Source organism: Phaseolus vulgaris, chromosome 8, assembly GCF_051622355.1.
Source record: "Phaseolus vulgaris cultivar YP4 chromosome 8, ASM5162235v1, whole genome shotgun sequence".
NCBI lineage: Eukaryota > Viridiplantae > Streptophyta > Magnoliopsida > Fabales > Fabaceae > Phaseolus > Phaseolus vulgaris.
Window position 1 is genome coordinate 30,685,801 of NC_143505.1, and position 71,608 is coordinate 30,757,408.

General features: G+C 34.6%; 4 protein-coding genes across 45 annotated transcripts; 1 reads left to right on the forward strand and 3 right to left on the reverse strand.

Annotated features, from left to right (window-relative positions):
• Positions 1 to 1,992: 1,992 nt before the first annotated feature.
• Positions 1,993 to 6,883, reverse strand: LOC137823990 (glutamate receptor 2.5). The gene is made up of 3 exons (XM_068629396.2): positions 6,597 to 6,883; positions 2,805 to 4,066; positions 1,993 to 2,334 (listed from the first exon to the last, which is right to left on the reverse strand). The coding sequence occupies exons 1-3, from the start codon at positions 6,865 to 6,867 to the stop codon at positions 1,993 to 1,995; spliced, it is 1,875 nt and encodes a 624-aa protein (XP_068485497.2). The 5' UTR covers positions 6,868 to 6,883.
• Positions 6,884 to 12,187: 5,304 nt separating this feature from the next.
• On the reverse strand, positions 12,188 to 17,495 carry LOC137831131 (alpha-mannosidase I MNS5). 38 transcript variants are annotated; one of them, XR_016515135.1, is made up of 12 exons: positions 17,211 to 17,495; positions 17,030 to 17,130; positions 16,836 to 16,955; positions 16,533 to 16,653; positions 16,302 to 16,383; positions 16,129 to 16,214; positions 15,329 to 15,470; positions 15,043 to 15,107; positions 13,820 to 14,013; positions 13,558 to 13,663; positions 13,407 to 13,487; positions 12,188 to 12,408 (listed from the first exon to the last, which is right to left on the reverse strand). XR_016515135.1 is itself a non-coding variant. In XM_090294453.1 (8 exons), the coding sequence occupies exons 3-7, from the start codon at positions 16,939 to 16,941 to the stop codon at positions 15,089 to 15,091; spliced, it is 429 nt and encodes a 142-aa protein (XP_090150579.1). In that variant the 5' UTR covers positions 16,942 to 16,955; positions 17,030 to 17,130; positions 17,211 to 17,495; the 3' UTR covers positions 12,188 to 12,408; positions 15,043 to 15,088. The 38 variants fall into 38 exon arrangements, 11 of the variants coding, with proteins under 11 accessions (XP_090150579.1, XP_090150574.1, XP_090150576.1 ...); XR_016515133.1 differs by having other exon boundaries at positions 15,043 to 15,122; XR_016515124.1 differs by lacking the exon at positions 15,329 to 15,470 and having other exon boundaries at positions 15,043 to 15,122.
• Positions 17,496 to 21,312: 3,817 nt separating this feature from the next.
• LOC137826816 (kelch repeat-containing protein At3g27220) lies at positions 21,313 to 24,883 on the reverse strand. Of its 2 annotated transcripts, none has more exons than XM_068632954.2 (7): positions 24,491 to 24,883; positions 23,599 to 23,787; positions 23,281 to 23,510; positions 22,756 to 22,926; positions 22,439 to 22,544; positions 22,014 to 22,220; positions 21,313 to 21,716 (listed from the first exon to the last, which is right to left on the reverse strand). In XM_068632954.2, the coding sequence occupies exons 1-7, from the start codon at positions 24,725 to 24,727 to the stop codon at positions 21,549 to 21,551; spliced, it is 1,308 nt and encodes a 435-aa protein (XP_068489055.1). In that variant the 5' UTR covers positions 24,728 to 24,883; the 3' UTR covers positions 21,313 to 21,548. The 2 variants fall into 2 exon arrangements, with proteins under 2 accessions (XP_068489055.1, XP_090149513.1); XM_090293387.1 differs by having other exon boundaries at positions 23,599 to 24,368; positions 24,491 to 24,820.
• A 4,512-nt stretch (positions 24,884 to 29,395) lies between these two features.
• On the forward strand, positions 29,396 to 37,135 carry LOC137823349 (cytochrome c1-2, heme protein, mitochondrial). Of its 4 annotated transcripts, none has more exons than XM_068628446.2 (8): positions 29,396 to 29,612; positions 30,668 to 30,734; positions 31,235 to 31,449; positions 32,214 to 32,493; positions 32,578 to 32,649; positions 36,352 to 36,468; positions 36,572 to 36,637; positions 36,729 to 37,135. In XM_068628446.2, exons 2-8 carry the CDS (start codon positions 30,678 to 30,680, stop codon positions 36,843 to 36,845), a joined length of 924 nt encoding a protein of 307 aa, XP_068484547.1. In that variant the 5' UTR covers positions 29,396 to 29,612; positions 30,668 to 30,677; the 3' UTR covers positions 36,846 to 37,135. The 4 variants fall into 4 exon arrangements, with proteins under 4 accessions (XP_068484547.1, XP_090150792.1, XP_068484548.1 ...); XM_090294666.1 differs by having other exon boundaries at positions 29,484 to 29,616; XM_068628447.2 differs by having other exon boundaries at positions 29,524 to 29,752.
• Positions 37,136 to 71,608: the final 34,473 nt, after the last annotated feature.

The following is a 71,608-nucleotide window of genomic DNA, read 5'->3' on the forward strand; positions in this document are numbered from 1 at the left end:
AAGGATAATTGTCATTCCCTTTGATTTTGGAAGACCAATTATAGAATCCACTAAAATTTTACTGTTCGATGATCCTTGCCCCAGACTTTACACTTTTGCTTATGATCCTTATCCCACTTTTCTCAAAAAAATATCGACAAAGTCCTTTACCGATGCGTTCACTCACTTGTTGAACCTTTTGAATGCGTCATGGATGATGTAGAAGAGGGACGTTGGCTTTGAGTGTGATTGAAAGTAGTAATAGGATAATTCCAAGTACTAGAAGAAACAACAAACCCCATAAAACATTTCTCTCACCAAATTTCAAGGAAATGACTTACCGGAGAAAACTTATGTGCCATAACTTGAAGAACTTCATCCTACGATCTAGCAATACGGATTGCCTCATACACAGAAGTCGGATTATGCACCCTGACTGATTTTTCTAATTCTAATGTTAGCCCAGAAAGGAAAAAACTTAAAGCCAACACTTCCAACCCGAGCCAATAATGTACCAAATCTTTCAAGATAATCAAGCAAGGTCCCATCTTGCTTCAGTCTTGCTAAATCAGCTATAAGATCATCACCAACACCGGAATCAAATCTGCTAGTCATCCCTTTTCTACCTACTCTATTCTCTTAAAGGCTAGAGGCAAGGCTCAACATAGTAAGTTGGCACTTCACTCCCGACCAAAATAAAATGAACAGCACTCTTGCATGGGGTAAAACTCCAGGACGGAGATGACTTCTAGCTAATGGCTAATGGAAGGTAAGCAAGAAAAAGCAACTCAGCGTGGTTGAGGCATTCATGGTAGCGATAAGCCGTGATAGGTGTAAGAAAAATCGCGCATTAAGGCAAGCAGTATCTAAGAGGTGAGGATAGTAGAAGATGGTCTTCCTATGATAAACAAAAAAAAGGTAGTCCTGTTTTTTGATTGTGCAGATCAAGTATCCGAATGCTCGAGCAAGTAGAGAAGTATACATCTTTAAGAATTTGTTTCCAAGATTTTTCCTTTATTATTAACATTGTGGATGTAATGCCTTTGCCAAGAAAAAAACTTTACCATCTACGGAAAGAAGCAGTAAACGAATTCTGTGACTCAGGGGTTCCCTCTAACTCAAAAAATTGTTCCACTTTGGCCTTCCTATCTTGAATATTTGATCCATCAAATGAAGGAAATGGAATTTGTGCCCTTTCTAACGTTGAAACAACCGTTTCAGCAGATTCAACATTCATATCATCTTGTGGTATAGATTTGTTGGTTGTCTTGAAGGCTGCAAATGCTACCGTGAGGCCTTCAATGGACTTCTGCACCAACTCCAAAGAATGTTGAACAAATTCTTGATGATCAGAGCGGTTCTTTTCATAAGAATCCATCCTAGATTCCAATTCTTTCGTGCTCACCATCATCACCCAGCCAGCAAACTGATACCAATTGTTATAAATGTTTTTCTCAATGCTACAGGTCACCCAATTCCTTATCTCTCTCGCTCTGCACACACCACACTGTGCCAATCCAGCACCGACATACTCCTTCGGTGGCCTCTCACACACAACGGTAAGCACCCAATTATTTGTTGGTATAATACCCTCATGGGTTCTATTGGACTGAACACCTCACTCTGCCCACTCGAACCACACACACCCAACCTACCAACACTCACTCGCAACTTCAAAGAAGATTGTAGAGGATACAGAAAACTGGAGAACTTCTCATTATTCCCTAAAAACATACAACAAAACTGTTTTTGAACTAAACAGGATTATTAAATTCTGTTTTGACTGCTGTCACTACAATGGTTATTACAATAACATTTAGGGTTTTAACAGTTGAAATGTTGAATTATTGTTGTCTTGCATATATTTCTTTAATAGATTTTCTAATATTAATTTTTATGATAGATGAACTCTTTCAAGTTTTCGATTTGAGTAGACAAAAACTCCATTAGTTTATGTAAACTTTCTAGCGTTACAACCTCGTACTGATGATATTATATAGTGGCTATGAAATTTTACTCTTCTGAACGAAGTAAAAACACCAGGTTAGAGGACTTACTGTGTGCATAGAATATTACAGTGACTAAGAACCAAAGCATGGACCCCAATCCTTTTAGTTCTGCATTAACTTGCCTTTCGATCAACCATATGACGAATCCCACAAAAATGTGCAATGCTGCCATCATTATCCACATGTCTTTTGTGAAGGCTTCTAAAAAAATCCATGTTTCCTTCAATTTAGCTGGCTGCTCTGTAACCACCATGTCAATACCAGATTCAACATACGGTTGTGAGAAGTCAACTAAATGATATCTATATGCCATTATTGATGTATCTCCGACTGCAGCATCCAATGTCTACGCCAGAAATAAAAGTTTAGATTTGCATTACGAAAAGCCAACAATTTTATCAGACAAAAAAAATCGAAGGAAAAAACATGGGGTTTGTAAGTGTATTGTATAGGATAAACGCTGATTTTTATCCAATTAAATTTGAAAATAAAAAATATTTTAATATAATTAAAAATTCATATAAAAAATTAAACTTTGAAAGGGTTATAGATCAAGTATACAGAAAAAATAGAAAGGAAGATTGTTCAGAGAAAAGATGATTGTTTAGATGCATTGGTAGTGTGTGAAACAACCATCCAAACAAGATATAATAGAGAATTCTGAGAATGTCGATCTAAGAGAACAAGAAAAGTTGGACTGAGAGTTTTACTTTCCAATTTATACAGTATAATTTATAAAATAAATATTTAATTCCATAATACAATAATCAGCAAATCCTGTACATTAATTCTCAAAACAGTTGACTGTTAGCATACCTTATTGTAGACTTGATCTACCATTTCATCATAAGATCCATTGAAGGGAACAAAATCGAAATTCAAATCATAAGCTAAATTATGAACAGCTGCTTTAAAGACATCAATTGAGAATCCGGTAATAGAAGTTATATTCCTGATGATATCATATTCCACATTCACGAAATCAGTAAATGCACCTTCTGCAGGCACTCCTATTTTCAGTTTCCTCCCTTTGGTGCTTTGAGTCCATCCCTTAGGAACAAATTGTATACCTCCAGGCCAATAAACTTTACTCAAAACTCCACTTGAACCACTGTTTGTGTTCATCTCTGTCAGCTGTTCTGTAACAAGGCTTTTGGAGAAACCTAATGCTGGAGACCATGATGCCAACTCTCTGTAACTTTTACCTATCACGTTAATTATTTTGAGGGTCGATGATTGCCGTAATTTCTCAGTCCTGGAGATATTACTTTTTAATAATTGTTTAAGGGTTAACTTCCCTTGTGATTCTCTTGCAGCTTGAGCAACTTCCCAGGTTGTTTTATACGATTGAAGTGCAAAGGAACTTGGGTTAATGTTCTCTTCTTCCGGGAACTCCAACACAAACCTTCTACGAAATTTGAATTTAAACCTTCTAAATTCCTTGCTTGTTTCCAAGAAGTGTGTCTTAAATCCAATAACTCCTTGCATGTTAAGGATAGCAGACGGGTTAACTGAATCAAGATTACCTGCAATCCCATCTGGGATGATCCACACAGAACCCTTTCCCATTAAACCCATTTGGTTTGCTTTCTCAAAAAGTAGGTTAGCGAGCTCTATAGAAGATTGCAGAATCAAGAAGACCCTGTTACTCTTGCTTTTTAGACTATTAAACTCATTTTCAATGGTAGAATTTGGGTCTAATAGAGAGGACAAGGAACGAAAAGGTACATGATTGACAATCTCAGAACCAACAAGTCTAAGAGAATAGGAGAGGTTGAGTAGCATCCCTGGATCAGAAGAAAATCTGTCATCAAATTCATAGATTGCTGTCACCTTTCTCCATCTATATTCTCCTACAATGGCTGCAATGCATTGCATGTGAAGGTTGATATTATATCCCACTTGGATGAAGTACGGCAATAGAGGTGATACTTGCTCTGATCTGGCTACAGGTGAAATTAGAGACAAGACAGGAATATTTTTTATTTTGTCATTAAGTTCACTTGCGATAGTTGCTTCATTGTGTGTTATTGTACCTATGATGGCTAGCACTTGCTTGCTTTGGGCCAGATGCATAGCTATATTTATCAAAAGAAAATTGTGTTAGGATGCTTCGTTTGTACAAATTTAGTCAAACCATTCATTTAGTACCAATAGTTGACACTAGTAATAGTTCCTACACCAAAAAACATAAATTTGTCCACAACCATATTTTATTTTATTGAAGATTGATTCTTGTTGTTACATTTATATTAATGGTGTCAAAGAGTGGTTTACATGGTGGACGCATGAAATGACGTGACTAAAGTATAATCATTTAAATGCATGTTTGGTTTCGAATCAGATCGGCTTAAACACTTATCTATGATCTACATCTACATTGAACTGAAATTATTGAGTACTTTCTGTTTTCAGACACGAAACGTGAATCCAAAACTCTACACGGCAAACCAAACCAAACACATTATTATTCCAATATGCTTAAGGAATTAGTTCTGACACAAAAGTTTTAGACCTCTAATACTGAATGATTAATCTAGTTATATTCTTCCCTAATTCCATCTATAACAAAGTTTAACCGTTATTATCATAATCAAAACGAAACTTAGAGTAATGGTCAGATATTGCCATCTATCTACATAAAAAGAAACTACGAACAAGAATCTGGTGAAAAAACAGAGATAGAGGATGTATTTCAACAATAATTGAAAATATTCACTAGACTTTTACATGTTCTTCAAATCAGTATTTGATATAATTTAGTATTTGGTATATCTATGGTATTTCACACTACAGTGATCAGCGGATAAGTTCATAGAGATTTGAAGGAGTATCGATCGATCTCTGGAAAGGAGAGCGGAAGGATAAGAAGGAATTTATAGGTGTTGGTACATCTGTAGGTTGTGTGTGCCATTGTAGGGAGCTGGGGATGAATTTGGTAATTGAGGGAACTAGAATGTTCAACGTTTTGCGAATATAGAAGGGTAAGGAAGCAAATTCAAACGTAATATTTAGGTGTTTTTCACATGCCTTGGTAAAGGAGGCATCCCTACCTACATGGTTGGTGTCACTACTTGCAACCTGTATGAATCTTCATCTAATGTTTTTTTATTAACAGAGGGATGAATGCAACGAAAGGGAAGCACGTTACATGGGTTAATTGACAAAACTAAGAAAATTTTACATACAAAATATCAAAATAGGACTCTCTTAAAACAATTACCGACATAGCAAGTTAACAAAGGTTCAACATAATGTCATTTATAAGATGATTTCTTCTTAGACCCGTATGATTTCTTCCAACACCCATACTTACAAAAGTATCAAAATTATCCGTTATGAATTTTACAATCTTGAATACAAATTTGTATTTCAAATGGTGTAATTTGCAATACAAATTGCATTCTAAAATGTACAATCTGAAGTGCAAATTATTTTTTTGGATGGTGTAATATGGAATAAATTGTATTTTGGATACAAATTTTGTATTCTCCATTGTACATTTCAGAATATAAATTTTGTATTCCATAGTAAAAAATCACAAATTTTAACTTTCAAAATTAAATAAATTATTTGGATTCCACATTTCAAAATTAAAAAAAAAATCAATGAAAAATGTCAAAGAATATTTTGACTATTTTTCAAAAATATGAGATAAAAGAAGAAAGGCATGAAGACGTAAGAAGAATTTTTCCATTTATAATTGTCTATTACATTTTAGGTTTGGAGCTTAATGGCTTAATAAAGTTGAAACTCTATCTATTTAAGTCCAAAATTTTTAAAGAGTCAATTTTTACATTAGAATTATGAAAATACTTTTTTTTCATATTTTTATTCTTTATATTTTGTCACGTTGAGCGTTTTAAGATAAAAATACGTTATCGTTATTTTATCTTCCCACAGGTCTAGTAATCTTACGTTATTTAAAAGTCGAATTTAATAAAATTTTATATATATTTTTTATCCTTAACTCATTAGTAGAATTTCTTTTAAAAATAAAATTACGATGATATCACCAAATCTCAAAGTATACTAGAGATTATGAAGTTGTAAATTAATATTATAATTTAGATTATAATACTTAAAAGTTATAAGAACTATATGAATAATTTAGCATACTATTTTTATAACAAAGCCATAAATAAATAAGGGAAATAAAGGAAAACATATTGAGTACCAGGTTTTACTTTAACCACATAATCATGAAATTAAGAAAAAAAAAACAGATCTTTTTTTGTACTTTCGGCAACCTAGGCAATACTGGTTAATGAAAATGAAAAAAACTTAACGAAAGAAAAATAAGCCGTAGTAAAAGAAAGGATGAGGAAATGTGATTCTAAGCCACAATATTTGTTGTGGTTTTTGTTTAAGGTAAAAAATAATGAACTAGATTTTTTTCCATTAGTTAAAACCAATTTATTGATATAATAGCTTTTGGAGAAGGCATATGAAAGTTTACACACAACTTCATCTTAGTTTATGACAAAAAGTGAGTTTAATATTTTATCTTCTTACTCTGTATTCTTTCATTGTAAGTGCTTATGAAAAAAACATATAACCAGGACCTAACTTAAGAAAGGCAAAGTTGGAAGTGGAAGTTAATGTTACCACTAGCAACTGCTTGAGCTGAACTCCCATTGGAATTTTTTATCTTCAAAAGCAGCTTAGAACAACTGAACCGATTGAAATCTTGGACTGCAATTTCCATGGCTATCTTCTGATGTTTTCCAATTTGTGAACTCAAATCAAGCACAGCACCTATGCTCATAATGGACCTTGAGCAATGACTTCTTCCATGAGCCAGAAGCACCCTTGACCATGTTAACCATTGCAGGACAAAGAAGCAGGTAATGAGTGACATTGGAGAGCTTCTTCCCATTGAAAATGCTCGACATCAAAACGTTAAGCAAGAGTACTAATAAGCCCTACCTCCTTAATTTCCTTTCCTCTGACTTTTTCCAACTTCTGCTACACTAATATTTTATTCTTTTACTACCCTCTTTTTCTTTGCTTTATGATTCGCATTTTTTATTAATCATATGATAGATTTGAAAGATATTAATAATATGCTTAGAAAATGTTTTCATTAATACTTTTAAAAGAAAAATAATTAAAATGATTTTTTTTATAAATTAAAATTAGTTTATACATAAGATAAAATATTAGAGATATTAACTTAGGAAGAATTTTTTTTTAAAGTTTTCTCTTAATTTTTTATATTAGAAGTGTTAATAGAGATATTTTCTAATTAGATTATGTATAAAATCATCCCTAAATAGTAAGGAGCATGAGTTTTGGGGATAATTAGTTATAGCTAATATATCCGTTGGAACATTTATTTATTTATATATAACTAAAAGAACATCAAAATAAAATGTTGAACTAGGAATATGCATGGAGAAATGTCAACGGAAGACCATAAATTAGTGGTAGCAATGGTCGTCGATGCCACATATGAAAGTGATTGGAGATGGAGTGTGTATTAGGGAAATTTCTAAGAAGAATCTTAATTCAATATCCTTGGTAATAAATATTAAGATTTAATGTCAATACCAATTTTCAAATTTCATTTCTTTTGTAATGTGGTCCTCATGTACACTAGGGTTATACTGCATTATTCATAAAACAATAAATAATATAGATTTACTCATACAAAAGATCCTAATTTCTCTTTTTTAAAACAAATAAACAAAGAAGCCAACAAATTCAACACCACATCCTGTTTTTACACCTTTTGATGGTTTTTTTATTATTATCTTTACTTTTTTAGATTAAAATAAATTACTTTTAATAATATATGAGAATATGTATATTTTAGTATCTATTGAGTAAATGTGAGCATTTTCTCAAGTTTACAAAATAATTATAGGAATTCATTTATATTATGAGTTTGTTATGATTCTGAAGCATTATCTTGTGATAATATACAATACATTCTCTAATCTAATTTTTGTTTAGTGGTATTCAACCAAATTTTATTTTGTATTTATCTAATAATTTCTTTCATTGTTAACATTGAGCTTAAATATGTTTTTAAGGATGACGAGAGAAAAAGTACACACACAAATCGTCCAAAACAAAAATGATCTCCAATAATTCCTTACCTTCATTTCCCATTCTTTTTTGAGCTTTCATTTGTTGGTTGCAAAGAAGAGGAATTACTTGAGAACTTAAAGGTTGTGAATATAGTGGAAGATGGTAATATTCAAACCTTTTCACCTGGAAACCTAATAGTAGAAAAACTCATAAGTCATAATGAATAAATAGAAAAGGAAGGAAAAACACTACAGTCAACTTTACATGATATTTTCATCAACATTATTATTTTGAAAACTGCCAAGGAAACTTGAGATCAATTGAATGAGGAGTTTCAAAAGAGTGAAAGAATTAAGAGAATGTGGATTTTAAATATGGGAAGAGAATTTGAAACATTCATAATGAAGGACATTGAAATTATCAGAGTTCACTGACCATCTTTTAAAGGTGGTTACACGTATAAGGTTGCTTTGTGAAGAACTGAGTCCTCAAAATGTAGTGGATAAAATCTTAGTTTGTCTTCCTGAAATGATTCAATAAAAAATATCTTCTTTAAAATAGAAATTTGTGCTAAGAAGAAAGACTTCACCCAAAAAAAATTAAAATTTGCGATCAGGCATCCAAATTTAACAATAAGTAAATAAAATTGATTCTTTTTTTTTTTAAATGTTAACATGCCATGTTGTGAAAAAAAAAAAACAACTTCTCTATACAATGTCATGTTACAAAAGCATGGCTTACCTGTACAAGTATTCTTTTAATAATTTACTCACTTGAATAATTTAAAAAGTAAGAACTACCCTCATATTAAGAAAAAGAGCCCTCAAATTTACTAATTTCATGACATTGATGGAAACTATATTTTCTTGTTACTAGTCTTAATGTTTTCAAAATCATTATTTTTTACAAGAATAACCTTTGATTCTTAATTATTATAATTACGACAATAATTTATAGAGTTTCTCAAGTACTTATAAGACTTTAATTTGTATCATTTACTTGTATATAAATAATATATAGGCTTGTTGTTTGGTGTTCAAGATATTAATACTTGCACAGCAGAAATGAGATCTGAAGTAATATTTGAAAGAGACCTCCTTTTTTTGTTAGTATGTATGCTTTTCTTTTTTTTAAGAACCTATTAGTATATTAATTTTTGGTAATAGAACTAAAGCTTGAACATTCTTAAAAGATTGCACCCTTAATCAAGTTAGAAGTTGTTATCTGCCTGGAAGCACCCTTCACCATGGAAAAAATATCAAACTAGAAACAAATTCTTAACAAAATAAATACTTTCCTTGACTTCTTCATACTTCTCATCCTATAATTATTTTATTTTTTTCTTTTCTGCTAAATTTCTCCAATATTTTAGTTATCTAGGGTATTTTATTGACCCATAAATGTGATTGATGGTAGATATGTTAATATAAAATCATGGATGATGTATGAGAGGAAGCATGAGTTTTGGGGATAATATATAATACCGTTAAAACAAGTATTCATATACAACCACAGAAACCAAACAAATGCAAGAATATGCCTAGAAAAAGTCAATTGGTGGTGATGCAGCTCAAGAAAGTGGTTTTTTAGTCTATAAAGGGAAATTTCCAAGTTGTTGTAATCTTTGAAATTTTAGTTTCCCATATTGAAACTGTAAGCAAGATGAGAGATGACATATACTTCAAATTTGGGGAACTAATTTCCCTAACAAAATACATTACATCATCACCAACTAATAAACAATTCTCTTGTATTTTGTGATCCTATTTGAGAGTACCCTTTCTAGTATCTAACACATGATAAGGTGTTAATATTTGTAGATTTAACATAAAACATGCATCACTAGTATTTTCCTACAAAGATTTACAAGGAAACATGCATTAGTTCTCTATAGTATGACCTAAATATTGTTATGCACGCTCAAACACCTTAAACTTAGCTTCCGAAATAATCAAAGGATCATCTCATATGAAAGTCTCCTTCCATATCCTCGAATGTGAGGTTGTTCCTTTCCACCCTGCTAGAACATATGTGAATTTCATTTCTAAATCACAAGCTACAAATATGTTTTGAGTTGACCAATCTTTTCTTCTTCAAAAACGAGATGCATCAGCATGTGAGACATTCACACGTACATGAGTGTCATCTATGGCCCATAAACAATCCTAGTGGTAACCAAATTTCAGGTCTAAAGAAATACATATACAATATGATAATTGTAAAGGAAATTTGTAATAAACAAACCTTAAAGTACGAAAAAAAATTGGTTGTTGTTCTGGCCGGTTGACCTGGTTGTCGGTTGACTCCAATCCCAAGCTCTGACTCCTTCTATCTCTGGTGGAATCTGTTCTCCCCTTTTGAGTGTTGGAACACGGCTCCGTTGAGACAGAGGGGACCCTACCTATTGATTGCACTCTGACGATCAAGTCAGTAATGGGCTTATAGAAACAAGAAGTAACTAGTTTCATTAGAAACAACCTACCTTTACCTGGGATCTCAAGTCCCTTTTATAGCCTACCTCTTGTAATAGCTTTCTATCACAAGAGTCTTATCTCAACTGAAAGCCTATGCATTAGGAAGATATTCTGTTTAGGGCACATTCTCTTAGTGTCGCAGCTGAACAAAACCTTTCCTTCACTGGAGTGCATCAAATCTTAACAGAATAACCATCAGGGTACCAACTCATGTACCAACATCAGGGGTCCAATCTGTTTCACGTGGCGCCCTCGGCGAGTCTCTACGTATCATGCATGCAACCTACTCATTGTGCCCTAACACATGGGCTTAGATTTGGAGACAACCTTTTGCTCGTTTTAGACCCATACACACTAAGCGCACCCCTAGGTCCATTACTACCCTTTGTTGACCGTCTGAACCTTGCGCACAAGGGGTTACATTAAGTATACAGGAAAAGAGTAAACACACCTCTCGAGCCCAAACACATGGCCCATCAACTTTGCCCAATAGCCGAGCTGACCTGTTTAAGACAAATGCTGAGCTTCGACCAGCGAGCACTGAGCTCTGAGCGCTCTGGTCCAGTACAGTTGTTGTGTAAGATTTGGGGTTGGACATGAATACCATTTACTTGCTTTATGAATTGTCCCTTCAACATCAAAATTTCATTTAATACGTTGTGAAAGTGACGAGAAACTGTTTCTCCAGACTAATGGAAAAAAAAATGTAACACTTCGATTATTGATTGTATGTCCAATAATATGAAGAAATTTAGCAAATTGTTCTTCAACTTTTAACAAACCTTAAAGTACGAAAAAAAATTGGTTGTTGTGTAAGATTTGGGGTTGAACATAAATACCATCTGCTTGCTTTATGAATTGTCCCTCCAACATCAAAATTGCATTTAATACGTTGTGAAAGTGATGAGAAACTGTTTCTCCAAACTAATGGAAAAAAAATGTAACACTTTGATTATTGACGGTATGTCCAATAATATGAAGAAATTTAGCAACTTGTTCTTCAACTATTCAACGATATGCATCCTTAACAAGTTTGGTTTCCATAATCCGTTCACATAATTTAATGAATACTTTTGGTCCCATGCGAATAATGTCACGAAAACATTCGGTGTGCACCAAATACTCCATCAATTCTTATCTATGATGCTCTTTTCGTGGTTTGAACTTACACTACAAAAAAAAGTGTATATTGTGGCGGTTATTTTCGTATATTGTGGCGGTTATAACCGCCACAATATACGCTTGTGGCGGTTTCCTAAACCGCCATGGAACTGGCCGCCACAAAGTTTAATGTGGCGGTTTTATGCTACCCGCCGCAACACCCGCCACTTTAAACATAGTGTAAGTAGTGGCGGTTTTTATATGTAAGTAATGTCAGTTATAACTGTCGCAGTTTACATTCATTGAAGAAGATTCTGAGTCATAATATACGCAAGTAGTGTCAGTTATAACTGTCGCAATTTACATTCATTGAAGAAGATTCTGGCGCCATAATATACGTAAAATAGTAGCGTTTTTAACTGACGTAATTTTAATTGTGAATAAATAAAATTTAGCCACCACTTTTTTATAATCTTTTTTATAATTTGTTTTATACAATTATAAAATTTAACCACCACTTTTTTTATAATAAAATAATGTATAAAGTTATAATCATCCATTCATTTCATTGAAAATTAAAGCACATAATAATGTTCAAAAATTATGTAATATAAAATTAAAAAACATAAAAAGTTCATACATCCCTAATCAAGTTTAAAATTACAACACATAATTGTTCAAAAGTTCATATACATCGCTAATCAAGTTTAAAATTAAAACACACATCTCTAATTAATTTTGCTTCCAGCACTTGATCCTATTACTTGATTAGGTGATGGAGCACCACTTCCACTTCCGTAATCAGATGCCTGAAACAAATAATTTTAAGTTAATGAATTTGTATGTTTATAATTATAAAATAAAAGACACCAATAAATAATTAAAATTGTAAAATACTTGCTGAAATCAATTTAAAGTATAAGGGACTGACTTCCTCTTGCTATCAGGGAGATGAATGCGTACTCAAAATTATACTTAAAATTAAGTATAATTTTAAGTCGTACAACTTGACTTTAACGACATAAAGGATTATATAATTTCGTCATATTCAATCTTCAGCTTTGATTAAAAAATGTTAGTAATGGAAACAAACTAGATTAAAAACTTGACAACAAATTACCAAATCCATTGACAATATAAACAATGCCAAGCAGTCGCATAGTTATCTCTTTTCCTCACTTTCTAGCAAATTTGTTATCGTTAAGGATTCAGCCTGCATGCCAACTTGAAGGGAAAATTTCAATGCAACTTCAACTGCTTAAAATATAAAGACAGGACCATGTTTTGGCATAAGCCGCCAAAGATTGTTAAGAGGTCACAATTGAAATCTCAGCATAATGGGAGCAAACAGTTTAATTTGATTGCCCTGCCATGGTTACTAAAGGTGAGTTCAAATCAGCAATCTTGGCTCAAACAGAACGTTTAGGGGTGTACTAGAGCTAAAAATAAATAAGAGAGAATTTTGGAAGAAAATTACTAACAATAGTTTGGGTGTTTAGTGTAGTGGAACTCATCCTTACTCTACTCTCAATTCTAGTCTATTGTAGTTCGAAAATAAGCTTAAACTGATTCTTTCCCCACTTTTCACTTACACATCTTTCCACCAAACATGAAGGTCTGAACAATCAAAACCTGTCCACCCCACCCATTTTCTACTTTTCTAACCAAGCATGCCTTTAATTTCTTTTCACTGTGTTCTATTAAAGGACTCAAATCTTTTCTGAAGCATCGAGAGTACTTAGACTTTGCTATCAAGGCAAAAATCCAAGTTATAACGAAAACAACAAAAAAGGAATTAAGGACAGACAGATTTTGGTCACCATATCTCCGTATTAATGCTGATGTATCCATGCTAATTGAAGCAAACCTTTCATCGGACTGTCCTCCACTGTACATAAAAAGATTGGTAAGAGTTTTATCTATGTTATTCATGAAGGATGATAGTGCAGTTTTCTTACTTTGTTTAAGATAAATTACAAAGTCCAATATCTAAATAGTCATCTGAAAATATTCATGATTGTTCCATCAGCATTAGCATATAGCACAACTAGGATGTACCTTCATCTGAAAAATCAAAATAGAAAAAGCTAACAGTGGCTTCTTTATTAGTTAATTTTCCTAACACCTTTTTCCTAGATATCTCCATGATGATTCTTTTACCCAATTCACACACTGTCGAAGGAGCATCATACAACACCAGTTACCAGCAGAGAATTGTACCTTGCAATTTTAGGCTTCTCTGATTTTCAATTGGGAGGAGTTTTGGAGTTCCATTGTATTTGGAGCCCTAGAGTATCTATTTTGCAGCCTTTTTCTTGTTGTTTTGCTCTGTATTACAGATGGCCACCCCTGAAATTTCAGAGCTAGTTTCCACTCTTTCCTTCCAATAATACTTGGTTCAATCAACATATTAGCTATAATGGAGAAAATGAATTATATTAAAAAACAGGACATAAAGCACACAGGACAGGAACAGACTATAAAACAACCGTGTAACCAATAAGATTACTCGAATAACAAGACTTCAGAAAATGAATGACCATAATATTCTAACAAAAAACTATAATTTATAAATAGAAAAGAAAGAGTCCCAAGAATTGAAATAGTAAACTATCCATCAAAAGAAAGTAGAAATATCATTCAATCATCATTCTAATCGCCTTACACACTATATTGATAGCTTGTATTAAAAGAGTACTATATTCAAACAGAACCGATTGAAGCTTTGATTGGATAAATTTCTTTATAAGTACTTTTAAGAGAAGAAAAGTATCAAGAAAAAATGAAATGAAATCCACTAGCTAAAATTAACTTGGATAAAAACTAATTTGTAGAAGTTCTCATAGCTTGTCTATAAGATGATGTTTTAATTTATGCATAAGCTAATTTTACCTTATGAAAAAGTTTATTTTATTTTTACTTACTATTTTCTTCTTATAGAAATGTTTATGGAGAATCTAAGCAGACTCCAACTAACCCTAACTGCAAGTATATTAATTATACAGAAGAGTACAGCTCGCATGAGATGTAACAAAAGGTTTTCATTAAATTCAAGAAAAGTTGTCAAGATAAAACTTCAATTCTGATAGGAGAGCACAAAATATACTTATATAACTGCATCTAAGTTTTGTCCTTATGTCCTAAGTTCTTTTTTTTCTTTTTTTGAAGTATGAAGTTTAAAAATTAGATAAAAGTATATTTTAAAGGATATATTTATAAATGATCAGGATGGAGGCTAGGATTTTACCAAATCACTCGTTAGTTAGAGTACCCAACAACAGGTGGATGGAAGGATCTAATGATGCAATTGTTATGGTTTAGGGACCAATTGGGATGACTTTAAAGGTTCATGGATGTGTTTTGCAAATGGTGAAAAATTTAGGAGATTTATACACACTTTTACAATTTATCTATACAAGCACTTCAGTAAATTGCAAAAATACCTTCACAAAAGTCCAATTAGTTGGAACATAAGCTTGTGGAAGCTCTTCATGCCAATTGCTGAGTACTGGAAAAGGATGACCTTCAGTGGTAAATACATAATTATTCTCATGTACAAACGAATCGTCAAATAGAAGATATAAATATTTGCACCTGAAGAAAACACAGCATCGCTAATCAGAAAATCTCAAATACAATAATCATTTGAGAAAAAATCCCATTTGCTTTTTTTTTTGTTTCATGATTTTTAACTTTTTGCATTATACAAAGGGGAAGAAAAGGTCTCACGTTTCAGCAAGAAAAAAACTATGCTGATGATCTTCCAACTGCATAGTTGTCACATCCTTAATGCTTGCAAACCCACCCTCAACTTTGGTGTATAAATTAATGGAATTGACTATTGATTCACCAACTTCAATATACCATGGATCTGAAATTAATAAAGTTTGATTATATCACCATTGGTTAGGTAGGATTCTCTTTATTGATGTTATAGAGATTAAATTTAAAAGATAATATATTTAATAAAATTGAATAATTGTGATACTGTTATGATGTTGTGTTGATAGAAAATACGAAGATAATACTAATTTTTATACTAAAGTTCTAGGTCAAGCAAGTACTAATGTATTACAACATGAACAAACCTAGCTCCCAGATTATTTGACTAAAATGTTGCTATATGCTAATATAGCTATCCTGTTAAATTTAGAGTTTGAGACCCTTTTTATCATTGAAAAAAGTATTTACATGTGCACCAATCTTTTTAATAGCACACTATTTTACAAGCAGACGAACCTAATGCCTAAATATCAACAAACTTAAAATAAAAAGATGGAAGAACTATCAGACCTTTAGTGGTTTGACATAAGTAGAAGGTTGACTCGACTAATTCAGGACGTAAGGGATAATATTTTTCAGTAGGATGAATCATCTGGTGGTCCAGCAAATACCTTTTACACGGATTTATGATTGAATGTGATACATATATTATATAGTACTGTAAGAACAAAAACTTGATGACAGATTGATGGCAAAATACAAAGAGGCTGTAATGTTATAATGAAACTAGCAAAATCAGAAAATACCTCTCTAGTAGCACTCCGTATCTCTTCCACACATGGAAGAACTCACGGTGAGATGAATTAGCAGCACTAAGATCCCCAATAAGAACCTGCTTTCAATAAGTCATTCAATTACAAACTCAGAAAGATATCAAACCTAATTTTTAAGTCAGTAAAATTCAAAGTCAGCTACTAGCCTGTAGGCCAGGCCAAAATGCTTGAAGGCTTGTAAGCTGCCAATAAGTTGCTCTTCCAGTCCTAATATCAGCTTCATGGTACCTGCATTAAGCCAACCAGTCCAGGTTACAACTGTTTATCACATTCTCCCATGATGGGAGTCCCATCAACATCTTTCTCAAGTACATCATAAAAGTAGTATTTTAGACAACATAAACAAAAAATAAAGACTTTCTTAGCAAGTGTGATACCAAGAACCGTGTCTGAAATATTTTTGTACGGCAACATAAGCAGAGTGAAACATTTTCCAAAAGTCCTCCTTCCCAAAAAGGATATGGGCTTTGAGTAGATACTCATAGAAGGAATCAACCCCTAAAATAATCCAAGGAAATAAAATCCAACAAAAGAAACATCAAGGCAAGTCATTAGCATTTGAAAGTTTAGAATAACAAATTATAAAATACTTTCAACAGACAATAAACACATAAATTATACGTTGCATTATCCAATGAACTGAACTATAGAGAATATCCCAGTGGTCAGAGTTAACCTACCAGCTCCAATTCCTGATGAATATTCAATCCATTGCCCAGTTGCCACGTCCGGTGTGGTTCCAAATAATTTTAATGAGCTCTGCATACTCCATAGCTTGTGGCTCATAGATGAAAGAAGATCTAGTAGCAGACATTTAAGGTTTTTGAGAGCACGGGGAAGTAAAATTAACAAAGATGTATTGTCAAGGGACTACCTGGATCAGTGATTTGTTTTCGGATGCTGGTTAATCCACTTAGATGTTAATTGATGCAAGTTCTTCTCCGACCCTGAACTTCTTCTCACAGCAACAAATTTCTACCATCACATGAACACAGTAACACAGTAAATTTATCACAGCAACAAAGCCATGGAGTTTAGGGCACGCAAGCACAAACCTGAATCCTTGCGCGGAGGTGGCGATGGCAGACCCGAGAGTGAGCGTTAGTTCTGTGAGAGGACAGAGGCGTTAGGGTTTCGTAAGAGGACAGAGGCATTAGGGTTTCCTGAGAGGACAGAGACGTTAGGGTTTCGTGTGGAGCAATGAAAGAGGCGTTAGGGTTTGTTTCGTGTGAAGCATAGAGAGGGAAGAGACAGTAGGGGTGTGGAGCAGAGAGAGGGAAGAGATGTTAGGGGTGTGGAGCAGAGAGAGAGGGAAGAGGTGTTAGGGTTTGGTTTCCAAATTCAAACTAAATTTTCAAAAAAAAATTATTTTAAAGGAAAAGTAAGTTTTCAAAAAAAAATCCAATTTTAAAGTGAAAGCAAGTTTTAAAAAAAAAAGAAATAATGAGAAATGGTGTATGGAGGAAAAAAACCTGGGAACTTTTTTTTTTTTGAAGGATAATTACGACAGTTAAAAATGACATATTATACTAAAATGACGTATTATACAAAGATAATTGTGGCAATTAGTTAAATGACATATTATACTGAAAATTGTGGCGGTTATTAATAACCGCCATAATAAAACTGCCATTTTTTACACTGTTTTTTGTAGTGTTAGTAATAGAGTTCATTGTATCACTTAACATATGCATCAAATTCAAACCAAAGAAATGGTGCAAAGGATCACCACTGATGCAAGTTCAATATTTATTTTCAATTCTTCTTGTATTTTTGAAATTAGATTCATGTTCGCACGAGCAAGTGTCATTATAAATTGTAATTGTGTCCTTAAATTCTTGCATGTCGTTGTCAAAAAGTGGTGGACAATTGTTCTCATTATCCATGTAATCTTGACATTCTCATTCACAACCATAAAATAGTTTATGGATACGCTTCAAATAGTTTATGCTACAGATAACTCTAACCACTTTGAGTTGGAGTTACTGCAATAGCATTAAGGTTAGTGTTATGGTTTAGGGTTTATGATTATGGTTATGATTAAGGTTTAGGGTATGGCTATATGGTTATGGTAAGGATGGGGTTTATGGTTAGGGTTAATGTTTATGATTAAGGTTAAGGTTATGGTTAGGGTTCATGTTTATGATTAGGATTAGAGTTAATGGTAGGGTTAATGTTAAGGGTATAGTAAGAGTAAGAGATATATGTGTTAGTGTTAAGTTATGTTTAGGGTATGTATAGTCTTAGTGTTATGGTTAGGGTTATGTTTAGGTATAGTGTTTTGGTTCAGGATAGGATTTATTATTAGTATTAGGGTTAGGGTTTAGTTTAATGCTTACCATTAGGGTTATACATGACTAATACTACTAATAATAATAATAAACAAACAAAAATTTATAACTAATTCTAAATCTATTTCAAATCATAATGATGTCAACTTAATTACAATACACAATAACAATAAATTAATATTAAAATACAACCATAACATCATATAATTTTTTAATATTAAACATATGGCAATAAATTTGCTAATGTGATGAGTTATGTGTTATATAAATTGTACTGGATAAAAAAATTAAAAATATAAATGAAAACATATAAACACATTTTTTTTTTCATAAAAAACAATGTAGAGGAACACAAAAATCAAATAATTGTAAACCCTAAATCAAAATAAATACATAATTCACTAACATATGGAAATTAAAACAGTGCATATACTTAGCCAAAAAATTATGACAGAAGCTACCACAATTAAATTGTAAACAGAATTGTTAAACCAAATTACTCACATTTAAACACTTTTTTTTTCATAAAAACAGTGAATAGGAACAAAACAAGCAAAAAAAAATTGTAAAACCTAAATAAGAAAGAAATACATGATTCATTAATATATAGAAATTAAAACTGTGTATATTTAAAAAAAAATATCACATAGCACAAGTAAACTCTAAAAACAATCATCAATTCAAAACTAACTCACATTTTATAAACACATTTTTTTTCATAAAAAAAAAGTGAACATGAAAACAAAAACAAAAAAAAAAACAATAAAGATTGATGAACTTATATGTGAAGACAAGTGAAGAAGAAGACCAACACTCAACCACTCAAATTCAAGAAGAACATAACCTCAATAAATGTAGATAAGATCCAACTAAGTCAAGATGCAACCTGAAACAAGATTACAATTTTTTCAAACTTAAAAAAAAAAGACTGCAAAACAACAAAGAAGCAAGAGAATCGATTCTCGTTGTTGTGTAAATGAAGTCAAAATCGATTCAAGCACAACAATTCAAACTAAGAGAATCAATTCTCCATTCCTTATACTTCAACCAAAGTCAATTCTGATAAAAAAATGAACTAACAGAAAATCGATTTTAATCCGAAAAACATTGCATGCAAAATGATTTTACCTCTTTTGTATGTCTTCTTTGGCTCTTCCTCAACCACATCAAAGAACTTTAAGGGTTCACTCTCTCTGCAACAAGGAACAACTCTCACAAGACCTCTACTCTTTCTAGATCAAGGAAAATTCATGGCACAACTCTCACAAGACCGAGACTCAAATGAATGAAATCATAATCATGTTCACGGGGTGGAAGCTTTTGAAGAAAAAAAAATCAAAAAGCAGTCAAAAGATTCCTCACAATGTGGTGCACTATGTTCAGAGACCAATATCTCATGCATTGATTCCTCACAGTGGTGTCAGTCACGTACCAATCTCATGTCATCCATGCACAATTAGGTTAAGGGTATTGAAGTAAAAGACTCATATCCTACTTGTACATCAGTGGTACTTTGCATATGAGAGAGGAAAGCAAAATGGATGCAACCTGCTCCCCTTCAAACATGTTGATCCAAACACGAGATCCTCCCGCTCGTCCATCCACTCTACCATTCCATCAGTGGAAGCAAACAATGCATATGAAGGGTAGAAGTAATAAATATTATAGTTGTAATTGTCATAATTTAAATTTTGTGTAACTTTTATTTTTTTTATAATTACTTGACATTTATGCAATTATTAGTTTATTTTAAGATTTATGAAAAAAAAATGATATTTGACATTAAAAAAATATGTATATTCTTTTGACATTAAAACTTTGATAATATTATATTTTTATTATTCATAATCAAATTATTTAATTAATATTTAAAACAATACAAAATAAATACATATATACATACTACATAAAGAATAAAGATAAGACATAAATTTTATATCCAAGAGAGATAGCGGTAGAAATAAGTATAAATTTTTACTTAAAAAAACATGAATTAATATAGTCAAAATCACACCATACTCGTTACTTCCTAATTAGGCTTCTGACAACATTATATAAAAATTTAGGGATGCATCTAAATTATAAACTATTGAATAAAGTCAATACTTATTATGAATTCTACCCTAATTCTTTTTATAGTAAATCAAGATTGGTTATATTAGAGGAAAAAAAAAATTCTTTAACTTTCAAAAATTGTGATCATGGTAATTACGAATGTTTCTTCATATATTCTAAATCTATATAAAACATTTTATAAACTCTTTTAACATATCCATGACGAATGGTATCATAAATTTATAAAATGTGTTGTATCCAATGGTACCCATACTGTAAGTATATGGGCTTTCATATATCTCTGAAGTAAGCTACGACAACATTTGTTGGACTATTTCTTCCTACAATTCCATAGCTTCTTCCACCTCCATAAATTTTCGTATTTTCAAAAATGTCATTTTGTAATATTTTGAATTACATAATTCAAAAGTCATTTTTCACATTCGTAATTAGCTTCCGGTTTACATAAATCAGAAATCTTTTTTCATATGCATGATTAGCTTTCGGATTACATAATCCAGAAATCTTTTATAACTTCCAAATTATGTAATCCAGATGTTTTTTTTTTCAAATATGTGTCTGAATTTTACATAATCTAGAAGCTACTATCAAATCCAGACTTCCAGATTATATAATCCGGAATACCATTCTGAATTATATAATCCAAAATATGAAGGTGACACCAGAAGGATAAAAAAATATTTTCTATGTTTTGTATGGAGATGCAAGAAGGATAATCCGGAACACAGTCTATTTGTTGCTGTTTTGTTGTTTTGCATGTGTAAATCAACTGTGTAGTAAACCAAAAGAGTGAGAGACAAAAGAATAAGTGCAATTTCCAAAATCTTTAGATTTGTACTCTGTACATAGTAGACAAATTTTACACATGTATTGCCCAAACAGGGCATTGAATTAATTGAAAAAGGAAAAGATAAATAATTTTGAATAGGCTGTTGCAGCAATGTGAACCGAAAATTGGAAAGAAAAAGAAACAAAAAGCAAGGCAGAAACAAAGCTTTTCACAACATGCTGCTTTCTTATCTAAAACTAAGACAAATGCAATTTCGTTCTCCACGTTTCTCCAACGACCGTTCTTGGCTGTGGGTTATCTGGTCCTCTGTCCCTCTGTCCTGACGTGAAGTACAGCCACCCATCCCAAAAACCAGCTAATGTTGTTTTTATACGGTAAGGAAGCCTTCCAATCACTGACCATTTCTGCAATCAGTTATCAGAAACAATAGTGAATCACATGTTACAAAGTGACACTTCAATGAACTCATTTTAATCTACGGGACCAATTCTTATTGACTGGTTTTATGAAGTTCATTGTTGCTTCTAAAAATCAAGAGTCTGTGGACAATTGACTGGTTAATTACCTGAATGATCCATTCATTTTATCACTATTCATAAAATTACAAATGGCCAATAAGCAATGTGAGAGACTAGGAGGTATTAATGGATAAAGAGAGTTGCACAATCTATTTCTCATGAGTAAAAGACTGAAAAGTGTACCATAGAGTCTAAATGAAACTGGAAAACCTCCCCAACCAGCATCATCCTTTTTGTTACTGGGTGCTTTTCTGTGGTACCTCCAGTGATGATAATTGAATTGTTCACAATAACCCATGCACATTCTATGTGTGAATTTGGTTTTGGCATAGCTGGCAAAATAGTCCATTTCATGTCTTTATCCAGCATATAAACATCTCCGTAGACCACCTGAAATGTAACAAATTCAAGTCACACGAGTTCACTTGAAAAGACCATTTATCCAATAAATGTCGTTTCTCAGCATAGGTATGTGATTGTGAAAAAGACAACTTAAGCATACTGGTAACGTCTAATTCCTATGTCATTCATCTTCAAAAAACAACTACCAAATTATAATATTTTCGCTTTAAATCATGTTTGATGTTGACAGACAGAGAAAATGATACCTCGTGCCTGCGTGAACATTTGAATATGGGTGAACCAGGTTTGGCCATAAAATCACCCTCCTGTCCACCAATAACAAAAAGTCGATCATCGACTGCAATGCAGGCCCTGCACCAAATAACTACAGTTAGATGAAAAACAATCAAATTCCTTTTGAAGACAATGAATATGATACCACTTTCCAAGTATTCCATCAAAAAGCTAATCAGGCTTTAGAAACACAGTATTCCTACACTTAAAAAAAGTTAAATGAAAACATCATAGTGAACTATTGAAGATGAATTGAAGCCTAGTACTGGAATCTGAGCAATTTGCTAACCTATGCGGTCCACCGCGTGGAATGGGAACTTCGTCTCGCCATTGTTGTTCCAAGGCTTCTCCATCCTTCACAGCCAAACTCCAATGATCTAGTCCAGGTGTATGGCGATTCTCTTTGCTACCACCCATGACATGGAGTCTTCCTTTCCACAATTGAGTTGCAGGAGCATACCTGGTACAAGAAAGTCTCGTGTTAAAATAATCCATTTCACAATGAAATAGTTCTTGTCAAAGTGTCAGCCTCTAGTAAAAGTAAAACTCGATCAATCATCACAGTGAACAGTGGGCAATTTAACAGGAATTTCAATTGCTAGATACAAGGCCTGAAGTTCTAAATTCCCGTTTGCTACTACAATTGCAGCCACAATAACATTATGGTTTTGGGGTCACCACAACAGCATCATGACCACAATTGCAATCACATCAATTGCATTTATCTATAATTTCCACATTTAAAAAATAACATGCAATTCACAGTTTCAAACATCAAAATGAGTAGAAGGAGTGCATATGTTCCAAGTTGTACCTGGGTTCCGGTAACGGTGGCAAAGATTTCCATTTCTTTGTTACAGTGTCTAGCGAAAAGGAAACTGTAGTAGGCCCTCGGCATTGGGTGCCATGTTGTCCTGAGACAACGTATATATACCTCCCATCAGTGGCCACACCCAAATGGGAATGAGCCATTTCCTTTGGCATTTTAATTTCATCAACCCACTTGTTGATGCTGAAATCAAACACATCAACATGGGAGTGCACCTAAAGAAACAACATATTAATCACTCGCCAAGCTCATTAATAAGAACTAGTTTACTTGGGAAATAAATAAAGAACTAGAAACACTCACATGGTCAAGGTTGGCATATCCTCCAAGCACATAAAACATATTCTTAATCTGTACAGAGTACCCATCTAGCCGAGGCACTGGAGCCGAAGGCATCTGCTCCCAATGCCATTCGGGAGCAGGCAAATCCGCAAATGTAGATGAAAGGAATCTCTCGGGACCCCTCCTTTTTGCACTCTTCCCACCTTTTTCCTGCAACAATCAAAATACAAAACAAATGAATCAATTCCTAGATGTTCAAAAATCCTACATTGACTACATATCCAGACAAAATAACAGCGCAAATGTCTGGTTATCTAATATAATATGGCCAAAATAGTGTATATACGTAAAGGGCATCTCTTAATCCGTTATCAGGCTAAAACAGTGTGCGTAAGAGATTCAGTTATGCCCAAACTTGACGTTTAAAAAATCCAATCCTTAATGTGAAGAAATGTGTAGAAATGTGTTAAAAATCTCAGTTAACTCCAAATTTGACGATGTAAACAGGGAACAATCCTTGACCACCCTTATTGGCCAAAATATATTGAAATCTATCTTAACTATTGTTATCATACCACCCTAATTAGAAGCATTCTAAATTATTTTCTTAACTTGTGTGCAAAGAAAATTTTATGTTTTATTTTTTTAATTTTCTTGAAGTGCTGAGAGAGAAGCATGCCCATAGAGAGACCAAGGAAGAGATAACTCTCAACTCTGGAACAAGTCAGCATTGGATAATCCGCAGATGTTGAATGAAGGTTGACTTGATGAGTGACGAAAGAATATCTCAGCTGAAGCAGCAATATAAGAAAAATGGTGTGTATAAATAGAAGAGAAAAGGGTAATTTTGGGATTGGATTGAGCTGAAAGGCAGATTGCAGAAAGAGGAAAGAAAAGCTTAGAAGAGGCATACGTTGTTTTTGTTGTTGGTGTCGGGTGTGGCGGTGGCATTGGGGATGAGGAGGACGGGAGCGTTGGTGTCGACCCAGTTGGTGGCGATGGAGAGATAGTGAGAGGAAAGGGAGGCGCGGAAGAGGTTGGCGACGAGGGCGACGCCGAGAAAGGCGGAGAGGCAGAAGAAGATGATGACTTTGGAGGCGGAGTGGTGGTGGTTAAGGGGTTGGTGGTGGAACCTGGTTGGCGTAGCCATTGCGTGTTTTGATGGAACGAAAAGAGAGACATTTATTTATTTATTTGCTAGAAAAGAAGAGAAATTTGGATGGCAGAGGAAACAAACAGCGGTTGGTTGGCGCCAATGGTTTTGCCTATTCGTTTCTCTCATCAAAAAACAATCTAACCTCTCTACACTACTATACCACCGCAAATCTTCCTCTTCTTTTTTTTACTTTGCTATTCTTTTTTCTTTCTTCATCTAATTAAGATTTTTATGTGCATAATTAATTCATTAACTTTTATCACCATTAATTTTTTAACTTCAAAAAATTTATATTTAGTTCAAGGTTTAAATATATTTTTATTTAAATCAAATCACTCAATTTTACTACGCTTTTTAATTTTTTTACCGCTTTTTAATTTTAAATTATTGACTTTCTTCCCTTTTAAATAAATCATTTTAATTGTTTAAAACCATGCTACTTTTTTAATTTCAGATATTTATTTTAAAACATAAATATCATTTATTTTAAGACTTCAAATAATCTATAATATTATACAACATATATTATTATTATTATTAGGAAAAACACACGTTGTGTATCTCAAACATGCCTTTTGTGATTTTTTTATAAATATATTATTTATTGTATATAGTATTAAAGTTATATAGTAAAAAAAATTGATTATATAGAAGCATTCTATTCTACACACTAAGAGTTTAATTGTACCCAGTGGATAGCTAGTTTTTTTTTCATCGTTCTTTATTTTTTTTTATACTTTTATATTAATATCCGAATTTTTTTCATCGTTCTTTTTAACCAAATAATTTCTTTAAAGAAATTCCATTAATAACAAAACACAAATAATAAATAAGGAACATTTAAAAAAAAGTGTGGCTTAGTTTCAGACAAGCTTAAAATTCATTCACTTGAGAATAATTGGCTCAGACTAAAATAAGAAGATTTTGTTTTAAATGCAACTTTAGTTTCTAAAATATAATAATATTCCATATTAATCCCTGCCAAAAATTATTATTTTATTTCTTTTACTTAATAAAAACCCTATAGTGCAGTCTTTAGTGACAGTTTTTTTTAATTTTACTTTTAATTATAAAAATGATATATTAATTCCACTTTGTTATTTATTATTTAAAAATTAACAGAAAATAAAGAAAGTGAACAAATATTATTTTAATGTTTCTTACATAATTTTTAAGACAAAAAATTCAAACAATGTGTTAATTAAAAGTAATTTAAAAAATAAAAATTTAAAACAATTTTTGAAAGAAGTTCCAAAGATTTTCTTCACAAAGTGAAAACAATTTTAATTTATTAATAAAAAATAATAATTCACAGAGGAACAACAGTCGTGAAACCTATATATTACATAGAAAGTTTTTATATTAGTAAAACTATAATTTTAACTTTTCTTAATAGTTGAGCCATATCCTTTTTATATGTAAAATTATAATTCTAACATTTTGTCTATATTTCCTAATTTTAAATAAAATAAAATTGATAGGATATTTTAATATTTTAAAATACTTCATTAATCAGTTACTTGATTGATTAGTTCTGAAAAATGCCATTAACTGTTATCAGTATTATAAGAGTGGAAAAGGAAGTAATGAAATATCATTTTCAATTTATTTTTTCTTTCTAATTTTTTTTTATCGTTTGTGTATTTATCACTAATTTGATGAACGAAGGAAAAACTATTTATCTCACAAATTTTATTTTGTGTTTAACATTTTTTGTTTTCCTTTCGTGGTTCTATGTTATTGTCGCATGCCAAAATGATACAAACATAATGTAATTAACCATCGCTTTCACCGTGATAATAACGGAATCCCCTTTCTAGCGGAGTGATAATTCCCAGAAAATTGAGTTTTTTGTTCCATTTCCTTACAATTTTATTCCATTTTATTTTAAGAAATTGTATTGCAGTGATTGACATTTTAACCAAATACAAAATTTTAAGTACATTTCTTTTAATTTCCAGAAGAAAAATAAAGTTTCATTTGGGTACACAAATTTCTATATTTTTGGTTTTTGATGAAAAGTGATCATAAAATAAATATTTTGTAATTTGTTTATTATACCCAAATAGATCAATTTATGTAAAACCTGAATTGAAAACGTGGAGATATGAAAATAAAAGAATAAACAAAGAGCATTTTTTTTTTTGTGTTCGCAAATCTTGTCATGGTGTACTCATTGTCACGATAGCGAAGTGTTGTCAAAGTCAAAGAAAAAAACCCTAAATGAAGCTATTCAATGTGGGAATGGGCACCAACAATTTCTGAATTCTCTATACTCTCTATACACTAGCGTGCTCGTTTCAACGCTCCACAAGCCCAAAAAATCAGAAATTACACATGCACATGGTAGAAATTTGGTATCACATTCATTGGTTTATAACCTGAAAGAATATAGACATAAACACAAGAGTTAAACCTATGTTCGTGTTAGAGATATATCAATAGAGTCCAACTAGGCATATACTCAAACGTACTTTGGTGTATGCAAATGGAAGCCTATGAAGGAAATAAGTAATCATTTACAACATACTATATGCTCTAAAATTAGTTCGAGTAATTTGGATTTTCTTTTTTTTTAAATTTGGAAGTAAAATTTGCCCCTACCTAATTTAGTCTTGCATCAATTTAGTTATTGTTTTTACACTGGTTGGGAATGGTCCTTTTCTATCTTCATCATCATCATTTTTTTTAGTTTTAGTCTTAGGCTTCAATTCTCAATTTGGTTAGAAATGTGATTGGTAAAATGCGTGCATTTATCTTGTTTCTTATATATATATATATATATATATATATATATATATATATATATTTATATATTCATGTGTATATAGGTCAGTTTTAAGACAACTTATCAAGTTAATCTTTTGATTAAGGAAGAGTAGCATACGTGCATGTTATGCTTAATTAGTTGTTTTAAAATGGGGTTTAGCTTTGGGTGACCGATTTGTGTTTGGGTTACAAGAATTCGATTAAATGTGTCGATGCATCATCAACCACATAGTTGTAGGAGCTCAGTCGCATGTGTCGATGCCTTTTCAGCCACATACATAACAATTACATATAAGGTATTACTTAGTCTCTCATTAGATTAGAGAGTTTCTTTCTTCTTGTGATGATGAAGTTCAACATTATTTGTAGTCTTTGAAAACATCTTTCATACTATGTTTATCATTAACTATCTAAAGTAGTTTCATATATTTTTTTTTTCTAAATCCTAAACCATACATCCTAATCCAAAGCACGTTCCTATATCTTATCTATATGTTATTAGATATTTTGTAAAACTAGATTTTACTTAGTGATATTTTTTCCGCCAATGTTAACAATTTTTTGCACCATATTGAGATTTTGAGGATTTTGGTATCAAAATCATAAAGGAGAACTCATAAATAATTTATAGATTCAAGTGAAAACAAATGTTTTTACTACCAAATCCAAAAAATGTAACCATGTTTTAAAACATGAGAAACAAATCTTTTTATTTCAAACTTAAAAATATTATTTTAGATTGCATAATTTTTTTTTAAAAAAATAAGGTATTTTTTAAGTTGCGTAATTTAAAATTTATTTCGTTCTAATTACAAATTCATGATTCAGAATATTTTTTTAGAAAACCTGTAATAATACTACAACTTAAATTACTATTTCAAATTGTTTAATGCAAAAGATTTTCAGATTTCAAAATTCGAAATAAACTTCGAGAATCAGTGTTGGACAATTCCATTACCATGATTGTTATAAAATAAAAGGGAAAAAATGGTCATTTCGAAAATAGGGGTGTATAAAACATTATAGGGATGCAGGAGCAAAAGACACACAAATAAGAATTTCTTCTTGCACCTCTATGTCTTTCTTCCTGCACCTCCAAAATATTTAAAGCTCCCAAATTACTCTTAGATTTTTATTTGAAACGGGTGTCGTGGATGAGTTGCTTTGCCACCGTTCTTCTTCTTTGTTCATTGGTGGTGTTGGGTGGGTTGCGTTGTCGAAATGTTGAGGTAAGAATTGTGTTTTTTTAAGAGGTTGGATAGTTATTATGTTTTTAGGTTTTTGGGAATTGGGATATGGGGATTGTGCTACGGATTGATCAATCCATAAGTGAAAATATGATCTACGGATTGATTGTTTTGTAAGTAAAACTTTATGTTTTATGGATGAGGGGGGTGTTCTAGAAGCAATTTGTTGACTTACAGGTTGTTGTATCCAGATGCGATTTTTCATTACGGATTGGTGGATCCATAATGTATTTTTTTGGCTTATGGATTGGTGGATCCATAATGCATTTCAATCCAAATAATTTATGGACATATTCATCCAGGAAATTTTTTGGATCACTCAATCTAGGACTATGTTGCGGAATCACGATTTCAGAAATAAAAAACAATAGGGTGGAGATGAAGAGACACCACCGAACCACCACTAAGCGAAATGCACCTCACGGTTTTGTGCAATGAGAAGAAGTCGTCGTGCATAGAGAAAGGATAAGAGATGTAGAAAATGTAGGTATGTGGTGTGCGTAAGGAAGAAGAAGAAAGAGTGTGAGTAGTGTGTTTTAGAGCTTTTAAAAAATAATAAAGATAATTTTGTCTTTGTAGAATATTGTGGGGGTGCAGGAAGAAAACCGTAAACTCCCTATATGAAGGTGAGGGGAGCCCACACTTTGAGAAAGAGATATGGGCTGAAAAAGTAAAGCCCAAAATGAAGAGCAACTGTGGTGAGGAGAACGGAACGTGTGGTGGAAACACGATTATTGCCGCTGCTTCTTGGTTTTTTGTCCATCTGGTTGTGTTGGCTTCAACTGAATCTGCGACAGAACAGAACAGAACACCCTCACCTCACTTCCCTTTGACCATTCAACCTTCTCCTTTGCTTCGATTTCGTAAGTCCACTCTTCCATTCCCCGCATCTATTGTTCCTAACTCTTCTTCGATTCTAGGTTTCTTTTTCCATTCCCGTTTAATCCCTCACAATTGCGTTTTGTCTTCTCGTCTTTGCCGTCTTATCGTCGTTTGTGAATATGTAAGATATTCGAAATTTGGAGTGTGTTGTTATAAATACGATTTAGAGCAAACCATAATTTTTCATTTGTGTTATCAGGAAATTGTAAGAGTTACTTATTGGAGATGACATGATCTTGATTCGGGAAATATGCTGGTTACAATTATATAGTAGACACTAGCCAGTGTTGTGTCATCGAATAGTGGATTATTGTCTGTAATTTAGCTTTGGTGTGTGTAGTTGATGAGCTTGTGGAGCTACATGATTCCCCGTTATGTTGCGTGATCGATATTGTTGTTCTGTTGTTGTATTATTTTTATTGTTGTTGTTGATACCATGCCGATACAGGATTAGTTTTGGATCTATGATTGCTTACATTCGTAGTGATTAAGAAGGTACCATTAAATCCATGGCTCTTCAGCATTTTAGAACATCTCATCCCATTTTTCTTTTCTTGGGGTTCTCTTTGTTGATATATATTTTATAATGACCATATAGTTGTGATTGAATTTGAATTTTGTTTAGCTAGTTATATGCATTTTTATAAAGCTTTTCTGAATTGAACACTTCATTGATACGAATGTCCGACATGGACACACTATTTAAGAGTCGTGTGTAAGCCTCATAGTCTACCAATCATTATATCTTAATATTGCAAATATTATATCTTAATATTACAAACATTATATCTTAATATTTGAAACATTATATCTTAATATTGCAAACATTATATCTTAATATTGCAAACATTTATAAGTATGTTAGCATTTCCTCTGGCAATTCACATTACTATTTTACATGATTGTTATGTTGCAGATTAAATTTGGTTAACTCTGTAAACCTCACTTATATGCTTATTTCTGTAACGTTATGTCCATTTCTTGGTCTTATGATCTTATTTATTATCTATTTCTGTATTTTTCTGAATCATAACAGCGTGACCGAGATGACAGGAGGTGTTTTTCAGCAGCTACTGAGGAGGAAACTCCACCCTCAATTTACTGTAAGCCACTGCCCCCCATTTCATGTTGATTGGATGCTTCAGCACGTATTAATATTTTGGGTCCCTATAGGTTTCATGACCTATAATGGAGATCTTTAGAACATAGTTAGCAAATGGAGGGGGAGGAGTTGGCTAAATATGAAATGCCAATCTCAAACATTTACTTCACAGTTTTCTTGAAATATTTATATGAATTAGTCCATGTGCTAGCTGTTTTCTTTACCTTTTCAAGTATGTCTTGGATTAGCTTATTTTGAGATGCATTCTTTGCCAGCTTTTTGAAGAGGTTTTCTAGAGAAAGTGACTATTTTCCCAAACAAGCAGTAGCAAAAACTGCAAGATGGTGCATAAGTTGGATCCAAATAATGAGATCTATCTTCCAATATATGCTCAATCCTTTTACAGACTTATATGTGGATTTTATGTTTGTTGTATTGTATTTGCTTCCCATGGAACATGTTCTGCTGCTATTGCTAATAATTGCTGTATACTTACTGCAGAACTCATCCTTGTTGTCACCCTTTATAGTGAAGAAAGATGGTGCTGGCTCTACCAGCAGTAGGTCCTTAAGAGTACTTGCATTAGTTGGAGCTGGTGTGTCAGGCTTTTTCAGTTTTTCTACAATGGCAGCAGCTGATGAAGCTGAGCATGGCCTGGCATGTCCAAGCTATCCATGGCCCCACAAGGGAATTCTTAGTTCATATGACCATGCTTCGTAAGTTTGGCTTCAATTTTCCCTATATTTTCTTATCTTTTGCACGGAAATAGCGTTTACCAAATTAGAATTTAAGATATTCAATCTTATCCCTCTCGAGTTTCCTGTAATGAAGTTTAATTTATTTTTCTCTGTAACTGATAACCTTATTTATCTTTATCCGATCCTTAGATCAGCAGTTTATCCTGATTTTCCCTTGTTATTTCATTTTGTTTGATGTAATATAAGGATCTTGTTTGTGGATCTACTTTTCGCTCGTCCTCCACTTTATCTTTGTCCCATCCCATCCTTAGATCAGCAGTTCATTTCTTTTGATGTGATATCATGGTTTGAATCTTGTACATGACTCTGCTTTACATTGGTCCTCCATTCATATTCAACATCAATTAAGTCCTTCAATGAAGATAAACAATATCACATTCATTCAAATGCCCACGATCTGGGAGGAAGCCGTTACTGACAGCTATATGATGTGTTATCTTTCTACTTTTTGCCTTATGTAGTACAGACCAATGTGATGACACTTGTATATTTTAGGGACCAACATGGTTTGTTCTATTTATATACATTTATTTAATTTTGCCAAAGATTTAATTTCATGCTTTAAGTATATTAGCTGTGACAGGGTTCATACTGGTGAATACATGTTCAGCTGCTGTCATATATTTAATCCACATTTCACCTTAAGACTGTATTAACATCTATAATTTAATATAATTAATGTCTTAAATTCTTAATGTTTTCAATTAATTTTACATGGGCAGGATTCGTCGTGGTCATCAAGTTTATACAGAAGTCTGTGCTTCCTGCCATTCCATGTCTTTGATATCATACCGTGATTTGGTTGGTGTTGCTTATACAGAAGAAGAGGTAAAGGCTATGGCAGCTGAGATTGAGGTGGTTGATGGCCCTAATGATGAGGGTGAGATGTTTACACGCCCTGGTAAACTTAGTGACCGTTTTCCTCAGCCATATCCAAATGAAGCAGCTGCTAGGTTTGCTAATGGAGGAGCTTATCCTCCTGATCTAAGTCTTGTTACCAAAGTAATGCTATTTATATAACAGTAATACTTTTGGAATTTTCGTATGTAAGTATACCAGAAATATATATCCCTTTTGATTTTTCAGGCCCGTCACAATGGTCAGAACTATGTTTTTTCCCTTCTAACTGGTTATCGTGACCCTCCTGCTGGTGTCTCGGTAAGTTTTTTTTTTCTTAGCTTCCTTAAATGTTTTATTTTATTTAGTAAAGTAACTTTATACATTCTGCATAGTTGACTGATGAAAAATGCTTGGCCACTAATATTTAGTTCTTAACCAAAATAAGATATGTTGCAAATATGTTACAGTGGTTTTGAAAAAAGTGCATGTTCAACAACTGTCAAATACTTATTCTTTTCTTTCCCCTTTTTTCTTGCACACTAATGAGCATGTGTTTGAAGACCCTTTTGCTCTATCTTCTTAAGATTTATTTTGTGTAGAGTGTTTCATGGATAGCTTGAACCATACCTTTTTATGTCCCTTGCGTATCATATATGCCATGTTCAGGTTCAATCTATTGCATAAATGATAAAACACACACATGCACATACATAAAGCAAGAAGTGCTTATAGTGAGAGCAGAGAATCTTAATCTTCAGATTTTTGGTAGATTGTCAACGTTGAACATAAATGCAAACAACTTGTTCACGTGATCATGTGGCCACTAAATGAAATATGACTTTTACCATCCAAGCAAATCTAACAGTCAAGATGGATTTTCCTAACCTCTATAAATACTCTTCTTGCTTTGTGTGTGCTCACGAGACTCCACATATTAGCAATGTTATTGAGAAATGGCCATGGTGGTGTCATGGCAGAAAGCAGAATTCTTGTTGGCCGCCCAGTATGGCAGTGGTGAATGTGGTTTAATGTGGAGTCTCACATCACGACTTCCTTGAGCATCGCATAGTGACCATAGTGGAAATCATGCTGCAGCCCCTTGTGTTGTTGTAACTTGTAAGGAAGAAGCCTCAAGTCAATGTGACCCAACCCAAGGCCAACGAAACCGTAATTGGTCTTTTTAAGCTGTTCTAGGTCTATAGAACCCAAGTTAAATAGATTTTTTTCTTAAAAGTGGTAGGGTCATTCAACTAGGTAGTAGCTATCCTCTATGAGTCCCGTCTAAAAAAATCAATAGTTACTTGGTGCGAGTCCATTTAAAAATTACCCATTGATTATTTACAGTGGGTACCCATGTATATTTTTGAAATTTATTCTTTTGTTAAATTTTAAAAAATTAAATTACTTAATAATTATTCTTTTAAATATAATCTCAAATAAAACTTTTATCCTAGAGTATAATTGATAAGGATCTTAATAGGATTTAGCTTGAAAGGTAATGATAATTAAGTTTTGTTTAATTTCTTATGGATGAACAACAAGAATAAGAACTACTATGGGAAGCTTACCACTAAACAAGAATTTAATCCTAGAAGATTATATAAGTGTAAATGTTTGCTTCCGAGAGATGAGAAAAGATTAAACAAGCAAAACAAAGAAGCAAAGGTGGAAGAGACTTATAGAAGTAGAAAAAGAGCGTCACCTAAGGTAGAGATGCCTTCATCTTCACTTGCCTGCTAAAAGTTCAAGATAAGATCTAAAGTAGATGATCACACTCACACAAGAGTTCTCTCACAAGCTCAAATTCTCTTAAATTCCAAAGTGACATTACAAATGAGATTGATGACTAGTATAGCCAACTGTTCCGGAAATTACAAGTCTAATGACACTCAGATGTGTCTCTAATTAAATGCAAAAGGGGGATCTAGAATCTACCGATACTTGGCTGATAATTTTAAAAGAAAAAGGAGGGAAGCTTTAAAATTCAAAATCCAATAAAATGAATTAAAAGAAGCTCTCCTATTGGCAAAAAATGGGAGGCATGCTGCTTCCCTTGCTTGTTCATGCTTCCTTGGACATGAATGTAGAAGTTAAAATTGGGCTTCAATTGGTATAGGTCTTCTATTCTTCATGTCCACTTGTAGATGCCTCTTGGAGATGAATTTGGGCTGGAGACAGCCTAATTAGATATTTACTATTTACACCACTCAGAAAAATAAATCCTACAATTATCAAGTCTAAGGAATAAAAATAAGGAGAAAGAAGGACTATTATGTTGAGCAACTTGTCTTGTCATGTTTCTTGTGATTCTTCCAGGAAGGACATGTTCTTACGTATTTCCTTTTTGTCTATTCATGAATTCATCAATAATCCAAATAAAATTGTGTCCTAAAACATTAGTCAAAACAACATTAGTCTTTCTAAAATGTAAATTCAAATAATTTGTTTCTTGTGATTCTTCTAGGAAATGTGTTCTTGCTTATTTTCTTCTTGTCTATTATTGAACTCATCAATAATCTAAATAAAATTGCATCCTAAAACATTAGTACAAATAAAATTAGTCTTTCTAAATGTAAATTCAAATAAGTTGCAATGCAAATTATAAGTTTAAATAAAATTCATCTCCTTTAAAGCCAACTTTTAAGTCCTTAAATCTAAATAAAACATAAATATATTAAACCAAACTCCAAACAATTCTTCAATTGTTGATGTTTCCCTCACTAACAACTTTACTTTGGTCATTTGATTCTAAAGTGAATATCTAAATAAAAAGGTTTATATAAAAGATATTATTGACAAAATTGATGTTAAATATTAAAAAATAAAATTTTAGAAGTTGATGTAGAATGTAAATTATATACACACAAATACTTAAATATTAGCTGGTAGCCCATATCAGCAAGTATGGATGTCAGGATACCAATATTCTCCCATTAACAGGTAGATAGTTAAAATATTTATACCCATTATCCAGAGGTATTAGATAAAGGTATCCATTTTGTACACAATATGGAGCTTACTTCCTGATATCCACAGATAGTTAAAATATTTATACCCATTATCCAGAGGTATTAGATAAAGGTATCCATTTTGTACACAATATGGAGCTTACTTACTGATATCCACAGGTAAGGATTGTTGTTAATCACTACACACAACTGGGACCCAAACCCAATCAAAATTAAAAAACCTAAGCTACCATTGCTGCGAACCAAAACCCAGTCCTCCTGTTTTGGTTCAGCTACTATAGCCACTGCAGTCTGCCACTGGTGACACCGTTTGCAACTTGTTTCACCATTGCCTGTGGCCTATTCTGTTGTCAGCTATATGTTCTGTTGTCATTGACCCACTGCACTGCCACTCCCTGCAACTTGTTTCACCATTGCCTGCTGCCCCATTCTCCCAACGTAGTCCCCCTGACCCTAATTTACAAGTTCTTCACTTTTTTCCAGCACCCGAAACTCAATCAAACTAAGAAATTTAGGACATCTTTGTTGTGTTTAGTTGTCATTTTAAGTTTTGAACTTGACCTTGGTGGTGTTTTGCTTTGATTTTATTATTTGAATTTCTAGACTTGCTCTTATTATTAATTGTATGGTTGTCTTTCATTATTTTGCATTGTAATTATATTTCTTCATTTTATTTATTTATCTACATGTATATATTGTACTTATTTGTCCACAATGGTTCTTCCATAGCCTGTATGGCTTCCAATTATTTCTGTAATAGATTTTTGAATCCGCAATGGTTCTTCCATAACCTGTTGTGGCTTCCAATTCTTTCTGCAATGGATTTTTTAATTGTGGATATTTTCCATTATCTGGCCTCGATAACACTGATCATGAGTTGTACATACATACCCAAGTAGTGATGAGCTTTCATATACTTTCTGTACTTGGTAATTCTTGTGAAATTTATATATTTGGCACTAGCCACATGTATAATTTGTCCCTAAACTAACGTTCTAATATTGTGTTCTTAAACTTTTTATTCATGGCTATATATAAAATAATAATGTAGATAAGGGAAGGACTTCATTATAATCCTTACTTTCCTGGTGGAGCAATTGCCATGCCTAAAATGCTTAATGATGGTGCTGTGGAATATGAAGATGGTACCCCTGCTACAGAAGCTCAGGTAGCAAATTTGTTTCTGTAGGAATGGTTTAATAAATCTTAAAATGCATCATTGTGGTCATTAGAAAGAATGTTGCTCAGCTTTTTTTAATGTTTTGTTGCAGATGGGGAAAGATGTTGTGTCATTCCTAACTTGGGCTGCCGAACCCGAGATGGAAGAGAGAAAACTGGTTTGTTACCTTTGATATCATGTTTCCAGCAGATCAATAGAGACCATAATAACTATATCCTATGTTTCTAACTACACTTTTGTATATGCAGATGGGATTTAAATGGATATTTGTACTGTCTCTGGCACTTCTTCAGGCTGCCTATTACCGTCGCTTGAGGTGGTCAGTTCTGAAGTCTCGCAAGCTGGTTCTTGATGTTGTCAACTAGCTGCCCCAAGTTTGATTTAATCTTAAGCAAAGTATACTGTTGGCAATAATTTGTCAGACAGATGATTAAGTTTTTTCATCATTTCAAATTCGTTCCGCAAAGTTAATGGTTAATGGAACAACAACCGGAAGTGTTGTAATTTTGTTGAGATAAAAAAGTTCCATGCACGAGATGCGTTTACCTTTTCTCATCCATCTCGGACACCGTGTATTGTTGCATTTTCCGATAGATCTTCCGATTGGATTAACTATTGAATTTTATGGAACTTCCCCGTCATTGGGATTCATGTCGGTCGTTATTCAAGAACAATGAATAGATAATACGCCCAGGTTGGACATAGGAAGATAGATTATTTTCTCTCTGGCTTCTTCATTGGTATTCTGTTTCGTGTATGCCAGTGGTGTTTGATTAGAGCCATTTAGCAGCAGTTGCTTAAAAATAAGCTTATGTTGCACAGAGTTGCAAGAGTTTAGAAATTGTTAATGCGTAAGGAGGTTTGCATTAAAGAAAGTTACTTGTTCAGATAATTGTAACATGAGAAAAAAATGAGATCTATATGCATGGTAGATAGGGGAGAGGGTTCGATACTTCGATTTAGACTGGTACAAGTTCACTCATTCACATATCTTTTTCGATATTATAGATTTGAATATTTAATTTGGTGATTGAAATTCTTGGACTTTCGTACTTTTATTAAGATTTTACATTTTCTTTTAGAAGTATATACTTAAATGTTTATTTTAAGAGGACTGTTACTTTCACAACCAATTAAAGGCAATTTCTTCCACCACCTTTTCTTCCTGCACCTCCATAAATTTCTCAATTCCAAAATTACCCTCAAACAAAGAGTGTACGATTTTTTTTTTTCATTTTCAAATTGTATAACTGTAAACTTTCCAAACTTTAAAATTTAGAATACAAATTTATATTTCAAATTTTAGAGTTTCAAAAGTATTTTATGGGTTTGAAAATATATTTCAAACTCAAATTCAAAATACAATTTGCATTTTCAATTCTAGAGTTTGGAAGGCATTTTTTGGGTTTCAAAATGTGTTACAAACTCTAAATTTTTGAATCCAGAGAGTACCTTCCAAACTATAAAATTTTGGTGGGTTGGAGCTCTTAGTGAGCATCTGCGGTAAGGTAAGGTAAATTGGGGGTGACGTGGTCACCAATTCCAATTGTTTTTGCTTGCAGGATTGTCTCTTTTGAAGAGTAAAGTAATATATTGACTAAAATAGTTGACTTTGAATATTTTATATTGATTTTAAGGTGAATAAGTTGTTGAAGGTGTTTGTGATTGAGAATTGAAAGTGTTTGCTAAATTTAAGTTATATCCAACTCGGTCTGGGTCAGGTATGGACCCAAAGACGTGTTGAGAGATCGGTCCAGATGTTTGGTAGTCTATACGAAGAAGATACTTAAAGTAAAAATAATAGAAGTAATATCTGAATTAATTAAAACATATATCTTTTAAATGCGAATAAAAGTTGTGAGGAATAATGTGACATAACACCCGAAAGTAAAAGTGCACGTTAACAAAATGTTTTACTGTTGAGATTATATTCTTGTTGTTGAAATTATATTCTTATTGTTGAAACAATATTCCGGTTGATGAAAGTTGTTGAAAGAATGTCTATAAAAGGGGTTTAAGACCCCAAGTAAAGGTAAGTGATTCTAAACTCTATATTGATACAAAATTATAGTTTGAATGTTCTCACTGACTTGATCGTCAAAGTGTGATCAACAAGTGGAGCCCTCTTTATCACAGAGCATCCCCAGCTCGGTTCCACACCCAAGTAAGGACACTTCAGATAGGAGTTCACTCCTGAATCCGATTGAGCATTCGTGGCTGAGCATTCTATGTGATGAGAAACACGAGGTAAGTACCGTTGGGATATGAAGGAAGCAAGGCCCTCGCCTTGCAAAAAATCATGGAGGCCATGAGGGCTCTCTAGGAGGAAAACGAAGAATATCGACGAGAGCATGAGCGAATTCGAGAAGAAGCCAAGGCAGAGCAAGAAAGACTACGAGCAGACGCCCGAGCTGACCAAGAGCACCTTTAGGCTCGCCTTATGGCAGAGATTGAGGCCTCCTGAATAACTATAGAGGAGCATTCACAAGCCAACGAGGAACTATGGAGGAGCTTGCACCAACAGGTTTAACGTCTCGCTCGGGAACGTTCCCCATATTTGTCATCGAAGGATAACCCCAATTCGTTTTCTTAGCAAATCATGGACGAGCCTATGCCACCCTATTACATAACACCCAAGATCGTCTTTTTCTTTGGTGTAGAAGATCCCGAAAGTCACCTAAAGGCGTTTAGGGCTCAAATGATCATCTCTGGGGGGTTTGATGCAATTCGATATAAGATGCACATGGGTACATTCACAGGGACAACCTTGCAATGGTTTAGTGGATCCCAGATGGACAAATAACCTCTTTCCCTCAGTTCTCTAGAATGTTTAGAGAGCAGTTTTCGGCTATTAAGGTCAACCCCCCACGACTGTGTGATATGTTCAACGTTAGACAGAGCGAAGGGGAGTCACTCAAAGGATACTTGAATAGATTTTGTGCAATCTTTGTAAGACTTCAAACTCAGGATGAAGAGATGGTGGTCGCTGCTTTCATACAAGGGATGACAGCAAGGCCGTTCAGCAACTCACTAATCAGGAATCCGACAGAGACATTATCCGAGGTGTGTGAACGAGCTAACACCCATATCGAGGTTGAAGAGGTCGTGCTCATAAAGAATGGTAGCTCACGATCGAAACTGTTGATCAAGAATGATCTTGAAGCTTTGATGTCTCCAAATCCATGGTGTTTGATGGAAGGCTGGAGTTGCTGTGTATGTGGGTGGGTTTTGGGTAGAATGATGTGTAATCCACTCTTTGTTTGAATCTAAAACAGTTTGGAATCAAAACCTTTTTGAAAAAGATTGTTTTATGAAGAAGTGGAAAAACAACCTCTTGTTTTGTCGTTTCAATCGGTTGTTTATCAATTAGAGGTTTTTGAAAAGGGTATGAAACTGTTTGACTTGGTTGACTTTGCTGTCAAACCTATTCAATTGGTTGTTTCGAGAAATTCAACCGATTGTTTGTTGAAAATCCATAACAAAATTTCTGTTATGTTTGCAAATCAGCTTTAAATGTTTTCTAACTTAATAGGCTTCTGCTTTAAATGTTTTTAACAAATTTTGGAGTATTTAAAGAGGTTGTTATACTCTCTTAAAGTTTGATAACAATTTTGAGACATTGGTGAAAGTGTGAAAATAGATTTGAGTTTTCAAGATTTGCATTCAAGCTTTTGGGTTTTCTCAAAGAAGTGGAATAGGATTGTTGTAATCTTTTGATTCGATCTTCATCAGGTGTAATCCTTTCTGAATCTATTGTATTTATGAATACTGGTGTGTAAGTGTAGAATCAGAGGTTGTTCTAATTTCTGTGGTGTTTGTGTGCCAAAGGAAGTGTGTGTCTTGAGGTGTTCAAGGTCACTTCTTTTGGTGGTGTGTTTGTAATCTGTATTTTGATTACATAGTAGATACCCAGTGGTTTCTAGGGACTGGATGTAGCTCTTGGGATAAGAGTGAACTAGTATAAATTACTTGTGTGATTTTCTTTTACCCAAAACTCATTTAAATTCTGCTTTTAAGTTGTTTTCAATTCAGCTGATATAAACAATCGGTTGAATCGCAAAAACAGCCAGTTGATTTTCTGTAAATCAACTTAAACAGTTTTAATTGATTGCTTTCTGAATTTCTATATCTGTGATTCTACTTTGAACTTCATTATACCTTCAAAGTTTGCGAAAATCTTTCATAAACAATTCACCCCTTTCTTGTTTAAGGTCATACATTTTAACAATTGGTATTAGAGCTTGGTACTTGAAAAATACTCAAGTTTGATCCTAAAAATCTTTTTCTTATGGCTGAAAAATTACCATTTGGGGAGAGTGCATCAATAAACAAACCACCTTTGTTCTGAGGTTTGAATTACCAATTTTGGAAGGTATGTATGAAGATCTTTGTTGAATCTCTTGATAAAAGAATATGGGATGCAATTGAAAATGACCCTTTTATTCCTAAGCTTGGAAAGGATAGTGTCTCTATTGAAAAGCCTTGGTCCCAATGGACTAATGCAGAAAACAAAAGAGAAAAGTTTGATTGCATTGCAAAAAATATTATCACCTCTGCCTTAAATTCTGATGAGTTTTTCAGGGTCTCTCAATGCGAATCTTCTAAGGAGATATGGGATACTCTAGAGGTAACTCGTGAAGGAACAAACGATGTAAAGAGGGCAAGGAAACATACTCTAATCCAAGAGTATGAGATTTTTAGAATGCTTAAAGGAGAATCAATTGTGGATGTGCAAAAGCGGTTCACTCACATTGTTAATCATCTCAAGAGTCTTGGAAAGGTCTTTGACAAAGAAGAGTTGAATATCAAGATTCTCAAATGTCTTGATAGATCTTGGCAACCTAAAGTCACGACTATCTTAGAATCAAGGGACTTGACATCTTTGACTACAACCTCCTTGTTTGGAAAGCTTACGGAGCATGAGTTGGAGATGAATAAACTCAACATTCAAGAGAGTAAAGATAAGCATGTAAGAAAAATTTCCTTGAAAACTGTCAAGCACAAGAACAATCAAGTTTCAAGTGATGAGAGTGAAGGAGAAACTCTTAGTTTGCTGTCCAAAAAGTTTAGCAAATTCTTGAAGAAGAACTGCAACAAAGACTCCAATAAAGAAAGGTATGGCACCAAGAAAACTAGTGATTTTAATGCTAACAATTATACTTGTTATGGTTGTGGAGAGCAGGGGCACATAAAGGCTGAATGCCCAAATAAAGAGAAGAAGTCAAGCAAGAAGGAAAAGAAAGCAAAATAAAAAAAAGCCTACATTGCTTGGGATGAAAATGATATCTCTTCATCTAACTCCTCATCAAATGAAGATGAAGAAGCTAATCTGTGTTTGATGGCCAATAAAGAGGATGATGCAAGTAGTGTAAGTTCTTGTACTTCTTTAAATGCTGAAAATTATAGTCAACTTCTTCAAGATTTTAAAGAAACATATGAGGAAGCTAATCGTTTGGCACTCTTAAACAACCGATTAAAAGGGTTGAATAACTGGCTTGAAAACAGAGTCAAGGCACTGGAAAAAAAAGTTGGAGAATTCAAAAACTGATTTTGAAAATCTAGAAATGCTTTACAAGAACTCTTCCTGCAAGTGTGACTCTCTTGTTTGTGAAAATTGTGAATCTCTTGAAAAGAAGGTTCACTATCTTGTGAAAACTATGGATAGGCTTTCAATGGGTAAATCCAACTTTGAGAATGTCTTGGCATTTCAAAATTGTGTTTTTGGAAAAGCAGGTTTAGGTTTTAATCCACAGAGCAAGAATAAAGAGTTTTCAAAGTCTTTTTCAAAATTGCTAGAAAAACAACTGATTGAAAAAATCGAAACAACCGATTGTTACATGCTTTTATTGCATGAAGAAAGACCACTCTGTTAGATTCTGCAATATTAGGAAATATTATGTTCCTAAAGGTGTTATGGGATGGATTCCCAAGAATTCTGAGGTTCCTCGTGATAAAGTTAATATCAAAGGACCCACATTTGTAAGGGGACCAAATCTTGTTGCTTGGTTTCATGGTTTTGCAGGATTACTAATAGATCAAGGAGTCTTGAGTCACAAGATCAAGCTTATAAAGGAACTTTCTGGACTTCCAAATACTGTTTTGTACAAGCTTAGTCTTCTTGAAAGCCAAGAGAAGTTACTTGATCATGGACAATGACTCATTGAAAGAACTACATTGGCAAAAGGATAAGACTTTCCTTGTTTTAATTTTTTTTAATAGTCTTTAATTCAGGTGTATGAAAAATATTAATTGATGTCTGTATTTTTCATCTATGTGAAGGTGCACGTAAAACTTTCTTTCTGATGCATCTTTGGCAATCTATTATGAATTTGTGAAAAACTTTATTCTCTGTCACAGAAAAACAACTGATTGTTTTCACAAAACAACCGATTGTTTCCCTCTGATAGCACTGCATTAAATTGAGTTAATTTCTCTATGCATGGTTTCTGTTGCAGATTCTTTTCTCAAGCAGTTACAAGTCAAAATTGCTTTTATTTTTGGTCATGTTTCATGCAGAAAGAGTGTTATTTTGGTCATGAATGGAATATATTCCATATCTTGGAAATTCAAGAGCTTTTATGACTAGTCAAATCCACATGTGCTGACCATGTGCTTTCTGGTATTGGCTGACGTTTTTCCGTGCAATCTTGGACCAGATTCTTCTTCTTGAAGATTGAAACCCACTAAATTCTAAGAATTGAAGCTGCTACCTGTGCATTTATAGAACCCTATGCAATTGTTTTTCTTCACAAAAATAACTCATTACCACATCTCTTGTTGTTTTTCAAATATGCTATTCTTTCTCAAACTGGTTTCTATTTTTCTCTTTGCCTTCATGGATCCCACACCTCCTTCATCAAAGAGGATCAAAACAAGGGTTGTAAGAAGGGGATGACGCATTGAGGCATGGTTCTCGGGTGAAGATGAAAAGATAGAGAAATCTCTTCATGAAACAAGTAGGAAGACAATAAACAATTCAAAGCTTATCTCTTTCACTTGGTTAAAGGAGAAGAAGCTGGGAGAGCTGAGAAGTTTTCTCAAAGAACAGATGTTGAAGAGGTTCTTGGAGATGTCAGGGAAGACATATCCTGATCTTATAAGGGTATTCTATACCAACCTTCAATTTGTTGGAAATAACCTTGTTTCTCATGTAAAAGAGGTTGATATGGAGATTACACATGAAGTATGGACTGCCATCACTGGATTAAAGTATGCAGGGTTGCGATTCAACAAAGGGAACATTGGTGTGGTGGAGGAATTTAACAAAATCCTGTTTTACAAGTATTGCTTGAAGAATCCTCAAGCTAAAGTGAGAAATTTTTCAGTGGGAGGTCTAAAATTGAATGAAAGGTTAATTGCCTTAATTGTGACATGGATGCTCACACCTAGGGGGAGCAATCATTTTGTGCTTACAGAGGAGGATCTTGTCTACATGTATTGCATAATGAACAAGGTCAAGATCAATTGGATCCACATCATCAAGGAACACATGCAGAAATCAATGAGGTTAAGTGACTATCATTATCCATATGTTGTATTGATTTCCAAATTCTTGAATTATTTTGAAGTGGACCTTGAGGAAGAACAGACTGAAGTTGTGAAATCATCTCTTAGAGTGAAAAATGGTTCACTTAGCAAGATGGGTTTCACCAAGATTGGTGGAAAATGGGTGAGCAAAGATGGTGATCAAGGTGGTTCCTCAAGTGGTGTGCATGCTGGACAAGAGGAGAAAGATCTTGATGTTGCTGAAGGTGCTGGAGTTGATGCTCAAGAAGAACATGCTGCTGCTGATATAGGTGCTGGAACAAGTGCTGGAAATCAAAGAGAAAGGATTCTCTCAATGTTTCCTTTTGAGAGGTTTATGGTTAATAGGATGGACAACTTTTCTGAAAACCAAAGGAATCTCCATGAATTTTGTGCTACAAATTTTCAGAACTTTGATGACATATTCCATAGCATGGATACACATTTCCAGAACCTTGATGAACATATTGAAGCTGTTCAAAACCAACTATATGAGCTGCAGTATGGAAAGGAAGATTGAAGCAAAGTTTTAGTTATGTTTTTATGCTTATCTTGCTTTAATTTTTGGACATTTCTTTCTTAATTCTGTTTTTATTCCTTTCTTCATTCTATTTGTGAAGACAAATGATAAGAATCAAATAAAGGAGGCTTTTATTAATGAAGGAAGAGGACATTCACCTTCACATTTGAAGTTCTTCCTTCTAGTCTTCTCAAAATTAAAAGAAGACATAAAATAAAGATGAGGCCCAACCCCAAGCCCAAGAAGGCCAAAGCCCAAAAAGCCTAAGTCCATCCCATGAGGGGCAAGGCCAAACATTAAATAAAAGAGCATCATTTGATTTACTCTTGTAGGAGGTGTGGATATTAAATAAGGAAGTGTGAAAATGTAAAGTAAAGTCACATTATCCATGTGACTTAGGAGAGTAGGTGTAGGTGTAGTTTTTAGGAGGTGTCATAGTAGAAAAAGGTCACACCTCCCATGTGACTTGTTTTTGGTGGGAATTTCAAATGAGTTTATTTGAATTTTCCCACCTATTTTTCATCACCTCTAGGCTATAAATAAAGGTGCTTAGCTTGTACAATTCAGATTTGAATTTTGATTAGAGAAACTATACTCAATTTTTGAGAGAGCATTGGAGAGCTTTGTGCCTTCCTCACTAGTCTTATCTTGAGAGTCCCATGGTTACCTCAAGTGGCGGCTTGCACACTCATCTTGGAGTCACCATCCTCTAAGTGGCGTGATCATCCAATCATTCCTCCATCTTCATGAGCTTTCTCTTCTCCTTCCTTCCTTCTCTTGTTATATTCATGTCTTAGCTTGCTTCTTAGCTTTTTCTGTTCGGCACTTTTCAATTCCTTGCTGTTTTGCTTCGGTCATTTTGTTTCTACCGTTCATCTTTGCTTCTTCTTCATTTTCTAGCTTGTTTGTTCGGTGCATTTGTGTTCTTAAGCATTTTATTCGGTGCCTTTGCTTTTTCACTCCATTTGTTCGGTTCAATTTGACAATACATGGAACTTCCATATGAGTTTGGGTTTTGGTACTAGTTTTGGTGAGTTCTTGATTATAGAACCTTGATCCAATTCTATCTTAAAGTGCCTATCTCATATCCAACTCAAGATGATTCCTAAGAATGTCAAGAATCATTCATATTGTGCTATTGGAATCATATCAACAAATAAGGGGAGAAAGTGTTGGTTTATGATGGCATTCCTATGAGCTCTTCTTGGATTTTTGTTGATGATGGTGCGGAAGCTTAATGGATGAGAGTGGAACAAGGTCCTCCTAAGAGGTGTGGTGACCTTGAAGGTGCATGAGAGGTAGTGAAGGTTGGAGTGGTTCGGCCATCTCCATTTGGGGGTGAAGTTTGAAGACTAAAAACCTAATTCTAGAGAGAATTTGGCAAGGGAGTAATTTGAATGGCACTTGGGCAACATTTCATTACTCAAAATAGTCTTCCAAATACATGAGCCAAGCCCTCTTATTTATAGTGTTTAGAGGGCTGGAAATTAAAAAGAAAGTGGAGGGAAATTCAAATGAGAAGCATTTGAATTTGGAGCCAATTCCTAGTCACAAGGAAAGTGTGACTTGGTTTCATTTTTTTGACACCTCCTAAATCTACACCTACACCTTCTTTTTATGTCACATGGAAGGTGTGGCTTAGCTTTATACATTTGCATCTCTTATATTTATATCTACACCTCCCTTTATGTTCTACTAAAAATACTCAAAAGTAATTACAAAAGAAACACATCCAATGATGCTTAGTTGGCCCATATCTTCTATTTGTTGGGCTTGAGCTGAAGCTTGAACTTGTATTTGGGCTTGGGCTTGGGCTTTTTCTATCATGGGCTTGGGCTTCTTCCATCATCCCCTCCCTCTTGAAAAGGATTTGTCCTCAAATCCAATGCTTTTTCTTCAACTAGGGGGATGGATGTGGCTGGATGGTGTCCATCATCTCCTCCTTCTTGAGAAGATCTATCCTCAGATCTACAGACTTGATCTCGAATAGCAGCCTCTTGCTTCGTCAAGGTTTGTCCTCCCGGATCAAATATCCGTCTATGGGAATCTTGAAACAAAGCAAAGGAGTTAGTGTGAGCAATTGGAGAAAACTTAATTGTATGAAGTTGCCATTTTTGTTTTTCTTTTTGTTTTTGGCAACTTTTAACAATATTTCCCTTTTGATGGTTGTATGTGTCCTTTAATCCTCTTATGTTTGATAAAATTTCCAATAGTAGTTACTTTTCCTTTAAAAGGGAAAGATGACTATATTCACATACAACTTCAAATGTAGAAATATGAGTAATCTTGTGGACTACTCCATTGTATGCATGCTAATAGGAAAAGGATACTCATCCCAAGAATTGTGGTTGTCTCTCATGATTTCTCGAAGCATAGTAGAAAGAGCTACGTTTTCAATTTTATTTTGACCATTCTTTTGAGGATGATAAGACTTTGAAAAGAACAATTTAGTTTCAAATTTTCCCAAGAGAATCCTCAAATGATGGTTTTCAAATTTTGGAGCTCTATTCAACACTATGTTTGAAAATAAATCATGAAGACTTGTCACTTCTCTAAGGAAGAGTTTATCCATATCCATGAAAATGGAATCAAAACCTTTTGTTGTCCTAGGAAGCTCTAATATGAAATTTGTGTCTTCCCAAGGATCATTTACAAAAGGTGAAAAAGTATAGAGTTCATGAGACATTGCCTTAGGTGTAGTTTTAAAACAAGATATGTATCTAGGGTAATGTCTTTGAACGTCTTTTCTCATGGGGGACAAAAGTTTTCCTTTTAAAAGCTCTAGCGTTTTATCAACTCTAATTTGGCCCATGAGTTCTCCTTCATGAAGACTTTTTCTCTTATGTGTAAAGATAGTCTCGTTGTTACAACCATTGTTTATGAGAATTTGTACACTTTGCAATGGTTGTCTCAATAAGACATGACAAGTTTCTTTAGGCACTACCTCACATAAAAATTTGTTTTTGTAGATGCTTATAGATAACTTGACATTCACTTGGTGATATCCTAGCACATATGAGAAATAATCCACTTCATCTTTATCTATGCAAGCTTCTTTCAAGGATTCTTCTTTTTTGACTAGGCTTGCAAGTGTTCCTTTACAAAAGGTAAGGCTAGGTTGTTCAACAAGAAGCATATTTTCAAAGGTATTTTCAACTTTTACTTCTTGTTGAATGACCTTGTGGGAAGGAACACTCTTTTCCCACGCCTTTTGTTCTTCAAGGGTTTTCTCTTGATTTTCTATTTTTAATATGCTTGTAAGGGGTGTTATAAGATATTCCTCATTCTTTCTAGATTCACACCACCCCTCACTTGGTTTTTCTTTTTCTTTAGCTTCCCTTTCGTCTTCCTCTCTTTTCTTTTGTATCTTTCTTTCCTTCTTTTCTTTATGGGAGGCAAACAATTTTTCTACCCTCATTTCCCAATCTAAGCGAGGTTCTACATTTTCTTTTCCATGGAAATGGGATAGGTCTACCCTAGCCTCTCTTGGGCTTTCTTGTTCTCTTCTATCTCTTCTATATCTTCTAGGGGGTGCTTGATAATAATCTTTTATTATAAGGCTTCCCTCCCCAAAAGAATCATGATCTTTAGAGATAGATGCATGAGAAGGTAATTTTTTTGAAATTTGAGACTTCTCATCCTTTGCTTTAGTCAATTCATTAGTTTTGGTCTCATTCTCCAATTGTTTAGATGAAATTGATTGAATATCCTTGGAAAGTTGTTTTAAAAGAGATTTCAAGGATTTCACATCACTTTTAAGAGATTTAGAGGAGTGAGAAGACATGACTAAAGCTTTGTGTTTAGAAATGTTTTACTTTAAGAAAGATGAGGGAAGTTAATGAAGGTAGTTTTCCAGGTAAGAGAGGTGAGTCACAATGGACTACTTAAATACCAAGTCTTTGCCTTAGCCAAAAACTATCCCTCAAGATCTTCACACAAATCTTTCTTTAGGTAAATCACTTAAAACACAATGAGGATGTAGAAATCAAATTTTTAATGCAAGAAACAATGCAAGCTATCTAGCAAATTATCAAAGCTTTAAACAAGGCTAAACAAAAGCAATTAAGCGAAACTAAACAAAAGCAAAGCAAATAAGCGTAGCTAACTAAAGGCAATTGATGTAATTAAAGCAATTAACAAATGCTAAGCTAGATAGTTTTAAGCTAGTCGGCCCTAGGTGAGGCTTCTTGGACACACTCACCGTCTAATTGCGTAATTAACAAGTAATTAACAAGAGTTAAATTGCAAAGAAATTAAATGACACTCCCTTTGTTGTCTTTCCAATTGCTCTCCCTTTGTTGTTTCTTCTTTGTTGGGCCTTCCAATGTGTGTGGTGTATTTAGTATGTGTTTGTTGCTGCCCTTGCCTTTGTTCCTCTTGGAATTAGGTAATTAAAATCTTCAATCCAGCACCTATCAAGCAAAGCTAGACTCCTCTCAAGTCAATTTCCACTCAACAAGTACCAATTGATATTTAATCCACCACAAAGCTTAGAGGTCAAAGAAAGAAAGCAAGAAACAAATTAATTTGAAAAACAGTACCACACAAATGGAATTAAATGTGACAACTAGAAAGAGTTCCAATGAAAATAGACAAGCAAATAAAAAGGTACTCAAAGAAAGGATGGCACACAAAAAGGAACCTATGGAATAGCACTAGATTTGATTTAAAAACCAAAAACAACATCACTGAAACAAATTGTTGTGGTCCAGAATGCGTGATTTTCACAGATTTATGCTGAGCTGGCCTTTTAATATTTGCTTCTGAAAATTTATATTCAAACAGATCAAGATTTCAAAAAAATTTTGGCGTTGGTTTCACTCCAAACTCATGCACCATTTAATGTTAATAATTTTTCTAAAATCAGTGCTCAGAACCGCCAGTTGTAGCGTCAGGATTGCACACTGTTTTTGTAATATTTATCATTTTTTTTCTATTTCTTTTTTTCAACTGATTCTTTTTTTGTCCTTTCTCTAACACCTCAATCTAGAAAAATCCAGAGGGTCAGAATTTTTTCATGTGTAAATTAATTTTCATAAGCAAAATCAGCCAAAACAGAATGGTGGAAAACAGAGGATTCTGTAAATCTGGAAATAAAAAACAGACTGATATACCAACAAAAACACAATTGAATGAGTGTAAGGAATTTGTGTGGATCTAACACAAAAATATGAACTCAAACTAAAAAATAAAAAGCACCAAAGGATCAAAACACAGCAGATTTCAGATCAAGCATTTATACTAAAAACAAGAAACAAATAAGCCAAAAAAAAAGTACTACTAGGATTTGATGACAAATATGGAAACACAAGACTTGACAAAACTTATAGATTCAGAAAATAAAATCACTAAAGCATGTTAATATGAACCGAATAAAATTTCAATCAAGACTCAAGCAACCTAAAAATAAAAACAGCAACACAAATATATCAAGAATCCTACACAAAAATTGAAAATAGATGTTCAAGCACAAATTTGAACAAACCCACCGATTGAATTGAATAGAAAAGCATTCAAATCATATTAAAAATAGAAAAACAGCAAGAAAACTTGGAATCAAGATGAACAACTAGGAAATAAGAAGAACTCAAAAAGAAAAACACAAAGAGATACTCATCTTTGAAGAACCATTGCTCATGATACCAAATGATGGCATTCTTATGAGCTCTTCTTGGATTTTTGTTGATGATGGTGCGGAAGCTTAATGGATGAGAGTGGAACAAGGTCCTCCTAAGAGGTGTGGTGACCTTGAAGGTGCATGAGAGGTAGTGAAGGTTGGAGTGGTTCGACCATCTCCATTTGGGGGTGAAGTTTGAAGACTAAAAACCTAATTCTAGAGAGAATTTGGCAAGGGAGTAATTTGAATGGCACTTGGGCAACATTTCATTACTCAAAATAGTCTTCCAAATACATGAACCAAGCCCTCTTATTTATAGTGTTTAGAGGGCTGGAAATTAAAAAGAAAGTGGAGGGAAATTCAAATGAGAAGCATTTGAATTTGGAGCCAATTCCTAGTCACAAGGAAAGTGTGACTTGGTTTCATTTTTTTGGCACCTCCTAAATCTACACCTACACCTTCTTTTTATGTCACATGGAAGGTGTGGCTTAGCTTTATACATTTGCACCTCTTATATTTATATCTACACCTCCCTTTATGTTGTACTAAAAATACTCAAAAGTAATTACAAAAGAAACACATCCAATGATGCTTAGTTGACCCATATCTTCTATTTGTTGGGCTTGAGCTGAATCTTGAACTTGTATTTGGGCTTGGGCTTGGGCTTTTTCTATCATGGGCTTGGGCCTCTTCCATCAGTTTATGTGTTGTGTATGCTGCTACTACAAACTCTGATTTGAAGTTTCTAATTCTGCTGCATTTGCTGTTGCTACACTCACTATTTTGGGCACTTTTTGGACTGGTTTTTCTGTTGTTTTGATTATGCAGAAAACTAGGGAGTGTGCCTTGATAACCTGCTACTATATATGCTCTGTGTTTGTATAGTTTTTGTTTTGCAGGTACAGGTTCAGATTCAAAAAGATCAACACAAGCAATCAGGGATTTGTCTTCATCAAATAGGGGGAGATTGTTGATCAAGGATGATCTTGAAGCTTTGATGTCTCCAAATCCATGGTGTTTGATGGGAGGCTGGAATTGTTGTGTGGGTGGGTGTGTTTTGGGTAGAATGATGTGTAATCCACTATTTGTTTGAATCTAAAACAGTTTTGAATCAAAACCTGTTTGAAAAAGATTGTTTTATGAAGAAGTGGAAAAACAACCTGTTGTTTTGTCGTTTTAATCGGTTGTTTATCACTTAGAGGTTTTTGAAGAGGGTTTGAAACTGTTTGACTTGGTTGACATTGTTGTCAAACCAATTCAATCGGTTGTTTCGAGAATTCAACCGATTGTTTGTTGAAAATCCATAGTTGAATTTCTGTTATGTTTGCAAATCAACTTTAAATATTTTCTAACTAAATAGGCTTCTGCTTTAAATGTTTTTAACAACTTTTGGAGTATTTAAAGAGGTTTTTATACTCTCTTAAAGTTTGATAACAATTTTGAGACATTGGTGAAAGTGTGAAAACAGATTTGAGTTTTCAAGATTTGCATTCAAGCTTTTGGGTTTTCTCAAAGAAGAGGAATAGGATTGTTGTAATCTTTTGATTCGATCTTCATCAGGTGTAATCCTTTCTGAATCTATTGTATTTCTGAATAATGGTGTGTAAGTGCAGAATCAGAGGTTGTTTTAATTTCTGTGGTGTTTGTGTGCCAAAGGAAGTGTGTGTCTTGAGGTGTTCAAGGTCACTTCTTTTGGTACCCAGTGGTTTCTAGGGACTGGATGTAGCTCTTGGGATAAAGGTGAACCAGTATAAATTGCGTGTGTACTTTTCTCTTACCCTAAACTCATTTAAATTCTGCTTTTAAGTTGTTTTCAATTTAGCTGATATAAACAATCGGTTGAATCGCAAAAACAACCGGTTGATTTTCTGTAAATCAACTTAAAGAGTTTTAATTGATTGCTTTCTGAATTTCTATATCTGTGATTCTACTTTGAACTTCATTATACCTTCAAAGTTGCGAAAATCTTTCATAAACAATTCAACCCCTCTTGTTTAAGGCCATATATTCTAACAGAAACAACCTAGGTACAAGGAAAGCAATCGAGATCGTTCCATGAGGAGCAATGAAGCACCCACCGAGAAGAGAATGGATCCTAGGTATGTCCTGTATACAACCAAGAAGGATGATCCTAAGGCGAAGGCCAGGGAGGAGACGACGATCAGACCCTAATTTCGAGTATCCTGGAAAGAGCTCATAAACATGCTAGAAGTAGTGAACATTCTAAAATTTCCCCAAAAGACATATCAATTCTTGGGATCACGATGAGATGCCTGGTGCGACTTCCACAAGGAATTTGGGTATAACATCAAACAATGCATAGCCCTAAGTTACCAATTGGCTAGTTTAGTCAAATAGGGTTTCTTGAAGGAATATCTTGATGCCAACCTGGAGGAGCCAAAAGGAGAAGCTACGACCGTGGATCAAACACATGAAACTCCAATTCATAAGGACTTGAACACCATCGCTGGAGGATTCTTAGGAGGTGGGAGCTCGACCTCCAAACGCAAACGATATGCGCGAGTAGTGATGTCCTTAGATACGAAGAGGTATGGTCGTCCTATAGAGCCCTCCCTCTACTTCACAAGTTCCAACTTGGAGGATGTGTTTCCCCATGAGGATGATCCAGTGGTGGTATCTGTCATCACTATAGGACGAAAGGTGCACAGAGTCTTGATTCACCAAGAAAGCTTGATCGATGTGATGTTCTGGGAAATGTTTACAAATTTGCAAATATCCACTGATCAATTAAGGCCTTGCGATGGTTGTTTCGTCGATTTTGCAGGAGAGTAGGTGGAAGTGTAAGGGTACGTCGAGCTGAGGACCACCTTTTTTCAGATGAAAACGCAGCCAAAACGAGTACTGTCAAGTACATCGTCGTCAATGCATCTTCTGCATACAACTTGCTATTGGGGCGACCCTCCTTGAATAAGCTGGATGCAATAGCCTCAACCACCCTCATGAAAATGAAGTTGCCCTCGTCGAAAGGAGGGGTAGTTACTATAAAGGCTGACCAAAAGATGGCGCGAAAGTGCTACGAGAGCAATTTGAAAAATCGTAGGGGAACCTACGCAGTCACCATCCAAGAAGGTGAGCCATGGTAGATACAAGAGGCAGATATTAGCGATGAAAGATGACCTAGGACTGCTGGATAGGTTTAGGAAAGGGAGATAAAGGGGAAGAAGTTCAAACTTGGGACCTCGTTGTGCAAAGAGTTAGGATAAACTAGTCGATGTTATATCGGTGAATATGAACGCTTTCGCATGGTGGTCCGCGAACATGTCTGGAATAGATCCAGACTTCTTGTGCCACCAACTTACCATGGATGAAAAGGTCAAGCCTGTGGTCCAGAGATGAAGGAAATTCAATGAAGAGAAATGCCTCGTTATCCGAGAAGAAACTTGAAAGCTCTTTGTTGTTGGCCACATCAGGGAGATCCAATACCCTGAGTGGTTGGCAAATGTCGTATTGGTGAAAAGGGCAAATAGAAAGTGGAGGATGTGTGTTGACTTCACCGACTTAAATAAGGTTTGTTCCAAGGATTTTTACCCTCTACCGAGCATAGACTCCTTTGTAGACAGTGCCTCAGGATGTCGTCTGTTGAATTTTCTAAATGCATTTTCGGGGTATAATTAGATTCGTATGCACCCGAAGGATGAGAGTAAGACAACTTTTATGTTGAGGTTGCCAGTTACTGCTACAAGGTCATGCCCTTTGGCCTAAAGAATGCAGGGGAGACCTATCAATGGCTCATGGACCGAATCCTTTCACCAATGCTCAAACGAAACGTTCAAGCATATGTGGATGATGTTAGAAAAGATGGCTTTAAACTAGAGGGGGGGGGGTGAATTGTTTAAAGAGGGTTTTCGAAAACTTTTCAAAACTAGAATGAATTTATCTCAGGAACCAATTGATTCAGTAATTCAGTTAGCCAAAACAGCAAGCAAAAGCTATAGTACCAGAAAAATAATCCTTTGTTTCGTAGAAACAATCGGTTGTTTATACCAGCAAACAACAAATAAACTGAATTTAAAGAGTTAGAGATAGAGAGATTGTACACAGTTGTTTATACTGGTTCACTCCAAACCAGAGCTACATCTAGTCTTCTCAGAAACCCTGAGGATATCCACTAAGCAACCACCACTTGATCACTTACACAACAACCAAGAGAATGACCTTGAACACCTCAAGAAACACACTCTCCTTGGCCAACACTAAGATTGCTGATCTTGAACACCTCAAGAACACACAACCAATCTCAGCAAAACACATAAACGAAATTGTTCAACAGAGTACAAGGATTACACTTGTTACAGAAGATAATCTGAAATCAATACAAGCAGAATCCTATTCCAGCACTTTGATCAATCACAAAACACTTAGCAATCTCAGCACTTTGAAAAACTCTCTTAGAAAAACTTTGTCAAAGATTCTTAATTCTTAAATCTGTTTTTCTGAATATATTCAAAGATGTAGTTTGTTATCAAATCTTAACAAACTCTTAAATTACATTAAAAGATTGGCCAAAGCATTTAATGACTGGAGCGTAAGCAGTTAAATCATTTAAAGCTCAGTCAAAGAAAACAGTTTTTCTGTTATGGTCCCAAAACAAACAATCGGTTGTTTCCTCGAATCAATCGGTTGTTTTGGTACTTAACAGTTCAACCATTCAAAACAGTTTTCAATCTTTTTCTCAAAACACTTAAGTATAAACAATCGGTTGTTTCGACAAAACAATCAGTTGTTTTTACTTAGTTTGAAATCATTTTGTTTTCACAAAGATTGAGAATGCTAATGCTTTAGATTTAATCACAGGGTGGATTACAACATATGAACTACCCCAGAATAAAGCTTAAACCAGCACAACAACATCAAGCACAGTAGAGGCTTCAACATCCTTCAAAGGATTTGGATTCTTCAAAGCTTGAAGACCACTTGGTTCAACAATCTCCCCCTATTTGATGAAGACAAATCCCTGATGCTTGTGTTGTACCTGATTAAATCTGAAGCAGTTCCTGCAATAGAACTTTGAGCAAAACATTGAACTTCTGATATTTTGTTAGCATACAGATTAACAGTTAAAGATCAAAACAACTAATATCAGAAACATATTACATAACCCAAACTATTTTATCCACTGAAAACAGAAACTTAAAACACAACATATATCTCCCCCTATTTGTCTTCACAAATAGACAAAGATAAAAGATAAAACAAGATATTGTTTTCATTACATCAGAATTAAAGCAGCAACAGCAGAAGGAAGGAAATAAAAACCAGAAAGATTAGCCAAAAACAATCGATTGTTTATCGAAACAATCAGTTGTTTTTCCTTCATTCTTCTTCATCAGCAAACTGAAGATCAAAGATTTGATTCTGAACAACTTCAATCTGTTCATCCAGAGTCATAAACCTTGCATCCATGTTGTCAAACCTGGTGTCAATCCTTTGGAAATTACTAACACCGAGATCATGGAGGCTCCTTTGATTTTCAGCAAAGCTATCAAGCCTATTCATCATGAGTCTTTCAAAAGACTACATGGTTTGCATCCTTTCTCCTTGATGTCCATCATCAGCACTTGGTCCAGCATATTGAAAATCTTCAGGTGGATTTTCATGTTGAACATCCATATCAGCAGGTTCATCTTGTTCAAGATTTGCAGCACCACTAGATGAGGCACCATGATCACCATCCTTGCTTATCCATTTTCCACCTACTTTTGTAAAACCCATCTTGCTGAGTGATCCATTGTTCAACTCTTGAATTGACTTGACCAACTCAGAAGTTTCATCTTCAAGATTAACTTCAAAATAGAGTAGAAATTTAGATATCAAAACAGCATATGGATAGTTATAATTACCTAACCTCATGGCTTTTTGCATGTGTTCTTTGATTATATGAATCCAATTGATCTTGATTTTCTTGGTGATGCAGAAGATATAAACCAGATCTTCTTCAGTTAGCACAGAATGATTACTCCCCCTTGGAGTTAGAATCCAAGTTATAATGAGAGCAAGCAATCTCTCATCAAGTTTCAAACCTCCAACCGAGCATGTACTAACTTGAGCATGATTATTCTTCAAGCAACTTTTGTAAAATTGGATTTTGTTAAAATCCTCCACCACACCAAGGTTTCCCTTGTTGATTCTTAGACCAGAAAACTTAAGTCCAGCAACAGCAGTCCATACTTCATGAGTTATCTCCATTTCTACACCTTTCACATGAGAAACTAGATTGTTTCCCTCAAACTTCAAGTTTGTGTAGAACACCCTCACCAAATCTGGATAAATGTTTCCCTTCATCTCCAGAAACTTTCTGAGAGATTGATCCTTGAGCAGCCTTCTCACATTATCAAGCTTTTGACTTTTCAGCCAATCAAAACATACAACCTTGGGGTTGTTTATCTTCTTAAGACTTGTTTCATACCTATACTTCTCATTGAGATCATTGTCTCCAGAAAACCAGCCTTCTAGCCTTCCTCCAGACCTTACAGCCCTCATTTTGACTCTCTTTGAGGTGGGAGGAGTTGATTCCATGACAGCAGAGACGAAAACAGAGGAGAACACTCTTCACAGATTTTTGCAAGAGATGTTGACAGAGATATTGCAAGAGATGTTGCAATTGGTTGTTCTTGTGGAAGAATTCTGCACTGGATTTTATAGCAGTAAGAGAATCAATATGAATTTAATTTCATTAAAGGGTACCTGATTTTCAGAGAGAGAGGACTTGACTCTGCTCTGCACAGAAAAAGTCAGAAAAAGCTGAAAATCACATGGTCTTCACATGTGATCTTTGACTAGTCATTAAGGCTCTTGAATTTCCAAGATTTTGGAATATTCTCCTTTATGACTGTTGTAACTTCTCTCTGAACATAATCAGCTTTCAATTACAGGTTCTTTGACCAAGATTCTCCCTTTGAATTGATCTGCAACGGATAGAAATTTAAAATAGCAATTAAAAGGATTTCTTCACAGTGCTGTCAGACCCAAAACAATCGGTAATCGATTGTTTTTCTGCAGCAGTTAAAACTGTTTTTGAATTCTAACCATGAGCAGAAGCAGTTTAAAGTAGATGACATTAATCATAACAAGATTGTTTTAACCATGAGAAAGAACTTTGAAAAAAAAATTGAGAACAAATAAAGGAAAGTCTTATCCTTATGTTGATTTTTCAATGAGCCATGTGCTTTTTGATAAAGAAGCTTCTTTTCACTGTTGATGTCTTTTGCATAGTATTGATTCAGCTTCAATGACTGCCTTTTTCTTCAACAGCTTGATCAGATGACTCAGTTCTTCTTTTTCTCTTTATTTTTCCTGCATAAGCAATTTCAAGTAGCAAGATTTGGTCCCCTTACAAATTTGGGTCCGTTTGACTTTTCTTTGCAGTTAGAAACATCACATCCCTTAGGAATCCATTTCATAAAACCTCTTAGAACAAAATATTTTCTAATTTTACAGAACCTAATAGAGTGGCCTTTCTTCATGCAGTAAAAGCATGTAACAACCGGTTGTTTCGTCTTAACAATCGGTTGTTTTTCTGATTTTCCAAAAAAAGCTTTTTGAAAACCTATCTTGCTTGTTCTGTGGATTAAAGCCTAAACCAGCCTTTCCAAAAACACAACTTTGAGATGCCAAGACATTCTCAAAGTTTGATTTCCCCTTTGAAAGCTTGTCCACAGTTTCAACAAGATAGTGAACCTTTTTTCTCAAGATTTTCACAATTTGTGCAAATGAGAGTATCACACTTGCAAGAGGCATTTTTGAAATGATTTTCCAATTTTTCAAAATCACTTTTTGCTTTTTCCAGATCCTCTTTAAGTGATTTAACTTTCTTTTCAAGCCAATTGTTAAGATCTTTCAATCGGTTGTTTGAAAGAACCAATCTATTAGCTTCATCATGTGTTTTTTGAAAAGCTTCAAGCAATTCACTATAATTTTGTTCATTTAAGGAAGCACATGAACTTACCTCACTTGAGCTGCAAGATTCATCATCATTTTCAGCTACCAAACATATGTTTGCCTTTTCATCTTCACTTGATGAAGAACTTGATGATGACACCTCATTTTCATCCCAAGCTATGTAGGCTCTTTTTGTCTTGCCTTTCTTCTCCTTGTAACTAGTCTTTTTCTCTTTGCTCTTGTTGGGACAATCTGCCTTTATATGACCTTACTCACTGCAACCAAAACAAGTATAGTTATTTGAATTGAATTCATTGGGTTTCTTGTTTCCATACCTATCCTTGTTGTTGTCTTTGTTGCGGTTTCTCTTTAGGAATTTGCTAAATTTTCTTGACAGCAAGCTAAGGTTTTCCTCATCACTATCATCACTTGAATCTTGCTTTCCCTTGTGTTTGGATGCTTTCAAGGCTATGCTCCTTGTGTGCTTATCTTCACTCTCTTGAACATTGAGTCTATTCATCTCTAGTTCATGTTCCCTAAGCTTTCCAAACAAAGAAGCAACACTTAATGATGTTAGATCTTTAGATTCGGAAATAGCAGTTACCTTTGGTTGCCATGCTCTATCAAGACATTTCAAGATCTTGATGTTCAGCTCTTCTTTATCAAAGTTCTTGTCTAGGCTCATAAGGTGATTGATGATGTGCGTAAACCTTTTCTGCACCTCAACAATTGTTTCTCCTTTAAGCATTCTAAACATCTCATACTCTTGGATGAGAGAATGCTTTCTAGCTCTTTTCACCTCATTTGTTCCTTCATGAGTGACTTCCAAAGTGTCCCACATTTCTTTTGATATTTTGCATTGTGAGACCCTGAAAAACTCATCAGAATTTAAAGCAGAGGTTATAATATTTTTGGCAATGCAATCGAATTTGGCCTTTTTGCTTTCTACATCAGTCCATTGAGACCATGGCTTCTCAATGATAGATCCATCCTTTCCAAACTTTGGGATAAAAGGACCATTTTCAATTGCATCCCAAATTCCTTTGTCAAGAGATTCCATAAATATTTTCATTCTTACTTTCCAAAACTGGTAGTTCAAACCACAGAACAAAGGTGGTCTGTTAATTGAAGCACCTTCCCCAAAAGGTAGTCTATCAGCCATTTAAAAAGATTTTTAGGATCAACTTGAATAACTTTCAAGAACCAAGCTCTGATACCAATTGTTAGAAAAGATGGCTTTAAACTAGAGGGGGGGGGGGGGTTGAATTGTTTAAAGAGGGTTTTCGAAAACTTTTCAAAACTAGAATGAATTTATCTCATGAACCAATTGATTCAGTAATTCAGTTAGCCAAAACAGCAAGCAAAAGCTATAGTACCAGAAAAATAATCGGTTGTTTCGTAGAAACAATTGGTTGTTTATACCAGCAAACAACAAATAAACTGAATTTAAAGAGTTAGAGATAGAGAGATTGTACACAATTGTTTATACTGGTTCACTCCAAACCAGAGCTACATCCAGTCTTCTCAGAAACCCTGAGGATATCCACTAAGCAACCACCACTTGATCACTTACACAACAACCAAGAGAATGACCTTGAACACCTCAAGAAACACACTCTCCTTGGCCAACACTAAGATTGCTGATCTTGAACACCTCAAGAACACACAACCAATCTCAGCAAAACACATAAACGAAATTGTTCAACAGAGTACAAGGATTACACTTGTTACAGAAGATAATCTGAAATCAATACAAGCAGAATCCTATTCCAGCACTTTGATCAATCACAAAACACTTAGCAATCTCAGCACTTTGAAAAACTCTCTTAGAAAAACTTTGTCAAAGATTCTTAATTCTTAAATCTGTTTTTCTGAATATATTCAAAGATGTAGTTTGTTATCAAATCTTAACAAACTCTTAAATTACATTAAAAGATTGGTCAAAGCATTTAATGGCAGGAGCGTAAGCAGTTAAATCATTTAAAGCTCAGTCAAAGAAAACAGTTTTTCTGTTATGGTCCCAAAACAAACAATCGGTTGTTTCCTCGAATCAATCGGTTGTTTTGGTACTTAACAGTTCAACCATTCAAAACAGTTTTCAATCTTTTTCTCAAAACACCTAAGTATAAACAATCGGTTGTTTCGACAAAACAATCGGTTGTTTTTACTTAGTTTGAAATCATTTTGTTTTCACAAAGATTGAGAATGCTAATGCTTTACATTTAATCACAGGGTGGATTACAACATATAAACTACCCCAGAACAAAGCTTAAACTAGCACAACAACATCAAGCACACCAGAGGCTTCAACATCCTGCAAAGGATTTGGTTTCTTCAAAGTTTGAACACCACTTGGTTCAACAGATGACATGGTCGTCATTTCGGAAAGGGAAAACCAAGATGTTGTCGACCTAGAAGATCTATTCACAACTATAGCGAGGTACAATCTAAAGCTTAACCCTGATAAATGCGTGTTCAGGGTAGAAGTAAGGAAATTTCTGGGTTTCTTGCTAACTAGAAGAGGTATAGAGGAAACCCTACGAAATGAGCAGCGATCATAAAGATGAGAAGCCCAACTAATGTGAAGGAAGTCCAACAGTTAACCGGGCGCATGGCCACCCTGTCTTGTTTCTTGTCAGCTAGTGGAGATAAGGGGTACCCCTATTTCATACGTCTTAAGAAGAATAATCGCTTTGCATGGATGAGTGAATGTGAAGAAGCCTTCACAAGGTTGAAGTAATATTTGGCTTGTCCCCCAATTCTCGGTAAACCAATCCCGGAAACCCATTCGTCTATATTTTTTGTTAATATATCAGACTATCAACTCAGTCATTTTTCAAGATCAGGATAAGATCCATAAGCCAGTCTATTTCGTAAGCAAGGTGATGTAGGGACCAGAGACTCGGTATCAAGCTATCGAGAAAACTGCCCTAGTTGTGATGTTCACAACCCGACGACTTTGCCATTAAAGCTTCACTGTGATTGTAATGACCGACCTGCCCATCTATAAGATTTTCCAAAAGCGTGACATTGCATGTTGGATGGTTCGTTGGGCAGTTGAGTTGTCCGAGTTCGACATACAATATGAATTGTGAGGGCCAATCAAAGACTAGGTATATGCAGACTTTATGGTAGAACTTTCATCCAAGGACTCCCATCCCGATCCTAACGGTTTCCAGTGGGTCCTCTCCGTTAATGGGTCCTCCAACCAACAAGGAAATGGAGTTGGGGTCATTCTAGAAAGACCAAACGGGCTCTTAATCAAGCAAGCCCTCAGGTTTGCGTTTAACGAGAATGTTGCCTGCAAAGGAATTGGGAGGTCAGAGCTTGTTGGTGAAAAGTGACTCATTGCTCGTAACCGGGCAAGTCACAGGCGAGTATCAGACCTAGGACCCGCAACTAGCCTTATACCTCAGGTATGTAAGGACCTTAAAAACGACTTTCTCTACGTTTGATCTTCTTCATGTTCCCACATAGCATAACTCTATAGCATACTTGTTGTCTAAGTTAGCTAGCTCGGGGAAAGGAGGTCGACAAAGGTTGGTAATCCAAGAGATCTTAAAATCACCCAAGACGACCATAGAAGGGTTGTTCGAACTCGACCATCTGGAGGTCTTAAAGACTAGCTTAGAGAAAGGGAGAAGGCATCGATTGATGATTCAAGAAACCCTGAAAATCCCAAAAATAACCATTCATGAGCTACCTGAAGATGAATCTTTTGAGGTTTTGCAGATCAACACCACAGAAACTTGGGTAACACCTTATAAGTGCTATCTTGTTGATGGGTTACTTCCTGTCGAGCCTGTAGAGGCTAAGATTGTCAAGAGGAACGCAGGTCGGTATACCCTAATATACGAGAACCTATTTTGTCATGGTTATACCCACCCACCCGCACCTGTGTAAGTGGAGACCAATGCACTTGCATAATGACTGAGCTTCATGACGATGTTTGTGGCAACCACATAGATGGACGAGCTCTCTCGTTGAAAGTCATCCGAGCATAGTACTATTGACCGACCATGATAGAAGATTGCGGGAGATATGTCCAGCGCCGTGAGCAATGTCAGAAACACTGATTGGTGTCATGCACCAGTTGAGGAGCTACGATCAATTTATAGCCCATGACCTTTCCATACGTGGAGAATAGACATTTTGGGCCCTTTCTCTCTGGCCATACGTCAGATGAAGTACCTCATCGTCGCCATTGAGTACATTACCAAGTGGATTGAAGCTGAGCTAGTTGTCAAATAACTGATCACAAAGTCCAGCATTTTGTATGGAAGAATATTGTGTGCTGCTTTAGGATTCCGAGGCACTTAGTATTTGACAATGGAACCTAATTTGCTAATCAACAATTGAGAAAACTGTGCACAAAACTCGAAATAAAGCATATATTCGCCTCGATAGAATATCCACAAATAAATGGGCAGGCCGAGTTGGCCAACAGGGTCCTATTGAGAGGACTGGAGAGGAGATTGAAAAAGGCAAAGGGAAATTGGTCAGAAGAAATTCCAAGAATTTTGTGGTCTTATCACACCACCTTGTTGAAGATGGATGAAGCTTCTTCTCTACCTAGTCTTAGTGTGTTTGATGTAGAAAATAGCTAGTTTGCTTTGAAGATTGTAATGAGTTTGGATGATCTTGTATTTAGGCTTGTGTATGTGTAAGGTTGCCTTTTGCTACATGACCTGTCCTAGTTGCCTAGTCAAGGTTAGATCAAGCATTTGAAGTGGTTAAAATTTTTTCAAAAAGCTTTTTAGAGTTTTCTCAAAAATCAGGATACTGCACAAAAATAAATTTGTTTCTCTGTAAAAGAATAGGTTTATTTTTGGTTTACTGAAAGGCTTTTCGAAAGTTGGTTAGGGCACCAAAGGTCCAACTCAGTTAGTTATTTCAGTTAGCTGAGTTGGCATTTTTCCTAAAATAAATCTATTTGTTTTAAAGTGAATCTGTTGTTTTCATAACAGCTTTTCAACTGGTTTTTGAAAAGTAGTTAGAAACTGTTTTCTATATAAAGAAAAGCTTCTCTCACATGAAAAGTTGTTGAGCAATCACGATTTTGACAGAGATCATACACTTTCTGTATGAGAAGAAGGATTGAATTGAGTTTTTGAAAGGTTTTCCAAAGTGATCGTCAAGTGTGCTTGTTCTAGGAGAACCTTGATTTTGGTAAAGGTGCTGGTGCAGTTTTGTAGCAATTGAACTACTGGTTTTGAGTTCTTGCATCTTCTATTCAGGTGTTATCTTTCCTTTATTCTTGTATGTAAAGGTGTAAGTGTTAGTCACTCTTTGATAGGGTTTTTTGGAGTGCAAGGTGTGCTGAAATAGGGTTTTTCAGCTTTGTTGGTATTGTTCTTGTAGGTTTCAAGAACTGTTGTGTGTTTGTAATTGGTTTTTAGTGGATTTCACCTTGGAGTGAGGTGAAACTGGATGTAGCTCTTTATGAGTTAACCAGTATAAACTGTGCTTGCATAAATCCTCTCAACCCTGCACTCATTTCTGGTTTTTGTTTAATCTGTCAAGAACGAAATCTGTTTCCTTGAAAATAAATCTGTTAATTCTGGGCTTAATAAAAACTGTTCTTTGTGATCTGGAAAAGTTCTTCAATCATAAACAAAGCTTTTGAACATAAGTTTGTACTGAATATTTTCTTCATTAAATCCTTGATAAAGATTCAGTGTCTTTAAAGCCTTGTGTTGAATACTCTTGATTGCTCTTTTGGCATATTTTGTGTTCTACAAAACTGTTAAAAGTGAACAAATTAGTTGTTGCCATATTTCACTGTCTGATCTCAATTCTGATCTGAATAGGTTTTGTTTGTATTAAAGTGTTGTGAAAAATCAATCTGTTCATTCTAAAATCAATCTGTTCTTTTTCCTCTGATAAACTGAAAAACAGTTTGTGTTTGCGAAAATTTTATAACTTCAATTCACCCCTCCCCTCTTGAACTTAGACATTAATAGACCCAACACACCTCGCAATCAACAACGAAGGATACGCCATTCAGTTCAGTATATGGGTCAGATGCCATGATACCAATAGAAATACAAGAGAGTTCTCCTAGGTTTGAAAGTTTTGTAGTTGAAGAATCCAACGAAGGAAGAAAGGTGAATCTACACTTGCTGGACGAGGTACGTGATCACGCCCATATACACTCGGAAGCCTTAAAGAGAAGGGTGAGATTAAGGCACAAGACCAAGACGAAACCTCGGCAGTTCAAGGTTGTCGACTTGGTGATGCGGAAGGCCCACCCCTACCAAATTGAGAACAAGTTGTCTCCAAAGTGGACTGGCCCATTCCGCATAGTCGAGGCATATAAGCTGAAAACCTTGGAGGGAGGAGCCATCCCACGAACGTGGAACGCGGAAAATCTGAAGTTTTATTTCAGCTAAGACATTTGGATTTTTATTCTTTTCCTTTGAACATTATGTTGTTTGAGGTGATGCTTTTTTTCCCTCAAAGGGGTTTTTTTAATAAGGTCACCTAGTAATAAATTTTTTCTTGGAATATGATGTATGAAATAAGTTAGCTCGAATTGAGTAGCGTAGATGGTACATGGTAAGACGACCTAGCTCGGTGTAAGTACGATTACTCGAGTATAGGCGCCCTGTGAAATGAAGTGATCTGATGAATTATTGGATTTGGTGCATGGTAAGATGACATAACTCAGAATGAATAGAGTCATTCGAGTATAGGCACCCTGTGAGATGAATTAATTTGATGAGTTATTTGATTTGGTACATGGTAAGACGACCTAGCTCGGAGTAAGTACGATTACCCGAGTATAGATGCCCTGTGAGATGGATTAATGGGATGAGTTATTTGATTTGGTACATGGTAAGACGACCTAGCTCTGTGTAAGCACGATTACCCGAGCATAGGCGCCCTGTGAGATGAATTAATTTGATGAGTTATTTGATTTGGTACATGGTAAGACGACTTAGCTCAGTGTAAGTGCGATTACCCGAGTATAGGCGTCTTGTGAGATGAATTTATTTGATGAGTTATTTGATTTGGCGCAAGGTAAGATGACCTAACTCGTGTAAGCACAAATACCCGAGTATAGATGCCTTGCAATAAGTTAAACAGGCGAATCATTCGAGATAACACATGATAAGACAATCGAGCTCGGAGTAGGTCCAACTATCCGAGTAGGCGTCCTGCAAAGTAAGGCATCATGGAATAAATGCAATATTTATACTACAAGATAGCCCAACACGAAGGCCTTGGTTGCTCTTAAAATCAAGTTGGAGTGAAAGGTTGTTCTAATCATGAGGATGTCATTCACCAAAGGTTAGACTTTCTATTAAGATAAATATCTTGTTACTTTCTACACTTAGTTTCACATAAGTTAGCAAGACCATGTTATGTTAATTATGCTATGTTTAGGGTTGGAAAAGGTGAGTTAGTTAAATTGGTCAAGTGTTGGTAAATGCATTTGTAAGTGATGTAAATAAACCCTTTTAAATTTGAAAAACAGTATGCATCCAAGAACTTAAAAGCGCTAAATAAATATAGGCAAAAGGTTTAAAGTGTTAAATGAGTTTGGCAGGAAAATAAATATTACAGTCCATAAAGATTTTAAACTAATCCCCTCTTAGTTGGCCATCAACCATGGTTTTACCCAGGTCAAGTTTTGAAAGATCCATGGAAGGATGAACGACCGCAGCTTGCTCTAAGGCAACTTCAAATCCCACGAGGTAGGATTAAGCAACATCTTGCTTGAAGGAATCAGTGGCTTTGACGAGGTTTACCCCTTTGCAGGTCAACTCCTTCTTTTGCTCGTCAACTTCGGTCAAAAGCTTGTTGTTCTCTTCGGTTAAACTTGATGCCTCTTGGGTTTTCTCTGCTCTGAGTCGCTCAGCCTCTTTGTGCATAACACTCAAGCGTTTGATCTCATATTGGAGGCATTCTACCTCCTTGTGGAGCTCCATGTTCTCCTTAACCCTCTGGTCATCAACTGCTTTTTGATCTTTTGCCTTAGCATCGACCAGGCAAGCCATGAAAAATGCTTGTCCAAATAGCTTCAAGGTATCATGGCGAAGGTGATCTTCGTCATGAACCATGAGCCTAGTTTTATCCTTGTTGGGCAAGAAGAAGGCTTCACCATGGGTCGGGACAACGAAATCAGGGTCACATAGGCTTTTTTCCCTCGAGCTTTTAGCCTCTTACTCTTGAATGGTGATGACTTCTTGGTCTGGTGCTCGGCCGTTTTAGTGTGAATGCTCGGTAGGGGGAATTGTCGTTGGTCTTTTCCTTTTGAAAACGAGCCCTGGAGTGGTCTGCTCGTCCGGGTCAATTGGAGTCTAGGTGATTACAGTATAAGCTTTCCTTTTTTGTGCCAAAGACTCCTTAGGCAAGCTAGCAGCCGCCCTCGTCTTCCTAGTAAGCTCGGCTAGCTCGGGCTTATTGATGTTGGAAAGCATTCTTTCTGCAAAAACGAATAAATGATTAGTGACAATGATAAGGAAAGGAGAAGTACTCGTATAGGCTTTTAGGGCACCGGGAAGGTATTCTTTGGTCAAAAGAAAGGAGGTATCAAAGACGACTTTCAAGCTTGTCAAAAACTCGCAAATCCCTTGGTCCTTTGGAGGCAGATCTTCCAAGCACCGAGCACTCTGCAATCTAGGTTCAGGTGTCCAATACAAGGGAAAGTCGTCCAGTAGGGACAAATCTCCTGTTGAAGCTCAAATTTTAAGGAATCGACCTTTAAAGTTTTTGTAGGACGACTGGAAGAGGGTAAGTAAACCTCTTCCAAGGGCACCATTTAATAAAACTCACAATTGGCATCCCGAGTGCGTGGCTTAAAAAAAATATAAGAAAACTTCCACAGTCGGCGAGATGCCGAGCTGTGAACACAGGATTATGAAAGCTTGGATAAATGCCCATCTATTTGGATGTAGATGGGCAGGAGATACGTTTAGCTTGGTCAACAGTTCCTTTTCAAAAATGGATAGGGGTAGAAGGAAAAAAGACCTTCTTGAAGAAAGTGGCATAAAAGAAACAAAAGAGACCATCAAGGTCTGATGACTCATCACAACATATCGGTTCCTCTTCCTTACATTCTACTGTTCTAACGAAATCCTCATGTTTTTTACTCAGAATGTATCCACTTTCCCTTAACTCTCTAATACGCAAACGGGTGGTATAATAAGAGGTTTCTTTTAGGAGTTCTTTCTTAGCCCAAGGGTATGTGAAACTATAATCCATCGTCGATGTAACTAAAGCATAAAACAAAGACAAAATAATGAATGCAATTCAGAATAGGGCAGAGTGAATTGAATCGACGTAAGCCAAGATACTATTCTCGAAATGCAATCAATAAAGCAGATAACGATCATCCATTGAAGACAAGTGGATAGAACATACCAAATTTTCCGGTGAGTAATGGCAGTGTGTGGTGGCGCGAAAGAGGAAATGGGAAGTTTTGAGAGAGCTCGAGCAGTGGTGGGTAGCGTGAGAAAGTGAAGAGTGTGAGAACGAAATGAGGGTATTTTGAAAAGTGAAGAAGTTGAAACGGTAGGATTTTCCCACCGTTGATGCATACGGCACGTGTACGCTCCACATTTCGTAAGGTGAAACATCTTTTCATGGGATGCTTCAGTAACCACGCCTCAGCTGCCCATGAGGAAATGTCATGTCAGCCGCCAGTACTGGAGAGCCTCTTCGCCTTGTCAAGCTCGACTGGAGCATGGGGGGCTTGTGCACTGGTCGGACATGCTCGGATCCTCGGCCCAAGCACTTAAGTGTAGTGAGTTCGGTTAGAGAAGTTATACCCAACTCAGCCTGGGGCAGGTATAGGCCCAAAGACGTGTTGAGAGGTCGGCCCAGATGTCTGGTAGTCTATACAAAGAAGATAATTAAAGTAAAAATAACAGAAGGAATAACTGAATTAATTGAAGCATATATCTTTTAAATGCGAATAAAAGTTGTTAGGAATAATGTGGCATAGCACCTGAAAATAAAGGTGCACGTTAACAGTGTGTTTTACTGTTGAGATGATAGTTTGAATGCTCTCACTGACTTGATCGTTGGAGTGTGATCAACAGGTGTCCCCAGCTCGGTTTCACAGAGCGTCCCCTTCATCCCAGAGCATCCCCAGCTCGGTTTCACACCCAAGCAGGGACACTTCAGATAGGAGCTCACTCCTGAATCTGACTGAGATCAACCGGCGAGAATAATATATATTCTAAATCCTTGTGCATTGACAATCTTACTTATGATTATTGTCATCATTTAAGCAAAATTTTAGAAACTATGATATCTTTGAAAAAATTGAGATGATCAAGTAATTTTTTTCTTTTTGACAAAGTGTTCGTTATAAAAAGAATCATAATCCATACTAATATTATAAAAAGAATTACTTATCAACCAATTGTATTAAACCATATTAATATGAATAATTTATATTTGTTGTTATTGTTGAAAAAAAAACCTTATTTCTATTTTCTAAATATTTATACTTCGTTTATTTTTATACTCTAAATATTTATACCTCTCTTGTAATCAAGATTCAAGTTTAATTTTAAAGCTTTATTTTGTTCTCTTATTCTCTACACAAATTGTTCTAAAGGACAAAAGTAAACTCATTAGCACAAATCGATGAACATTTCAAGCGAAAGATATGCTCGGATAACCATTCAATTTTATAGATGAGCAATCTAATGCATTTGATGATGTTGACGGAGGTTACATGGTCGGAACTAAGTCGTTATGGTGTTGGGGAGGTTTTAATCCTTTAAAAGTATTTTATTAATATTCCAACAAACCTTGATGATTTGATGGATCAATCGAGAGGAATCTATGTGTTTAAAAGACATAAAAAAACAACATTCAGAACTGGAAAATCGACCTGTGTCTAAAATTCTCAAAAGCAACATTAAAGGTAAGTATATACTTTGTAGGCAAAGCATACACTAACCACCTCTTTTAGGTGGTTATTCAATAACCATTATTTTTAGTGGAGATTTTAATGTAAAAGTTTATCTCTTTTTTCCATGTTACAATATTTTTGTCTTGTACTATATTTTTATATTACAGAAAAATTATATATTATCAACAACTAAAATACGTGGATAATATAAAAAAATTGTTAATAATGGATTATTACAGGAAAAAAATCATCAAAAAGTTAGGCATCATAAGCATTATTAACGAATCTTTGTCTTTGGATAACTTTACCAACGAATTATTCAATAGGTAGCTTACGCCATGGATCACTCATAGGTATGTTATTGATGGATTGCTATGTGGGTATGTTACTAAATTATGTTGAGTGATACACGTGATTATCAAAGAGTTTGTTATATTCATATTATATATGTAAATACCTTGTGTAAAACATGACATTAGAGAGTTGAAAAATGTTTATTACATTGTGAGTAAACATTCACTATATCAAAAGAGTAATGATTAAGCTTTAATCTCTTATTTTCTTTATCTGACTCTGTGAGAAATAAGAACTTATTCATAGTGAATTTTTCCATAAACATAAATTGGACTTTATTTAAATTGTAATTGTGGATGAAGAGGGTTACGACTTTATGAGTATTTGGCCAATCCATAAGTAATTTTTTAATGTTTAAATTCCTAGGTATAAAAGAAAAGGTTTTCACGGTGTGTAAACTCCAGTTACGCCTCATCCATCTTTGTCGAGAGAGAGAAATTCATGGTGTGCAACCAATACCAAACCCTACTTATATCGTGTCGTTACAGAGAAGAGAAATTTTTTACTGATTCACTTTGGTAACACTAACTACTTTTTGTCTTTCCTGGTATGTCTTAAAGAAAAAAAGTAATTTATTTCACTTTGTAAATCCTATTTTTTTCATATTACCAACCCTAACTCAAGGTTGTCCCATTTTCTTCCTCGTTTTCTATACACATAAATTATTATTTTTACCTTTATTGTTCCAGATTTTGTTTAAAATTTTGAATTAGTCTTTTAATTGAAATGTTTTAAATCTCCACAAATACGTAATTAATGTTCTCTTGTATCTATGTTTTCATGTTTTTCCTATTAAGACTTTAAGAGAGCATGAATGTGTTAGAGAAAAATTGTAACAAACTAAGTGCTTAAACCAACAATGCAACTACATAGGTAATAAAGGAAAAAAGTAGACCATGCAAGTTCCACTTCATCTAGTAAGTATTGATGAACATCAAATTATAAGTGTAGACACATTTTAATATAACGTAAACATAAAAAATATTATTGTAGCTTACGTATGTATTGCAGGGATCACTATTTGTTGCCAAGAGGATCTGCACTTAAAATAAGTCAACATTAATATTTCTTAGAGTTTGAGTTAAAGCTACACAATTCACCAACTATCTTGACATAAGTGCATTCCAACCATAGCCTAGCTAACTATACAATATAATGTGCACTTTTACCATAGTTTCATGCAAAAGGTTATAAAGATAAGTACTACTAGTTATCACACTAGTAAAAAAGGTAGATTAACGACGGTTAAAATCAACATTTAAAGACGTTTTCAAAATCGTCGTTATTGCGAGCGTCGTTAAAAAGTGGGGGTTTTTCACGACGGTTTTGGAGTCCTCATTAAAACTAAGACTTATAACAACGGTTGTATTAACTGTCATTAAAAGTGGCTCCTAATTTTTCTTTTTCCTTTTAATTTAAGGGACTTTAAAGACTGTTCCCACAGGAACCGTCGTTGTAAGTTGGGACTTTTAAAGACGGTTCCACTTGGAACCGTCGTTATATGTAGGTATGAAATTTTTTTTAATAAATCTCAAACTTGTATAGAATTTTCAAATCCAGAAAATCAAAACATTTAAAATGATAATTTAAATATAAAAATTACATACAACAAATGATAACATTATAAATTTTTTTTTGCTAATATATGAAAAAGTTTGTCATTCTAATGATTTATCTATTGTAAGGTGTTATACATGGTTACAAAATACTTTGACCATGTTCTCACATACTTTAATGCTTCCGAATCTAATGAGTGTTGGTCGTTAAACAACTGTAACATTTGAAATTTTTTGAGTTAGTGCATGAATAATAAACCCCAAATTTTAAAGTGTTTATTGTATTGAAGTATTACCTGATCCCAACCTTTAAGAATTGCAGCTTGCGAAATAGTCAACATCCATTGCATAACATAGTAACCGCACTCATAATTTCCAGATTGTCTGTTGGACTGCATGTGAAAATAAATGTATTAAATGAATGAGTTAAACACATTAAATTGAGTGAACAAATATACTTTAAATACCTTAAGGTACATCCAAGTGAGTTTTTATGCGTTTGAACTTCTTCTCCCACATAACATATTATATCCAGAGTAAGCACTAAAATAATAAGATTTCATGTTAGAATACATAACATTATATAATGTATAAGTAATAATAAATGTTAAATGAAATTGTCGTACCTGTTTATAATGTTTTTAAAATCGGTAGGGGTTTTTTTATGCAAGGAGCAAAACCATGCAGCGGTATGATCTTGAACATATATGATCAATAGTTGCCAATGACGTCTATATAACAAATCAGTTAATTAGTTTATCTTATTTCAATAATTTATTATAACT

Excerpts from the sequence above, each read along its gene's own strand:
- LOC137823990 (XM_068629396.2), bottom strand. The coding sequence starts at position 6,867 with ATGGGAAGAAGCTCTCCAATGTCACTCATTACCTGCTTCTTTGTCCTG. Across the intron at positions 4,067-6,596 it reads AGCTCAAGCAGTTGCTAGTG|CTATGCATCTGGCCCAAAGC; the intron begins GTAACATTAACT and ends TGATAAATATAG. Across the intron at positions 2,335-2,804 it reads TAGATCAAGTCTACAATAAG|ACATTGGATGCTGCAGTCGG; the intron begins GTATGCTAACAG and ends TTTCTGGCGTAG.
- LOC137826816 (XM_068632954.2), bottom strand. The coding sequence starts at position 24,727 with ATGGCTACGCCAACCAGGTTCCACCACCAACCCCTTAACCACCACCAC. Across the intron at positions 22,545-22,755 it reads CCACGCGGTGGACCGCATAG|GGCCTGCATTGCAGTCGATG; the intron begins GTTAGCAAATTG and ends TATTTGGTGCAG. Across the intron at positions 21,717-22,013 it reads AGTTTCATTTAGACTCTATG|AAATGGTCAGTGATTGGAAG; the intron begins GTACACTTTTCA and ends AACTGATTGCAG.
- LOC137831131 (XM_090294444.1), bottom strand. The coding sequence starts at position 16,941 with ATGAGCCACAAGCTATGGAGTATGCAGAGCTCATTAAAATTATTTGGA. Across the intron at positions 16,384-16,532 it reads TATTTCAGACACGGTTCTTG|GTACCATGAAGCTGATATTA; the intron begins GTATCACACTTG and ends GGCTTAATGCAG. Across the intron at positions 16,215-16,301 it reads CATTTTGGCCTGGCCTACAG|GTTCTTATTGGGGATCTTAG; the intron begins GCTAGTAGCTGA and ends TATTGAAAGCAG.
- LOC137823349 (XM_068628446.2), top strand. The coding sequence starts at position 30,678 with ATGACAGGAGGTGTTTTTCAGCAGCTACTGAGGAGGAAACTCCACCCT. Across the intron at positions 36,469-36,571 it reads CCCCTGCTACAGAAGCTCAG|ATGGGGAAAGATGTTGTGTC; the intron begins GTAGCAAATTTG and ends GTTTTGTTGCAG. Across the intron at positions 36,638-36,728 it reads AGATGGAAGAGAGAAAACTG|ATGGGATTTAAATGGATATT; the intron begins GTTTGTTACCTT and ends TTGTATATGCAG.